We start from the raw sequence: 72,089 nt of genomic DNA, 5'->3' as shown, positions 1-72,089 counted from the left end.
TAACGGCTGGAGGAGTCCCTGTGCCCGTTGATGGTCAGCTTTACCCCTGGCGCAGGTGGTACAAGCCTGGACATACTCCCGGACGTCGGCTTCCATGGACGCCCACCAGAAACGCTGCCGGACTACTGCCACGGTCCTTCGCACCCCTGGATGGCAGGAGAGCTTGGAATGGTGGCAGAAGTCCAGGACTGCAGCTCTGGCTTCTGGTCGGACATAGAGGCGGTTCTTCGGTCCATTTCTTGGGTCCGGGTTCCGTGCCAGGGCCTCCCAGACGGTCTTCTCCACGTCCCAGGTGAGGGTGGCCATGATAGTGGACTCAGGAATGATGGATTCCGGCGGATCCGACAGCTCTGTTTTGACTTCATCTTCGTGGACCCGGGACAGGGCATCCGATCTTTGGTTCTTGGTCCCGGAGCGATAGGTGATCCGGAAGTCAAAATGCCCGAAGAACAGTGACCAGCGGGCTTGCCTGGGGTTCAGCTGCTTGGCGGCCCTGATGTACTCCAGGTTCCGGTGGTCCGTGAAAACCGTAAATGGCACCGCAGCTCCCTCCAACAAATGTCTCCACTCCTCAAGAGCCTCTTTCACCGCGAGGAGTTCCCGATTGCCCACGTCATAGTTCCGCTCTGCCGGGGTCAACCTGTGTGAAAAATAGGCACATGGGTGGAGAACCTTGTCAGACTCTCCGCTCTGGGACAACACGGTTCCTATCCCTGAGTCAGAGGGAAACAAACTCTTAAGTGCAATACTGCACAGTATATGGCTGAGGAATATTACCTCGATTTACAGGCGATATCTCGGCAGTGAGGTGGAGATGCTGCCCGGCTTTTGTGGTGATGGCTGATGAGTGACAGCTGGCAGGGGTGATGAGTGACAGCTGTGACTCCCGGTTGGTTCTGCAATGCGGCAGCGCCCTCTCGTGCCCGAAGCCCGCACTTCGGGCAGGGCACCCTCTGGTGGTGGTGGGCCAGCAGTACCTCCTCTTCAGCGGCCCACACAACACACAGACTGGAATAGATGTGACCCTCAACTTTAACAAGATTCACACTACTTGCACTGGCCACACAGCCACACAGCATGATGGAACCACCTCCAAATTTTTCTGTAGGTAGCAAGCATTTTTCTTGGAATGCTATGTTCTTTTTCAGCCATGCATATCGCCGTTTGTTATGTCCAAATAACTCAATTTTAGTTTCATAAGTCCACAGCACTTTATTCCAAAATGAAGCTGGCTTGTCCAAATGTGCTTTAGCATACCTCAAGCGGCTCTGTTTGTGGCATATGCAGAAAAGGCTTCCTCTGCATTACAGCATCTCTGTATAGTTGAAAGATGCACAGAGACACTATCTGCAGCAAGATCATGTTGTAGGTCTTTGGAGCAGGTCTGTGAGCTGACTATGACTGTTCTCACCATCCTTCACTTCAGCTTATCTGAGATTTTTCTTGGACTGCCACTTCGGGCCTTAACTAATACTGTACCTACGGATTTTCCATTTCCTCACTATGTTCCTCACAGTGGAAACTGACAGCTGAAATCTCTGAGATAGCTTTTTGTGTCCTTCCCCTACACCATGATGTTGAACAATCTTTGTTTTCAGGTCATTTGAGAGTTGTTTAGAGGCTTCCATGTTGCCACTCATTAGAAGAGATGAAAAGAGGGGAAACATTTTCAAATGGCTACCTTAAATACCCTTTCACATGATTGGATTCACCTGTGTAAGGAGGTCAAGGGTCAATGAGCTTACCAAACCAATTTTGTTTTCCAATAATTAGTGCTAAATGTATTCAAATCAATAAAATGACAAGGGTGCCCAAATTTATGCAGCTGCCTAATTTTGCTTAAATAATTATTGCACACTTTCTGTAAATACTAGAAACTTCATTTCACTTCTCAAATATTAGTGTGTTCGTCTGCTATATGATATATTTAGCTGAAATTTCTGATCCAGACAACCAATGATTTATAAATGAAAATCTTGAAAATTATCAGGGGTGCCCAAACTTTTGCATACAACTGTTAAATCATCTCAAACTGTGCACCCAAGGGTATGCAGATGATTTAAGTATCTTTATTGAGGGATTTTGTTTGAGGATTTATGCACCATGCTCTCAGGATAGTAGAGAAGTGGTATCTGTCCAACAGTTTGCCTGTGAATACACACAAAACAGTTATGGTCCTCTTCACAAATAAGAGAACCAAATTAGGTTGAGTTTTACCAAAATTGGGAAGTATTCAGCTAAGACTATCTGAGTCAGTTCCATGGTGTCTATTTCGATAACAAACTTACCTGGAAGAGACACATAACTGAGAAATGTCATAAGGCAATTGTCAGTTTACAACAGTGCCGTTGTATTGTTGGACGAAGACGGGGAGTTAGTCCCAATGTGATGGGATGGATCTACACTTCGGTGGTAAGAGCCATTATGCTGTGATAGTTTGGTGGACCAGAGTGGAGCTTGGGCCTGTGAGAGTTATGCTGACTCATACGCAAAGAGTGGCATGCCTTTGCAGGTTTGGCACACCTATCTTTGGGCAGTCACTCCTTTGATATCTTGGCTGTGTGCTTAGGCTCACTGTCTTCCTGAAAGATGAACCGTCACCCCAGTCTGAGATCAAGAGGGCTCAGGAGGAGGTTTTCATCCAAGATGTCTCTGTACATTGGTGCATTCATCTTTCCCTCAGTCCTGACTAGTCTGCCAGTTCTTGCCAATGAAAAGCATCCACACAGCATGATGCTGCCACCATCATGTTTCACTGTAGGGATGGTGCCTGCTTTCAGCCAAAAATGACACCTGGCACTCATGCCAAAGAGTTCAATCTTTGTCTCATCAGACTAGACAATTTTGTTTCTCATGGTCTGATAGTCCTTCTGATAGTGCCTTTTCTCAAACTCCAGACGGCCTGCCATGTGGCGTTTACTAAGGAGTGGCTTCAGTCTGGCCACTCTACCATACAGGCCAGATTGATGGATTGCTGCAGAGATGGTTGTCCTTCTAGAAGGTTATCCTCTCTCCACAGAGGAATGCTAGAGCTCTCACCTCCCCGACTAAGGCTTTTCTCTTCCAGTCAGCTCCAGGAAGAGTCCTGGTGGATACAAACGTCTTCCATTTACAGATGATGGAGGCCACTGTGTTCACTGGGACTTTCAAAGCAGCAGAAATGTTTCTGTCCCCTTCCCAGATTTGTGCCTCAAGACAATTCTGCCTCTGGGGTCTACAAACAATTCCTTTGGCTTCATGTTTGGTTTGTGCTCTGACATGCACTGTCAACTGTGGGACTTTATATGTAGACAGGTGTGTACCTTTCCAAATCATGTCCAATCAACTGAATTTACCCCAGGTGGACTCCAATTAAGCTGTAGAAACATCTCAAGGATGATCAGTGGAAACCAGATGCACCTGAGCTCCTTTTTGAGCTTCATGGCAAAGACTGTGAATACTTATGTACATGTGATTTCTTAGTTTTTTGTTTTGTTTTGTTTTGTTTTTTTACTTTTAATAAATTTGTAAAAATCACATTATCATTATGGGATATTGTGTGTAGAATTTTGAGGGAAAAAAATTAATTTCATCCATTTTGGAACAACAAAATGTGGAAAAAGTGAAGCGCTGTAAATACTTTCTGGATGCATTGTACAATAAAGTTGCTGAAGGAGGTTAGGAAGAAAAATGGGCCTGGGTGGGAAAAAAAACTGTTATCTTTTGAGACGTGCTTTACGCAACAACTTGTGATGGAAACCAGATGGAGTACAATGACAGAAACAGCAACAGTCTCAGGATGTATATGTCTCCTCCAAGGGAACTCCCTCTTTTGACCACCAGTGTGAGGAGCGTCATGCATGACTCCTGCTGGGGCTACTATGAGAAATGAGAATAATGCCTTGTAAACGCAAAATAACAAATCATGCACATTTAAGCATAGTCATTGTTTTTTTTATATTTCCACTGAACACAACAACGTGCATGCACATGTTTACAGTGTGGGATGAGAATGCGGCTCAGTGAGGTGCAGGCGCAATATAATTACAACAGTGCTCACATTCAACACGTCCTTCACTTCTTTTCTCATTTGTTCTCTTTTCATGTTCTTCTGCACATTGTGTCTGTTATTTTTCCTCCTTTTCCTTCAACAGAAGTTGATGTCATATCGTTTTGTGCGTAGTGTTTTTTTATTGTCAGTGCAGTAAGATTAAGTTTGACCCACAAGCAGCTTGGAACAGATAACACTGAGGAACCAACACTGCTGTGCTGTAAAAGTCACCATTACCTTAAGATTTTCTTTGCTTTTACGACCAGCCGCCGTACTGAGAGTGTACTGAGCCACAACTGAAGTCAGGACCCGTCAGATATTTTTATTGCATAATCCTGCCATCAAAACACCAAACTAACAAAAACTTTCTGTCCGATTGGAAACTTTGGTCTTTAAAAATCCTGTCTGAGTGGAATTCCGACTTAACTAGCCATTGGATTGCACATTTCCATGTCGAAGCTCTTTTGTTTTCCGAGTTTCAAGTACAGTCACACCCAGCATTATCCCCAGTGTGAAGCGGATGAGAACAACCCCAGGAAAAGGACACCAGTCTGATTCAGGTTACTACCCCAGCTATACGTAGCGGCCCAGGCTTTGCATTCTAGGGTGCAGGGCTACTTTGTGTCCCTAGGGTGAATAAAAAGTCTGCAGGTCACAGAGCTTTCTCTTATTGTTCCCCTATTTTCTGGAATGATCTCCCTACGGAGATAAAACAGTCAGATTCTGTAGAGCCATTCAAGCCCAGACTTAAGACGCATCTATTCTCCCTCTGCTTTCCTGTCGATTTGGTGAACTCATACTAGGTATGATGCCTTGCTGGCAGAGGAGCTGAACCGCTTCTTTGCCCGCTTTGAAGCAGACAGACCAGCAGCAACTGCACACCCACCACTCTCCAGCACTAGCACGCTAACACTTCAGGAACACAAAGTGAGACGTGTGCTGAAGGAGGTGAACCCCCGAAGGCGGCTGGCCCCAATGGTGTACCAGGAAAGGTACTCAAAGTGTGTGCTGACCAACTGGCTGGAGTTTTCACCTGCATCTTCAACCTGTCCCCGTCGCAGGCCATCATTCCACTCTGCCTCAAATCATCCACCATCATTCCAGTCCCAAAGAAGTCAGCAGTGGAGAGCATAAATGACTACAGGCCTGTTGCACTTATGCCTGTGGTCATGAAGTGCTTTGAAAGACTGGTCTCTCAGCACATCAGAGCCTGTCTGCCTCCCACTCTGGACCCCACCAGTTTGCCTAAAAGGCAAACCGCTCTACAGAGGATGCTATCACCATAGCTCTCCACACCGCGCTGAGCCACCTGGAGCACCAGGGGAGCTATGTGAGGATGCTCTTCCTGGACTTCAGCTCAGCCTTCAACCACATCATCCCAGAGATCCTGGTCCAGAAACTGACACATCTGGGAATCTCCACCCCCATCTGCCAGTGGATCAAGGACTTCCTCACAAACCGCCCACAGTCCGTAAAACTTGGCCCCCACCTTTCCTCCGCCATCACACTCAGCACCGGTTCCCCTCAAGGCTGTGTACTGAGCCCCCTCCTGTTCACCCTTTACACGCACGACTACTCTCCGACCCACTACACAAACACCATCATAAAGTTTGTGGATGATACCACCGTGATTGGGCTCATCTCATGGGGGGATGAGACAGACTACAGAGACGAGGTCAATCGACGTGCAAATTACAATGACAATAAAGGCGATTCTGAGTCTGATACCTTAGATGCAGATTTTCTGGCTGATTGATTCTGCTCTTTTTCTCTCTGTCTGAGGTACTAATGACATCTCACAAAGACAGCTGCACACCACTGGGTGCTGGACTGACCACGAGATGCCATGGCTGAATCTGATGCACCACACTGCACTCTGCTTTTGGAAGGTATTCTTCCATGAGGACGGACCCATGATGGTGTGAGGGCTGGAGGCTGGCCTTTTATCCCAGGGTACTGGGATGCAACTGCTTGCATGGTCATCTCAATAATGGACTGTGTTTTTGATGTTATTCTGTTTTTTTGTTTCCTTTTTCTTCAGCTTTGTAAAAACCTTGTAACTGTTAGAATGGCCTAAGCAGTGGGTCACCCCTCTGAGTCTGGTCTGCTTGAGGTTTCTTCCTCAAAATCATCACAGGGAGTTTTTCCTTTACCACTGTCACCTGTGTGCTTGTTCTAGGGGGTAGAACTTGCTTGTGCAAAATGCCTTGAGGCAGCTTGTCGTGATTTGACACTGGTATAAATGAAATCAATTTAAATTGTTTGCTTTTGACAACTTGTATCTGCATGCAAATCATTTACAAGTGGCTCAGTAGTGTACTGAGAAGAGTGTCGGCCTCGGTAAAACAACATGCAAATCTTTGTGGTATGTGATGAGTTCAGCTGCTCTTTTGTTGGTCCAAGTTGTCTAAGCTGCAGTTAGTTGCTGACACAGTGCCTTTGGCGACACCGGAACCACAGGTCAGAGGGCACTGGGTCAATATGCATAGCCACCCCAAGGCAAGCGCTTCATATCTGCGCAAAATCCATTTTTTGTAAATTCCAAAAAAAACATGCAACTCCCAGTTTGGAGCTCGAATGAACTTTATCAGTGCAAACGAAAAGCTTTGCAGGCTCAGTGCTTGGGTTTATACACTCCCAACCCCTTTCCCACACACACACCCGGGGGAATGAAAAGTAAAACCCTTGCAGTTCTCAGAACTGTACAGGCTTATTGTTTGACGCAGAGTGAATTAGCTGCTCGGATAACTTTATCCTCCAGAGGATCTATCTGGGAAGGTCAAATTGCATTTGCTTGATAGCTGCTCAAGCATGAACAAAGCACTTACTAAAGACACCCTGGTTCTGCCTTCTGAATTAATTGCACACAGTTCAAAGCTTCCCTCTGCTTTGAAGTAATTACATTAGACAACTGCAGAGAAACGTGATGCTGTCCTACAGCATCATAATGCAAACAGTAGTTCCTCAAATTCTAGTTTTGTGAAATACAGAACAGTTTATGATGTTGAAACTCTGCTTGCACCGTTTCTGTAAGTATATTTTTAAAAAACTTCAAACACATGATTATTCTTATTCAGGTTATTAAAGTGTTGAGGGTGGCTCTTTCAAAGAATGGCAACAAGAAATCAGGCTACTTTTGTCAAACAGGAGCATCAACAAGCTCAGTCTGTCCTTGCAGCCATGGAAGTGTCTTCATGGACTCACCTCTTCATAGGCAGACCTCTCTACTTAAAACACACCTGCAATCTGCAAAGTGCCCCATCTTGACAAGTTACCCTTAGGAAGAAAAAGCTGCAGTTGACTGGCCACTTGAGGCTGGCTCCAAAAGTGAGCAGAAGCCCATGTTAAAATGTCCAACTCTATAGCAGAACTCAAAATGTTTACAGCCTGGTACAAAAAAAAAAATGGTTTTAGTCTCTGAAGGTAGTTTCTGCATAACAACTGGATTGGAGAGGTGGGGGGAGCAATTTTTTATTTACTAATATCTTAATGTGCTATGTTTTAAGTCATAAAGTTATGCATAATTAGGGGTGTGGCCATGTGAGTGACAGCTCGTGTGTTTCTGCTAAGCCAAGCTCAGAAGTTCAGCAGCAGTTGTGGACCACAGTGTCTGTCCTTTGATTACATATGTCTGTAATAACATGGTTTGTTGTGTGGTTAATTCTCCCAATGGACCATCTAAAGCCGCGGTCACACGGCACTAACGAAGGACACTGAAGCCAAAACAAAACGAGAAATCTGGACTTACACTGACTTACAGAGACATCGTTTAACCATCGTCCAGCTTTGTTCCTGTAGCTGGCACTTTGTCACAATTTTTAAACTGTTGAAAAATGTGAACGAATCCCGACGACAAATTAAATTCATCCGTATTTCTTTTTGCTTTCTGTCTTGACAGTTCCTTATCGTTTGCATAGTTCCCATACTGTCAGCGTTCCATCTGACTGTCGTCCAACTTTGTCCAACCTCCTAAGTCCAACGTCTTGCACGAATGTTGACGATATCTGAACGGATCACTAACTAAAGTTCTGACGAGCTGAACATGACTCGTCCATGTGTGGGACAAAAAGCAACGCTGTCATACAGAAACAATAGCAGCAAAAATGTTTTATCAACTACTTTAGCTATTTACGCACATTCCACCCACAAACAGCTGGAACAGCTGTGCGCACATGCACATTCATCGCGAATGTTTTGTTTTGATAAATGTCAAGATCGCCGTTCGCTTTGTTTTTCTTTTGTTAGTTTCGGTTTTGTTTCGTTCCTTTATGCCCTCTTGATTTCCAATTTTTTCATTGATGGGAGAAGTGCAGGATCATTCGTCCACCTTTTCTCGATGATTTGTGACTTTGTGACTTTTGTTCTTTCTTTCAGCTATCGTTGTGTGCCGTGTGACCGGGCCGTAAGATGCTGCAGTATTTGCATCAGGAGGAATATTCATCTTATTTAATGTTGTATGCTAAAGGTGTTAGCACTTTTACCAGCTATCAGTAGCTTGGCGACAGTAGGCCCGCAGTTTAGCAATGATTACTGAGAAAAAGAGGTCATAATTTTTAATGCCCACACCAGAGCAAACAGTTCTGAAAACCACTGTGCAGTCTTCAAAAATAACACCTGATCAGAGATTAGCCTGGCAGATTAGCTAGTCTGTAATACAAAGATGGGGTTGTGTTTGGGCTTCATTCGTCCCACTCAGATCATGTATGGTCACGTTCATGACGTGGGTCAGGTTCCACTCTATCCAAGGCAGAGTAAGCATTGGCAACATGGTAAGCCCCAGAAAAGCAATTTTTAAGCTACAAAACAGCTTCCAGATTGCTATAGAAAACCCACGGTTGATGTTGCACAGGATTTGCCCGATATATATATATATATATATATATATATATATATATATATATATATATATATATATATTTGTATTGTTATTATGTATTTGTTGTCTTACTGATGCGTGATTCTGTTTTGGTTTTTTTCCCTCTCTGTTTGAGGTGTGGCTCCATCCAGAGATAGAAGTAGGTGTCTTCTTCTGCAAGCCTCCCATCCTGTGCACCAGCATGGATGTAATTGTCAATTGTGTCGGTAGCATCAAATCATCAGAGGGTTTTTTTCCTTACCTTTCCTTTCCTGTGTGCTTGCTCTAGTTACACCTTATTTGTGTGAACTGCCTTAGAGGCACCTTTGTTGTGATTTGGCACTATATAAATGAAATGTTCATTCAGCTGCTCCCGGTTTTTTGTTCAGGGTCACCACAGCGGATCCAGCCAGATCCACATTGGTATTTGGCACAAGTTTCACACCGGATGCCCTTCCTGATGCAACTCCAGTTTTACCTGGAGAAACACACACAGCCGCTGGTGTTCCAGAGAGGTCTCCCATCCAAGTACTAACCAGATCCGACTCCGCTTAGCTTCTGAGATCTGACGGGATCAGGCTGACACAGAGCAGACCGGCTGCCTTTTATATATAAATGAAATAAATTAATTAAATTAACCTGAACACAGAGTAAGGTGCAGTGATTGTGTTTAGTCCATATGCATTAATCCTAGGTGTGTTTTGGGTGCCACATCAAATAAGTCAATCAGGTTGCCACCTGTTAATACCTTTAATTACCAATTTTACCTTAAGAGTTTGCAGCGTTGTTAGAAGTTTAACTACTTGAAAATGAAAGATGCTTCCAAAATCAAAGACTGTTTCCCAAAACACCCGACCACACTGCAAAAACTGTCCCTCTCAAAATAAGCCAAATAATCCAAAATCAAGCCAAATTCTTCATCTAAGTCTTGCATTAAAAAAAAAAAAAAATGCCAATGGGGTAAGAAAAATTTACTTGGTTAGAAATCTCAAAGCTAGCAAAATGTGTAGGCATTGAATAATCAAAATGTGCCTTAAAACTAGAAATAATTCTTATTTTAAGATTAGCCTCTGTCTTAAACTAAGTAAAACAATCTTGTTCCTTTGCTTTGATGACTTGAAATCCATTACCTTGTTACTGGTTAAATACAGTTTATTAGCTGAGAAAACTTAAGAAAAAGTGAGATACATGCTCAAGACAGTTTTTCCTCATGTAAAAAAATGCTTGACAAGATTATTTTTCTATTTCAGCAAAAATTAAGTCAAATTTTCTTTAAACAAGTCTTTTTTTATATACTTTCTTACATATCAGTTTTTGCAGTACAGGAGCAATAGTACTATTGTGTATGTCAATTTATGATGTTAGACTAGAATAAAATGCTTTTACCGTTATTGCACATTACCATGAAATTTGCTGAGCAATTCCTGAGTGTTCAACACACACACAAAGTATTTAACATGCCACACATGTACATCTGTGAATACAGATAAATATGGAGTAATAAGAGAATATACAAAAGCACTAAAAAGCAATTGTTGTATGCATTATGTCCCAATATGTTCATGTTCTAGCTGAGCACATTCTCTACAGATGTCATTGCACAATTGTAAGGAAGTCCAACTCCAGCAGTCCTGCAGTGTTGATTTTTAAAGATGAAGTTGGAGGAATTGGGGTAAAGGACCCGTGTTCTTGCCTCACAGACAGCACTGGAATAGAAGTTTTTTTTTTCTTGATACTTTAAATGTGTGTGTAGCACAGTAAAAAGGTGAGGCCAATTTCTGTTTTTGCCAAGTGACGTAAAAAGTAAGAATACAAACCAAGGCAAAATAGAACAAGGAAAAAGAAAATTAGAAAAGGAAGAAAACAAATTCTAAAACTAAGAAGTATAAACATAATGGCAGCCAGGTCAGCATATAAAACTTTTCTTGCATCAGGTCTAGTTCTAGGAACAGTACTCAGACTCATGCCAACTCATCAGAAAATGGCAAAAAAGAAAAAAAGAAGACATCTGGAAATGTTTTCCACAGTGGGCTCATCCACTGAGGGCTCTCAGCCATCTTCCCACCAGCCTGAAAAGCCAACACACTCGTGCACACAGTACGGTTTGACTTATTCTCTGATCCCATGACACAAACTGAAGGAATCTCAAGTACCACAGAGCCTCAAAACTATGAGGCTAAAGAGAAAAGATATTGATCAGAAGCAACTTTGTGATTCATATAAGCCCCGTGGTCTTGACAGGCTTTGTCAAATAATTTTCAACTCCAGAAAAAAGGTAGAATGTGAATAGGTCTTGTATTTCACAAGCATTCTGCTGCGGCTGATCCACGACTGGTTTTTCTACTTCTCTCCTTCACCTCCTTGGCAGACTATCAGAACAAGTTTTAAAACAGTCAGACTATGGCATGAGAGACCATTTCAGACCACAAGTGTGCAAGTTTCTCTGCGCAACCAAACACTGTAAAGAGCCAAAAGATTAAGTTGTGCTGCTATGAAGGCAGACAAACAGGATCCACGTTTCCCAGTTGTCCCGTGTCTAGAATCTGCCCCAACACCACACTGAAACAGGATTTCCACCAGAACACAAAATACAGTGTTGGTTTGATGCAATTATCTTTTAGTGGTTTTGGTTAGATGAGGAAAGCTGTTTATTCCCCGTCAGTGACACACCTAACAACTGCTGCCTTTGTGTGTCACACAAAACATGAGTAATAGCAGTCATCCAAGCCAAAAGTGCAAGAATAAGCATTTTATTTTATATGACACATATGAAGTTTTATACAGGACAGTTGCATCAAATCTATAACTCTACACACACACACACACAACTTTCAATTGAAATGTTTTACAGAAGGCAGCTCTCCTTAAAGGGGTCATATTACACAAAATCTCTGTGATCTAACATACAGTAGGTCACACGGTGTCTTTAAAAAACATGCTACACAGACAGTGAGGGTGATGGAGTCAAAAACAGAAATGTATTTTCAGGTCTTGAAGAAGCAACTAGTTTTTGTGCTTGTCTCTGTAAATGGAAATGAGCTGCTACTCTCTGAAGGAACAGCAACAGTTGACGTTTTGCTGCATTCTAAAGCACTGTTGTAGCGCCTTGATGCTTGGCCTCAACCAAAAGCCGCCAAGGCCCATTTTTACTCCAGGCCTTGGATATCTCAAGAAAATTCAAGGCATTTTTAAGGTATGTTGAATTTTGCCATTATTAAATACAAAGTAAGCACAATCTGTATGATACAGAATACTGCTTTTAATGGAAACAACTGCTGTTTTTAAGTTAACACATTTACTGGAGTACACGTCTTTGTTTTATGAATACTTTGGGAGGTTCTGCTACTTTTACTCAGGTGCAATGTATATACCGAAAAACATGGGTTTGTTATTCATAAAAATAATTACAACTATTTATGTAGGACTTTCACAGGAATCAAAGCACTAAACAAAATAAACTCCAATAATAAAAGAATAAATGTCAATAATAAGTACACCTGCACCAATGCATAAAAATTCCACTGCTCCGCTGCAGTGAGTTTTTTCTCTTCACGCTTTTTTTTTTTTAAACAGGTGCGACTTATACTTCAAAAAATGTTAATTTCATAATATACCACCTTTTGGATATAACTTTCTACCGTAATTGTCCGTATAGTGCGGAACTTTGTTTTTGTTTGATCTATTTTCATCATTTTTCTTTGTGTGCATTATATATTTTCTGGGTCAAACACCAATGCCCAGGCCAAGGGTTTGACCCTAGATCTTGGGAGTCTGGACCTCTACCGCACTGATGAATGTCTGATTCATGCAATTTATGACCACCTCCTGTTTGAGCTAATCAAATCAAATCAATTTTATTTATATAGCGCCAAATCACAACAAACAGTTGCCCCAAGGCGCTTTATATTGTAAGGCAAAGCCATACAATAATTACGGAAAAACCCCAACGGTCAAAACGACCCCCTGTGAGCAAGCACTTGGCGACAGTGGGAAGGAAAAACTCCCTTTTAACAGGAAGAAACCTCCAGCAGAACCAGGCTCAGGGAGGGGCAGTCTTCTGCTGGGACTGGTTGGGGCTGAGGGAGAGAACGAGGAAAAAGACATGCTGTGGAAGAGAGCAGAGATCAATCACTAATGATTAAATGCAGAGTGGTGCATACAGAGCAAAAAGAGAAAGAAACACTCAGTGCATCATGGGAACCCCCCAGCAGTCTAAGTCTATAGCAGCATAACTAAGGGATGGTTCAGGGTCACCTGATCCAGCCCTAACTATAAGCTTTAGCAAAAAGGAAAGTTTTAAGCCTAATCTTAAAAGTAGAGAGGGTGTCTGTCTCCCTGATCCGAATTGGGAGCTGGTTCCACAGGAGCCTGAAAGCTGAAGGCTCTGCCTCCCATTCTACTCTTACAAACCCTAGGAACTACAAGTAAGCCTGCAGTCTGAGAGCGAAGCGCTCTATTGGGGTGATATGGTACTATGAGGTCCCTAAGATAAGATGGGGCCTAATTATTCAAAACCTTATAAGAAGAAGAATTTTAAATTCTATTCTAGAATTAACAGGAAGCCAATGAAGAGAGGCCAATATGAGCTAATGGAGACAGAAACACAAAAACTAGCATCTAAGCCAATTCATTAAATTAGCTAGATAACCACATCTATGAAGGGGGTATAACCAGCAGAAAATATGCTTAATAGGTGGATTATGATGTCACATCATGTTCTTGGACCTGAGGAACAAATGTGGAATTCCAACTGGAAGGAAATTTCATTTTTCTGACTAAAGAGGTCAGAAATCTCAGTGTCAGAGTAACAATTATATGTCATTCCTCTCTGAGACCATGACTGCATGTCAGACAGAGGGACCAGGAAAGATAAAATGTGAATTTTAGTTAGGTTGTTCCATTAACATCTATATGGACAGATGTTTTTGTGATTTTGAAACCAAACATACTTAACTTTAAAAAGGTAGGTAATCTGATTTTGTAAAATATGACCACTTAAAACAAACAAAACAAAAAAAACCCTCAAAAAAAGCTTAAAAAAGTCAGAATGACAATATTTAACTCTCATCTGCAGTCTTGAGGCAAACTATCATCTCAAGTCCACAGAACTGCCACAGTAATGCAAAGGCAAAAAATACACTTTAGAGAACAATGTGGGTTTTTTTTAAACATCAAGACATACCCTTAGTTTGTGACCCTTCACTAGTAACAAGCACTTTGAAATGTGTCCTGCACAAAGGTGGGTGATGCTGTTAATCCTCTTGTGGAACATGAATCAAACAAATCCTGCAACACGGGGTGCCACGGAGCTAATCTGCAATGGACAAAATGTGTGTGAAGTAAAGACTGACCACACAAACTCTTCAAGTTCTCAGATACGTATTGGCATTCATGAAGCAAATTCAAGTTTTGAAATTGTGATTTTTACAAATATTTATATAGCTTCATCATCAAATATGTTGCATAACACCATGAAAAGTCAGTCTATGCTGAGCAAGTTGAGTATTATTCTGGAACTGCAAATATTTAGTCATTCAGTGATTGGTCGTCCGAATTGCACTAAAGGGCTTCACGTTAATAGTTTCGATAAAGAATTACATTCATAGTCAAAATCGTAAACTCTAGTGGTCAACAGTCATAAGATATCATTCAGTGTTTATAATAAAAAAAATGCACAGGAAAGTTTTAATGTGCTGAATGACAGTTTCTCAATTTGTACAAGCATTACTTAAAAAGGACTTGAATAAGTGCAAATAGCTCTTAGTGTGGTCCCACTTAATAAAAGTTCATAAAAGTTGTGTGGGAATTTCCAGATGTGTAGGAGCAGCATGTTGCTCAATAGTGTTTTGACTAGTGACCAGCTATATTCAGGAAAAAGATAACTGAGCTGCGCATTAGCCTGTGGTACGCTAACTGCTAACATTAGCATATACAATCACATGTTGCACTTACCATATACAGTTCTCAACATTTGACGCTATAAATGCAGTCCATTTATGGTTAAAGGGCTGTATCATGGTACAGTTTAAACTGAAAAATAAGTATTTTTTTTTAATTAATTTAAAAAATAAAAAATAATTTTAATTATTTTTTAAATATTCACACTGGACTTTTGCATTTCATTACAATGCTGTAGCACACTGGCACCCTCTCTGCTCAACTTTTGTTCACCACTGGGGGCATCACCACATAGAATACCAGAAAACAGTATAGAAGAAGACAGGAGTTTTCAGTTAGCATAGTATCAACTTCCATGTGCTGAACTTCATCAGTTTTTGATGCGACATCAAACTCCTACATTTCTTATTCATTTTGACATGACTTAAGCCCATTGTTCAGCACACATGACGCACATCAGTATGTCAAAAAGCGTCTGCATCGTCCCACAGATCTCTTCTTTGCAGAGGTGACAGATGGTGTCCAAGAAGGTGTGGGTGAAAAATGACTTCCAACAAATGTTTAAACAGGCTTTCCTGCTTTGAACCTGTACAAGGGTATGAACAGACCCTCCTGAAATCGGCGATGCCAGGACTTAAATAATTAAGCCAACCACACACACACACACACACACACACACACAGAGAGAGAGAGAGAGAGAGATGGAAATATTTCTCTCTGTATAGAGAGATATATCTGATATATTGTTTACTTAATTGCTGAAATCCTGACATCACAAATTTGTAGAGGGACTGATTAACAAATTTTAAAATGAACGTAAATTTCAAAAAAATATAGCAGATAAAACAGTATACCACACCACCTTAGTTGACACTAACAGTTAGCATCTGCCGCGGTAAGCATGACTGCATAGACTAACTGTAACCAACGTCAACGCAACAATGTCTAGCATAATTACAGGCGCACACTACATCTGGAGATGTAATTCCACTATAACCTTTATCACTGTTAAATTACGTTTTTGGTTTAGTAAATGTTTCATTGCCAGTTTAAAACACAGATATGCCACACTAAAAAAACACACTAAAAAAAAAAAGTTGCTCTGTGCTCCAGGCTAGAAAATGTAAGAGACGTGATCCATCATCAGGTTTCCAGAAGGTAAAGCATTTATGATACATTAGTTCAGACTTGGTGAGGGATAAAAGCAAATCATGAGCATTTTTAAACGTTTGACCTCAGGAAATAACTGTATGAGAATAACAAGAAATTTGCATATCAAAGAAAAGGCACAGTTCTGGGATCAGGGCTGTAAAGAGTTCGACTTCCAGAGGCACTTTCTCACAGTACAATGCCAACGACGTTACAGCTCAGCACCTCGTTGTGTTGAATCTGGCCAAGCTGTGGGTGGAACTGTTCCTGTTTCCTGGTCTTCCAGCAGTGGATCGCCTGTCCTAATGTAATACTCTTAATACTGGGTAGGTGGGTCAGCATGTTATTTGGCAAGGACACAACCCCAGATTTGGATAAATTCAGCTCTTGCAGGGAGCCTAGTCCACTGAAAACTGCAGGAATGAGCATCTTGAGCTTGAGGTTGTTGGAGAGATCCAGAACCTGGAGGTTCTGGAGGCCCTTGAATCCATACGGGTCAATTTCCTGAAGCCCCTGCAGGTTGCTGATGGATAAGTAAACCAGATCGTTAAACTCAGCGAAGGCTCCCTCTTTGATGCGGGTGATGGGGTTGCTATCCAGATTAAGGTACCTCAGGGAAAGTCCTTCCATCCTTGGTACACTTGTCAGTTTATTTGCTGTCAAATTTAAGCTTTGAATGTGCAGCACTCTTCCGTGAGAAGTCGCAGAGAGTGACATGAGCTCGTTATGAGACAGGTCAACACTGAGAGGTTCGGCGTTGGCTTTAAGTATGAATATGTCCAAGTCTAATTCCCGGAAGCTGTTGTGGCTGAGGTCAACTTCAGCCAGAGGGAGGCCAGAGAAGCAGCTGGAGGAGAGGCTGTCCAGGTTGTTGTGGCTCAAATCCAAAGTCTCCAAATAACGAAGCTTTGCCAAGGCATTGGGGCTTATCTGCAAAATTTAAGAAGAAATAAACAGATGGATGACTTGTAAAAGGATAGCTAATTTCAAACACAAAATAATATCTAAAGAATAATCTGAGTTAACTAAAGTGTTTAGAGGCATCAGTCGCCTCAAGATGTTTGAGTTACAAGGTTGGATGGTGTGTCTGTATCCTACATTATTCCTCCTCTAGGTGTATCAAAGTACAGTAGTGTTCAGAATAATAGTAGTGCTATGTGACTAAAAAGATTCATCCAGAATCTGTGATGTGGCATTCAGGTTATTCGAGTTAAATGTTCTACTCACCTTTGTAATATGGTTGCCACTGAGGTCCAAGCTAACCAGGGTGGTATAGCCTGGACCAGCTAACATGCTATCACTGAGTGGACCCAAATTGTTGGAGGACAGGTCTAAGTAGGCAGTATCCAGAGGGATGGGAATGGGCATCACAACACCAGGTCCCAGCCTGTGACAGTCCATGCTGGTTAGGCTGAAGCTGTCAAAGAGTCCAAAGCTTTCCACCTCACAGTGGCAGCCAGGGTGGCAGTTCTTGACACTGCTGGACTGAACAGCTGCCAGCAGCGACAGTCCAAACCATAAGCAGAATTCCATTATGTTCTGAAAAGAAGAAGAAAAAAAAACAACAACTTTGTGACACCTTCTGATTGATAGGTCTGTTCCACACAGCATTTGAACAACTTTCAAAATCATCAGTCACTTGAGTGTTTGAACACTATGACAAGTCAGTAGAACTTTTAAATTCATTTACTTTTGAGTCTCTGGTTTTGAGTCCCTCAAGGTTATCCATTAGTGGAACTGTAACAGATTGATGAACTTACCTTGTCTTTTTTGGGCTTGTTCCACCCCCCTGAACCAACAGTTACTTGATGACCTTAGTAATTATTCCGATTTTTATTGTGCTTATATGAAAGCTAATGGGTTCAAATTTTTACACGGTTGTTGCTTGATTTTCTTCTAATTTAGTGTGGTAATTTTTTTGTGTTTGTTTTAGTAGGTGTTCATGTGTTTTCAATTGCAAAACACTTTGAATGGTTGACTTGAAAACAGTTTATAAATAAACAGATAACTGAGCTACACTGCCTTTACTTGACCCAGTACATGGTGACAGTTCTGTTAGACATTGTTCTGTCACCGTCAGCAAAGATATCAATTCCACCCAAATCCTGTTTTGTTCAGTATTGTGCAACCATAAATAAACACTTTGAAAATAACATGTGTGCCACACATGCTTCATGGCTCTTCCCTTGGACTAGAACATTAACAGCCTGTTTGAATAACACGCTTATCATATCAAAAATATTTTCAACAGAAACCACCTCATCCAAAATACATCACCTTTTCTGCAATGTTGTCTTCCAGGTAACTTAAGCTTTGTGGAAAGACTTTAAATCTTTATCCATGCAATCTGAGCAGCCTTAATGTCCCTCCTCCTACACTCCCCAGTGGGTGTGACCTAAATTCTTTGATCAAGTACTTCATTTGTGTTATCTTAGTTTATCCACTACAAGGACCGCACATTAAGGAAGAAAATGATAACTCATGGCCCTTAAAATACCTGTGTTACAATTTCGGCTCACCTACTTTGAGCAAATACTGAGTCATAGAAAAATAAATAAATAAACAGATTTAAAATACAAAGAACCATTATTTTAAAATGTAAGTACTTTATTTATAATTCAATTCAATTAAATACATTCTATTTCAATTATTTTATCTTGACAGTTTTAAAATTTAATTAACTTTTTTAATAATAATAATAATAATAAAAAGTCACATCTTCTGACCAAACATTGTGTCCCTTACCTCTCTATCCACACACACACACACACACACACACACACACACACACACACACACACACACACACACACACACACACACACACACACACACACACACACACACACACACAAAGAGAGAGTATTTCCTTGATTAAAAGCCCGGCCGTTTATTTTTTTTTTTCCCCTCAAACAGTGCTCAGGCAAAGTCATTTGGAGTAATGAGATCAAAACTGAACTTTTTGGCCACAACCATAAAGCCCCCATCACACATAGCAAGAATGTGCCAGAGCCATGCCCAACACGGCAAATACTGCCATAATTCAATAGAGTTGGAAGGAAAAGAGGTGTGGCCAGCTCTGTCAAAATGCAGACAGACTGCCTCGTCCACACCTGTCAGATCGCATCCAAGTCATATGTAGATGACAAAAACTGCTGTCAGATGGCCATAAAAGGTGCTGCAGACTGCCCGATCTCCAAATTTCTGGATGGCAAACACAGACCAGAGTGCTGTGTTCCTCCCTTTGCACAGGACATCAAAAAACAACCACCGTATATAGACCAGACTCACGCCATATGTATCCATCCCTTTCCTGATTATACTACATAATAATCAATACAAATCCCGCTTTTGCGGGATTGTTATGGCACACGATCCGTGGCTACAGCACTGACTGCAAAGAAAGTGCTGCTCGCCCTTTTCTCCAGACTTCGAGCCTGGAGCCAGAGCAGCGCTGAGCTTAACTTTATGTGGTGTGATTGTTTTAGACTATGAAATTGATAATAACAACTGTAGTTTCATCATTACCTTAATTCACCCGTGCTGCAATCAGGTTTTGTCATCTCCATTCGGTTGTCACAATAAAATAAATATCAATCAATCAATCAACTTCTTTCTTATATAGCGCCAAATCACAACAAACAGTTGCCCCAAGGTGCTCCATATTGTAAGGCAAGGCCATACAATAATTATGAAAAACCCCAACGGTCAAAACGACCCCCTATGAGCAAGCACTTGGCAACAGTGGGAAGGAAAAACTCCCTTTTAACAGGAAGAAACCTCCAGCAGAACCAGGCTCAGGGAGGGACAGTCTTCTGCTGAGACTGGTTGGGGCTGAGGGAAAAAACCAGGAAAAAGACATGCCGTGAAGGGGGGCAGAGATCGATCACTAATGATTAAATGCAGAGTGATGCATACGGAGCAAAAAGAGAAAGAAACAGTGCATCATGGGAACCCCCCCACAATCTACGTCTAAAGCAGCATAACCAAGGGATGGTCCAGGGTCACCCGATCCAGCCCTAACTATAAGCCTTAGCGAAAAGGAAAGTTTTAAGCCTAATCTTAAAAGTAGAGAGGGTATCTGTCTCCCTGATCTGAATTGGGAGCTGGTTCCACAGGAGAGGAGCCTGAAAGCTGAAGGCTCTGCCTCCCATTCTACTCTTACAAACCCTAGGAACTACAAGTAAGCCCGCAGTCTGAGAGCGAAGCGCTCTAATGGGGTAATATGGTACTACGAGGTCCCTAAGATAAGATGGGACCTGATTATTCAAAACCTTATAAGTAAGAAGAAGAATTTTAAATTCTATTCTAGAATTAACAGGAAGCCAATGAAGAGAGGCCAACACGGGTGAGATATGCTCTCTCCTGCTAGTCCCCGTCAGTACTCTAGCTGCAGCATTCTGAACGAACTGAAGGCTTTTTAGGGAACTTTTAGGACAACCTGATAATAATGCATTACAATAGTCCAGCCTAGAGGAAATAAATGCATGAATTAGTTTTTCAGCATCACTCTGAGACAAGACCTTTCTGATTTTAGAGATATTGCGTAAATGCAAAAAGGCAGTCCTACATAATTGTTTAATATGCGCTTTGAATGACATATCCTGATCAAAAATGACTCCAAGATTTCTCACAGTATTACTAGAGATCAGGGAAATGCCATCCAGAGTAACGATCTGGTTAGACACCATGCTTCTAAGATTTGTGGGGCCAAGTACAATAACTTCAGTTTTATCTGAGTTTAAAAGCAGGAAATTAGAGGTCATCCATGTCTTTATGTCTGTAAGACAATCCTGCAGTTTAGCTAATTGGTGTGTATCCTCTGGCTTCATGGATAGATAAAGCTGGGTATCATCTGCGTAACAATGAAAATTTAAGCAATACCGTCTAATAATACTGCCTAAGGGAAGCATGTATAAAGTGAATAAAATTGGTCCTAGCACAGAACCTTGTGGAACTCCATAATTAACTTTAGTCTGTGAAGAAGATTCCCCATTTACATGAACAAACTGTAATCTATTAGACAAATATGATTCAAACCACCGCAGCGCAGTGCCTTTAATACCTATGACATGCTCTAATCTCTGTAATAAAATTTTATGGTCAACAGTATCAAAAGCAGCACTGAGGTCCAACAGAACAAGCACAGAGATAAGTCCACTGTCCGAAGCCATAAGAAGATCATTTGTAACCTTCACTAATGCTGTTTCTGTACTATGATGAATTCTAAAACCTGACTGAAACTCTTCAAATAGACCATTCCTCTGCAGGTGATCAGTTAACTGTTTTACAACTACCCTCTCAAGAATCTTTGAGAGAAAAGGAAGGTTGGAAATTGGCCTATAATTAGCTAAGATAGCTGGGTCAAGTGATGGCTTTTTAAGTAATGGTTTAATTACTGCCACCTTAAAGGCCTGTGGTACATAACCAACTAACAAAGATAGTTTGATCATATTTAAGATTGAAGCATTAAATAATGGTAGGACTTCCTTGAGCAGCCTGGCAGGAATGGGGTCCAATAAACATGCCGATGGTTTGGACGAAGCAACCAATGAAAATAACTCAGAACAACCGGAGAGAAAGAGTCTAACCAAATACCGACATCACTGAAAGCAGCCAAAGATAACGATACATCTTTGGGATGGTTATGAGTAATTTTTTCTCTAATAGTCAAAATTTTGTTAGCAAAGAAAGTCATGAAGTCATTACTAGTTAAAGTTAATGGAATACTCAGCTCAATAGAGCTCTGACTCTTTGTCAGCCTAGCTACAGTGCTGAAAAGAAACCTGAGGTTATTCTTATTTTCTTCAATTAGTGATGAGTAGAAAGATGTCCTAGTTTACGGAGGGCTTTTTTATAGAGCAACAAACTCTTTTTCCAGGCTAAGTGAAGATCTTCTAAGTTAGTGAGACGCCATTTCCTCTCCAACTTACGGGTTATCTGCTTTAAGCTACGAGTTTGTGAGTTATACCATGGAGTCAGACACTTCTGATTTAAAGCTCTCTTTTTCAGAGGAGCTACAGCATCCAAAGTTGTCTTCAAAGAGGATGTAAAACTATTGACGAGATACTCTAACTCCCTTACAGAGTTTAGGTAGCTACTCTGCTCTGTGTTGGTATATGACATTAGAGAACATAACGAAGGAATCATATCCTTAAACCTAGTTACAGCGCTTTCTGAAAGACTTCTAGTGTAATGAAACTTATTCCCCACTGCAGGGTAGTCCATCAGGGTAAATGTAAATGTTATTAAAAAATGATCAGACAGAAGGGAGTTTTCAGGGAATACTGTTAAATCTTCTATTTCCATACCATAAGTCAGAACAAGATCTAAGATATGATTAAAGTGGTGGGTGGACTCATTTACTTTTTGAGCAAAGCCGATAGAGTCTAATAATAGATTAAATGCAGTGTTGAGGCTGTCATTCTCAGCATCTGTGTGGATATTAAAATCGCCCACTATAATTATCTTATCTGAGCTAAGCACTAAGTCAGACAAAAGGTCTGAAAATTCACAGAGAAACTCACAGTAACGACCAGGTGGACGATAGATAATAACAAATAAAACTGGTTTTTGGGACTTCCAATTTGGATGGACAAGACTAAGAGACAAGCTTTCAAATGAATTAAAGCTCTGTCTAGGTTTTTGATTAATTAATAAGCTGGAATGGAAGATTGCTGCTAATCCTCCGCCACGGCCCGTGCTACGAGCATTCTGACAGTTAGTGTAACTCGGGGGTGTTGACTCATTTAAACTAACATATTCATCCTGCTGTAACCAGGTTTCTGTTAGGCAGAATAATTCAATACGTTGATCAATTATTATATCATTTACCAACAGGGACTTAGAAGAGAGAGACCTAATGTTTAATAGACCACATTTAACTGTTTTAGTCTGTGGTGCAATTGAAGGTGCTATATTATTTTTTCTTTTTGAATTTTTATGCTTAAATAGATTTTTGCTGGTTATTGGTGGTCTGGGAGCAGGCACCGTCTCTACGGGGATGGGGTAATGAGGGGATGGCAGGGGGAGAGAAGCTGCAGAGAGGTGTATAAGACCACAGCTCTGCCTCCTGGTCCCAACGCTGGACAGTCACAGTTTGGAGGATCCAAGAAAATTGGCCAGATTTCTAGAAATGAGAACTGCTCCATCTAAAGTGGGAATGGATGCCGTCTCTCCTAACAAGACCAGGTTTTCCCCAGAAGCTTTGCCAATTATCAATGAAGCCCACCTCATTTTTTGGACACCACTCAGGCAGCCAGCAATTCAAGGAGAACATGCGGCTAGACATGTCACTCCCGGTCCGATTGGGGAGGGGCCCAGAGAAAACAACAGAGTCCGACATTGTTTTTGCAAAGTTACACACCGATTTAATGTTAATTTTAGTGACCTCCGATTGGCGTAACCGAGTGTCATTACTGCCGACGTGAATTACAATCTTACCAAATTTACGCTTAGCCTTAGCCAGCAATTTCAAATGTCCTTCGATGTCGCCTGCTCTGGCCCCCGGAAGACAATTGACTATGGTTGCTGGTGTCGCTAACTTCACATTTCTCAGAACAGAGTCGCCAATAACCAGAGTTTGATCCTCGGCGAGTGTATCGTCGAGTGGGGAAAAACGGTTAGAGATGTGAACGGGTTGACGGTGTACACGGGGCTTCTGTTTAGGGCTACGCTTCCTCCTCACAGTCACCCAGTCAGCCTGCTTTCCCGACTGCCCGGGATCTGCCAGGGGGTAACTAACGGCGGCTAAGCTACCTTGGTCCGCACCGACTACAGAAATACATTTAAAAAATAAAGAAATCTGACAGATTAGGCGTGTCTTATTAATTGAGTGAGCAAATATCCACATGTCAAGAATTATTGACATGTGAAAAGAGAATACAGTGGTCCCTCGCTATAACGCCGTTCACCTGTCGTGGCCAACGTGGCCTGTTTAGTCCAATTTTGCATGCCTTTTTTTTTTTTTTTTTTTTTTTTTTTACAGTGTTCTGCGTATCCGTTTATAAGAATCTTGTTGCCCAGAAGAGAAAAGAGCGCCAACAACTACACATAACTGTGTTTGTCACATGGAAACAAACACCTGCTGCAGCGAGATGTGAGTGGGAAAAGGCGCAGCGCCAGGATGCAGAGGCCCGATCTGTGAAATACTGGTGAGTCACTTAATAATTTCTTATGTGTCCGACCTCGTTCGTTGATCGTTAAAATTAATTCGTTAGTTCTAAATGCCATCATAATTATTTATAGGAAAACGTTCTATTGTTATTTCTCAAACAAATGTAGGGGCCTGAAAACAGTTTGGTATTATTTTCCTACTAAGGTTTGAACTTTGAGAGTGTTTACACATGAGAGAAAAGTGAGAAAATGTTCATGCCTGAGTGAGAAAGTGTATAAACTGTGTAGTGAGGGGTTTTACAGCTTTGAAACGTCTATAATAATTGTAAAAAATAATGCTGACTACGTTGTGGTTTCGCGTATTATGGGCTATTTTTTATAACGTAACTCCAGCGATTAATGAGGGACCACTGTAACACTTTATTGATTATATACTACAAAACAATTGATACGACGGCCGCTTTTGATGCTCTATTGGCACGCGTCGTGATTGGTGGAGTTCTTTTTCATTGCCGTCTTCCTGGCTTCCATGTCGTAAAATGAGGGTGTGTCTGAAGCGGAGTCTGAATATTTATGGGCGTGTTTATTATAATTACGATCGTTTCCACCCACCGCATTTATCAAGATCACGTCAGGCGTACGCCAGAAATAGGCAGGTGCGCACTGCTTGATACATGTCACAGCGACTTTGGTGTATTTCAAGTTTACACCGTAAATTTACGCCACAAGTGCGCAACATTGATACATGAGGCCCACTAACCTCACATGCATGTGTATTCGTAAAAGTGTTGAAATGAGGAAATGACCACTCAGTGTGTGTATGTGTTTTCATAATAAGCCACTACGTGTGCACAAAACTCGCGCATGCATGTGCTCAGCAGGTTGGATTGTCACATGGGATTTATGTATGGCATGTCGTTTCCAGCATTCCACCACAGGCTGTGGTCCTGGCTCCTGACGCACTGCACTGCGAAATGCTCCTGGAGGTGAGATTCACGCTTCATATGTTGTCATGGTGAAATAGATCCACATCATATGTCTGACAATTAAATGTGATCAAGCAACAATTTGTTTATTACAGCGGTGAGATCTGTTCAGCTCTGAGCCTCTGAAGTGAGGTATGACATTGTGCGTAACTGCCCGCCAGCCGTCGTGGTATCGCAGATCTGATGGGAACAATATTTCACATTATTTATGTTGCCCATTGTGGATATAACAGCCTGTCCAGATCTGCAGCACCGTGCGCTGTGCCATTGACCCGCAGTGGACACAGTGCTTTTGGTTTGTTTACGCTGTGTTCACATCGCTTGCACATGGATGGCTGCGTGCTACATACATATCAATAATCCACGGCTCCTTTGCGCCCCGGGAGGAGGGGCAGTGAAGGTGGACATTATAAGTGGATAAGTGGCATGTGCAGGTCAAAACGCAGGCTTTGCCATGCCCGATCCATCTCGAGGTTCCTTCATACACGCTCAAATCATTTCAGATCCTGTTTATGCCACCTTCAGAACATGTAATTTGTGGTCAGATGGCGTTCAGACCGCCGTCAGATAAGTGTCCCAGCTCGACCGCGCCTGGAGAGTTTTGAACATGTGTGTCACACTCGGGGCCGCTGGCCAATTTTGACCAACTGTGTGGACTTACACAGATGGCTGTCAGAAGGTTTTGGAACTGAAATCTGACACTTTTCAGATGTGCACTGATTCATAAGTCCGACGCCGTTCTGCGTGATTCCGGCTATGTGTGATGGGGGTATAAATGTTACATTTGGACAGGAGTCAAAAAGGCCTATGATGAAAGGTACACCATTCCTACTGTGAAACATGGAGGTGGATCACTGATGTTTTAGGGATGTGTGAGCTACAAAGGCACAGGAAACTTGGTCAAAATTGATGGCAGGACGAATGGAGCATGTTACCAGAAAATAGTGGAGGAAAACTTAAAACTCATCAGCCCGGAAGCTGTGCATGGGACGTACTTGGACATCCAACATGAAAATGATCTAAACACAAGGACAAGTTGACCTGTCATTGGCTACAGCAGAATAAAGTGAAGGTTGTGGAGTGGCCATCTCAGTCTCGTGACCTCAGTATCATTGAGCTACTCTGGGAAGATCTCAAACATGCTGTTTATGCAAGACAGCCCAGGAATTTACAGAAACTGGAGGCTTTTTGCCAAGAAGAATGGATAACGTTACCATCAGAGAAAGAGCCTCATTCACAACTACCACAAAAGACTCCAAGCTGTCACTGATGTGAAAGGGGGCAATACACGGTATTAACAACTAGAGTATGTAAACTTTTGATCAAGGTCATTTGGGTAGTTTCTGTTATGATTTAAAAAAAGAGTACACACAGTTGTTTGACAATAAATGGCTTCACACAACCACTAACTATGAGTGAAAAAAGTTATGTTATCATTCATGTTCTCTGAAAAATGGCCAAAAAAAAAAAAAAAAAAAAATTCTTCCAGCGTATGTAAGCATTTGAGCACAAGTGTAACTTGGGTCCCTCCTCTGCACATCCAAACCATCTCAATCTCATGTCTGTAGCTGTCCTACCTGTGCTGTCTCTCTGATGTGTTCATTCCTAATCCTGTCCATCCTCATTACTCCCACAGAAAATTGCAACATCTTCAGGGCTGCCTCTTCTTAGTGCCACCGCCTCGAAGCCATATAACTCAGCAGGTCCCACTACTGTTTAAACTTTCACTCTTGCACATATCCTTTGTTACAAATCACTCCTGCCAACTTTCTTCACCCACTCAACTCTGCCCACACTCTCTTCTTCACCTCTCTACCACGAGGGTTGTCAAAACAATGACACCCAAATACTAATCAATACTAAAACTTAGTGTTGGACTCATTTACAACAGTAATAATACCAACAATGTCTTTGCTTCCCCCAGTTAACACACAAATTTAGCTCCACTGCAGACAGGCAGCCACACAACCCTTCTATTCCTCAACCCTTTAATATCCACACATTTTTCAGCAGAATGTAGTAGATATCAGTACGCTCTAACAAATTGCTGGACTGAACATTAAAGGGTTCAGAAAATGGATGCACACTGCAATATTTGCACTTTGTTGTCTTTATAAGGACGGCATAACATTCTTAACAAGGATTTTTTTTGCACTATCTCAGACCCATTCAATTGAATAGGAAAGTGTGTCCAAACTTTGTTGACCCCAAGTATTTAAACTCCTCTCCCTTCACCACCGCTGCTCCTTGAAACTGCACTATTCCACCTCCCTCACATTCACACATATACCGAGTCCCCGCACAAACAATACATTAATCATAAACAAATGACAAATGCATAGCCTCTAGAAGAATGCGTGATTAAAAAAAATATTCTTCTGCAACTGAATAACATCTGAACACATCAGTTATCAGTTATGGACACAAAGATAGTTACACCTTGCAACAGTGTTTTGAAAATCCACTTCCTTTTTGAAATGTATAATATTCTATGTATTCAAAGCCACACAAGCTTGCAAATTTACAGTAGCCTACCTTATTTTCAGTTGTTACTGAAGCTGTCAATATCTTCATGGAGCATTAAGATGAAAAAAAAGCACACCCACTTCAGTTTAAGCCACACAGAAAAAAACAGACACACACACAAAATTGGAAATGAGCAGCAGATATTCTCAACTGAATGTGGCATGACACAGCAAAACATTTATCACACATATAAACATAACTATAACTCCCATATGAGGAAATACTGAAGTGTTACAATTTAACAAGTAACACTTGAAGACAAAGAGTAATTATAAAAATCCACATTTACAAAAAATAAAAATACAGTGGCATATTTGCAAAAAAAAAAAAAAAATTGGAACTAAATACTGATGCTCTCTGTTCTTCAAAAATGAATGTTTATCTGAATTTCTGTCAACTTTTATTTAACAAAATGGTAGCAGGGTATTTCTAATGCAGTGCATTTACTTTGGATTATATAAACAGATCAGATTAAATGACTGCACAATTCTTGCAGGTCAACAGACTGATTATGAGAGTCAAAGTCCACTTAAAGTAAAGAGGTGCAGTCCATCCACCCCCCGTTTCTTTGTTTGAGTGATTAAGAGCCATGTTTTTCTACGATCGGATATTACAATGGGACTCAAACCATGCTGGATTTTCTTCAAACTTGGGTCACAGACCGCACCTGCCCAAACACTCTCCTTTGTTTTTCTTGGGGTTTTTTTTGTTTGTTTTTGGGTTTGGTTCTTTCCAACTTTTTTCTTTTCCAAAATTCTTATCAAAGACACTGAAAGAGGTAACCAAAGATCCACAAGCTTAAGTTTTATGTGACCAAAATATGTGTCAGCCTATAGTATTAGATCTCCAAGCTTTATTCTTTAATAATCTTTTATTACTTCTTTACAATTTTAATATTTACAGTGGAAGGAGTTAAAGGTGATGAATATGGGCGATGCTCAAAGTTGGCAATATCACTTTTTTTTTTTAAACACAAGCGCCTACAAAGGTGATGGCATCCCATCTATTGCAGCAGAAAAACCATTTTGGCTTAAAGGCAGTGGTAACTAATGGATACAAAAGACAACAAAACTGCATTATTAGCATTTATATAATGGATGAGTGGATCCTTGTCATTTGATTGGTGCTTTGTGTGTCATATGACATGGATTATTCGTCCCATTTGCGTTGTGTTGCATTTAGCGTGCAATCTGGTTCCATTTCACATGCAAATTTGGTTCCATACCATTCAATTCGGCAAATGTTCCAGCTTTCACCTTATGAAATATTCGTGCCATTGAACTCATAAACATTCATTATTTGTATAAAACTGGTGCATCCTGCAGAACCACAACCTGAACAAATCACCATGAAATAACTGTCATAGTGAAGACCGATAAAGATATAAATTATTTCATCTGAAAATATATTGTGGACTTGGCTTAATCATTTTGACTTTTAGCATTTTTAAGATCAACTGTATGGACCTGATATGAAGGTATACAAATGTGATGTTTTGTTCTCATTTATTGATCAGGATATGTCATTCAATGCGCATATTAAACAAATATGTAGGACTGCTTTTTTGCATTTGCGCAATATCTCTAAAATTAGAAAGGTCTTGTCTCAGAGTGACACTGAAAAACTAATTCATGCATTTATTTCCTCTAGGCTGGACTATTGTAATTCATTATTATCAGGTTGTCCTAAAAGTTCCCTGAAAAGCCTTCAGTTAATTCAAAATGCTGCAGCTAGAGTACTGACAGGGACTAGAAGGAGAGAGCATATCTCACCCATATTGGCTTCTCTTCAATGGCTTCCTGTTAATTCTAGAATAGAATTTAAAATTCTTATTATTATTTATAAGGTTTTGAATAATCAGGTCCCATTTTATCTTAGGGACCTCATAGTACCATATCACCCCAATAGAGCAGACTGCAGGTTTACTTGCAGTTCCTAGGGTTTGTAAGAGTAGAATGGGAGGCAGAGCCTTCAGCTTTCAGGCTCCTCTCCTGTGGAACCAGCTCCCAATTCGGATCAGGGAGACAGACACCCTCTCTACTTTTAAGATTAGGTTTAAAACTTTCCTTTTTGCTAAAGCTTATAGTTAGGGCTGGATCAGGTGACCCTGAACCATCCCTTAGTTATGCTGCTATAGACTTAGACTGCTGGGGGGTTCCCATGATGGACTGAGTGTTTCTTTCTCTTTTTGCTCTGTATGCACCACTCTGCATTTAATCATTAGTGATTGATCTCTACTCCCCTCCACAGCATGTCTTTTTCCTGGTTCTCTCCCTCAGCCCCAACCAGTCCCAGCAGAAGACTGCCCCTCCCTGAGCCTGGTTCTACTGGAGGTTTCTTCCTGTTAAAAGGGAGTTTTTCCTTCCCACTGTCGCCAAGTGCTTGCTCACAGGGGGTCGTTTTGACAGTTGGGGTTTTTCTGTAATTATTGTATGGCTTTGCCTTGCAATATGAAGCGCCTTGGGGCAACTGTTTGTTGTGATTTGGCGCTACATAAATGAAATTGATTTGATTTGAATGCAATGACAACAACAAAAAAAGGCCGGAAAAAAAAGCTTTACGTACACATCATTCTATACTACAATCATTATTTTACATCCAGTTTGTTGAAAGTGTAGCACACCACAAAGCACCAAAGAATGCCAATGGGACAACTTTGAGCCCCACCTACGAGTGCCCTGCCTCCCTGCACTACAAATACTAAAATTGCAATGATCAACCCTTCTGTAACTGATTACTGAAGGATGTATGTTGGAGACACAAGGTCACTTTTAAAGGCAAGTCGCCAAATATTTTTGCCACAATTTTGTTACTTAGACTTAAGACTCGTTTTTAATTGTCATTCAGAAAAAAAAAAACATAGATGCAGTCACAAAAGAAAATATCGATGCACTGCACAAACAGATAAAAACACAGAATAAAGCTCATTTTGGGTGCAGCCTGGGATCTGTATGAAGGTCTCTAATGGGAATTTTGTCAAAAATCACGACAGCACCGCAGTTGCAGAGTGCAAACCTCTGGCAAGACAAGTTTGCAATTCCACAAATTTTTACCTTGGAAAAAATTTTCAAAGGTCAAAGTCCTGCCAGAAGTGGCTTTTCATAAGCTAAATTAGATGTGCTCAAATGTCAGGTTTTTTTTTTGTTGTTTCTGATTTCTTTTTCAGATAATTTTCAATTTATTAATTTATATAGCACCAACTCACAATGAAATTGCCTCAAGGCACAGCACAATAAAAACAGAGAAAACTGAATTAAAAATTTAAAAACAATAAAAAGACAAAACCATAAAAGAACACAAGAATAAAAACACAACACAATAAAACTAATGATAAAACAAGGAAAACAAATGAGTCTTTAAACGTGATTTAAAAGTCTCCATAGTATCCGACTGTCATATGTGTGCACGGAGATCATTCCACAGAGCTGGGGCACGCTACGAGAAAGCTCTGTGACCGGCAGACTTCATATTCACCCTGGGAATGCATAATAGTCCTGCACCCTGCAAACGCAGGGCCCAAGCTGGTACATAGGGCCTTACCAGGTCAGTCAGATAGGGAGATGCAAGGCCATGAATAATTTTACAGACCAATAACAGTACATTAAAATCCGATCCTGCAGCAACAGGAAGCCAGTGAAGGGATGCCAAAATGGGTGTAATGTGGTCAAACTGTCTTCTTCGTGTCAAAAGTCTGGCAGCAGCATTTTGAACCAGATGAAGACCCCTAACACTGGACTGTGGTAAACCAGAAAACAAAGCTAGGGTGCTTCACACCAGTAAGGTCGAACCTTACAACCACTAGAGCAAGCACACAGGCAACAGTGGTAAGGAAAAACTCCCTCTGAAGATACTGAGGAAAAAACCTCAAGCAGACCAGACTCAGAGGTGACCCAAATCTTAGGCCATTCTGACAGTTACAAGGTTTTTTACAAAAAACAGGACATTAAAGGAAAAAATAGAAAAAGTACAATTGTTGAGATGACCATACCAGCATTTACGCCACAGGCAGGGGGTCATCCAGCACCCTAAGGTGCAGGGCTGGCATTCATCCATCATGCTGTCAGTGGGCCTGTCACTGCGGATCCTCAGTTTAAACCCGAGCCTGAATGGAAAAATTACTAAGGGCCCTTTGGCAAGGTCCTTAATCCCCTATTTTCTCCCAGTGTGTCGTGAGTACGTTGCATGGCAGCACCCTGACATTGGTGTGTGTGTGTGTGTGTGTGTCTGCGTGAATGGTTGAATGCGAGGCATAATTGTAAAGCACTTTGAGCGTCTAATGCATGATGGAAAAGTGCTACATAAATGCAGCTCATTTAACATTTGTTCAACCCTTTGAATTCAATCTGAGAGTCTACATTACAAGCACATCTTGACTCTTTCATTTGGAGGTGTACAGATGCAAAATTACAAAAACTGATGTCAATGTCCAATTATTTATGGATCAGAGTGGGTGTGTGTGTGTGTTAACGTCAACCTGCGTGCAAACAAATGTAGCCTATTTTATGGTCTAATTTTGATTTGACTATTACCTCACAGTAATCTGAGAAATCGCAATGGATTTCCATTTCAAAAATCATTCATTTCATTGCTCACAGGCACGAAACTTCATGAACTCGAATATGTTTCAGCTGATTTTCTCAATCTACATATTAATGTCAACAGCGAAAACAAAAAGTGTCAGATATTTAAAGCGTATGACTGCAACTAACCCACTGCAGCATGAGTTTCAAACTACACGTCGGTGGCCTCACACAGTCTTCATGTTATAAACAACTCTGCCCCTCTTTAATCTACAAATCCGAGATTGAAAAGTGCAATTGAAATGGTAAATGGACTGCATTTATATAGCGCTTTTCCATCTTTTCAATCAGACGCTCAAAGCGCTTTACAATAATTCAGAGCCCACATTCTGATGCCTGCAGATGAAGCACAAAAATAAGACTCTCATTCATCTTCAACCGCTTAGTCCAGTTAACGTGGGGGGTTGGAGCCTATCCCAGCAGTCATAGGGTGTGAAGCGGGGTACACCCTGGACAGGACGCCAGTCTGTCGCAGGACCACATATAGACAAACAAACACATTCACACACCCACACACACCCTCACATTCATCCATTCACACAGACACACTCACACACCGATGTCAGGGTGCTGCCATACAAGGTGCTCACTACACACCGGGAGTAACAGGGGATTAAAGACCTTGCCCAAGGGCCCTTAGTGATTTTCCAGTAAGGCTGGGATTTGAACCGAGGATCTTCTAGTCTCAAGCCCAACACTTTAACCACTAGACCATAGTAAGTCCCTTTGGCTGCTCCCTTGTTTGCACTCGGGGTCGCCACAGCAAATCCGAGGTGGATCTGCATTTTGAATTGGCATAGGTTTTACGCCGGATGCCCTTCCTGACGCAACTCCACATTACATGGAGAAATGTGGCAGGGGTGGGATTTGAACCCGGAACTTTCTAGACCAGGGGTGGCCAAGTTCGGTCCTCGAGAGCCACATTCCTGACACTCTGTTGTCTCCCTGCTCCAACACACCTGAATCCAAAGAAAGACTCGTTAGCAGACTTTTAATGAGCCTTTCATTGGATTCAGGTGTGTTGGAGCAGGGATACAACTGAGTGTCAGGAATGTGGCTCTCGAGGACCGAACTTGGCCACCCCTGTTCTAGACCATCACCTCCCCTAATCAGAAGAAGTAATACAGTCTAGTCCTTTAAAGCTAATTTAACTGGTGACACTGAGGGGAACTTGAAATTAAACACACATGTGAAAGCAGTTATGACTCTAACTCGACAAGCAAACAGTATCCAAGCAAATTAATCAAACTACATTTTAGCGAAGACAGGAGATGCACCGTTCTAGAAAACGCGATCAAAGTTGCACGTGAGATGTGATTAGCAAGGAGGCCTGATTATAAGTGATGCACAAGTCAGCGGCTGCCTAATCAGGATAACTCGCACTGAAGGCTGAGCTGTGGAGAAAAAAAAAGCTTCAAGAACTTAAGCTGTGTTGTGTGTGGGACAGTTTGTTATTACCTTCACTGTAGATTCATATCAGACAATCAGCCCAGTCTCCCACCCGATGTAAAACAACACATAACCTGTGTTACTGCTCATGTCCCCTCCAACACAGGTGTGGTTTATTGCACAGTGGCCACGCCCTCTAAATCAAGAATCCATTTGTTCTAATGTGGGTGTGTTATTCTCAAACTGAGGTGTGGTCAGGCACAGAGCAGGTGCATTTAGATCGTCTGACAACAGAAAGTGCTTGTGTCGTAGACCAGGACAAAACCCAGACTAAAATCCACCACAGTCTATACGAAGTAAGCAGAAAGCTTCACACGACATGTCCACTACACGTGGACACCTTGTGTACAGGGCTGTGCGATAACACGCAACAGAAACATAAAAAATATTGCAATGCTAAAATACCCTCAACTGAATGAGCATTGTCTTGTTTATAATTCGAGGTTGTTTAATTGGTATCCCAGTGCAAAGTATATATGATTAATTATACATTTATTGTTATTTACATTAGTTATTAAGATCCTATTGCCTTGCATACAATTTGTACATGTTCAATAAAACCCCTCAATCAATCATAAACACTATTTTATTTATGTTTTAATGGCGCCTGCAGGTGAGTGTGCATGTGCACATACAACCCCTGGCAAAAATTATTGAATCACCGGCCTCAGAGGATGTTCATTCAGTTGTTTAATTTTGTAGAAAAAAAGCAGATCACAGACATGACACAAAACTAAAAGTCATTTCAAATGGCAACTTTCTGGCTTTAAGAAACACTATAAGAAATCAAGAAAAAAAGATTGTGGCAGTCAGTAACCGTTACTTTTTTAGACCAAGCAGAGGAAAAAAATATGGAATCACTCAATTCTGAGGAAAAAATTATGGAATCACCCTGTAAATTTTCATCCCCAAATTAACACCTGCATCATATCAGATCTGCTCATTAGTCTGCATCTAAAAAGGAGTGAACACACCTTGGAGAGCTGTTGCACCAAGTGGACTGACATGAATCATGGCTCCAACACGAGAGATGTCAATTGAAAAAAGGAGAGGATTATCAAACTCTTAAAAGAGAGTAAATCATCACGCAATGTTGCAAAAGATGTTGGTTGTTCACAGTCAGCTGTGTCTAAACACAAACAACATGGGAAGGTTGTTAAAGGCAAACATACTGGTAGACCAAGGAAGACATCAAAGCGTCAAGACAGAAAACTTAAAGCAATATGTCTCAAAAATCGAAAAATGTACAACAAAACAAATGAGGAACGAATGGGAGGAAACTGGAGTCAACGTCTGTGACCGAACTGTAAGAAACCGCCTAAAGGAAATGGGATTTACATAGAGAAAAGCTAAACGAAAGGCATCATTAACACCTAAACAGAAAAAAACAAGTTTACAATGGGCTAAGGAAAAGCAATTGTGGACTGTGGATGACTGGATGAAAGTCATATTCAGTGATGAATCTCGAATCTGCATTGGGCAAGGTGATGATGCTGGAACTTTTGTTTGGTGCCTTTCCAATGAGATTTATAAAGATGACTGCCTGAAGAGAACATGTAAATTTCCACAGTCATTGATGATATGGGGCTGCATGTCAGGTAAAGGCAATGGGGAGATGGCTGTCATTACATCATCAATAAATGCACAAGTTTATGTTTGGACAATTGAAAGGATGTTTGGGGATGATGAAATCATTTTTCAAGATAATGCATCTTGCCATAGAGCAAAAACTGCAAAAACATTCCTTGCAAAAAGACACATAGGGTCAATGTCATGGCATAGGGTCAATGTCAATGAGCAGATCTGATTTGATGCAGGTGTTAATTTGGGGGATGAAAATTTACAGGGTGATTCCATAATTTTTTCCTCAGAATTGAGTGATTCCATATTTTTGTCCTCTGCTTGGTCTAAAAAAGTAACCGTTACTGACTGCCACAATCTTTTTTTCTTGATTTCTTATAGTGTTTCTTAAAGCCAGAAAGTTGCCATTTGAAATGACTTTAGTTTTGTGTCATGTTTGTGATCTGCTTTTTTTCTACAAAATTAAACAACTGAATGAACATCCTCTGAGGCCGGTGATTCCATAATTTTTGCCAGGGATTGAACATGAGCTTTTATCAAGAGCGGAAACTAGCATCAAGTTAGCGGAAGTTAGCATTCATGCTGATGTCCACCAAATGCCTTGTTTTAGAAGTGTTTATTTCTCGCTAGCTTTTACATAATATATGACAAAGAGGTTATATTTACAGACAAATGAAAGAGTTTGCAGCTAGCAAGACCACCTACTGATGTCATGGTGCCACTCTACTCTGATTAGATGTCAACCACCCCCCCCCCCCAAAAAAAAAGAAAAAAAAAAGAATGAAACAGAATGTGACATTTTTAACCTCTTAAAATACCTCTAAACATAGGTCAAGGTTAGCAATCTTTGAACTTGTCCAAGGTCTGTGTCCCAAGAATGTTCCCTGTGAATTTGAAGACTGGCAGTAATAGAACTGGACTCACACTGAGCATAGACAGACAACCTGGATTTGGTTCTCACACATCATTGCTGTCATGAATATCGACATCATGCCTCTTGCATCGGTGGTCTCTGATCACTCACTTATTAGGTTTACAGTTTCGCTGCCGTGTTTAGTGGAACAACAACCTTATTTGTCACTTCGGTGACGCATCAACTCCTCAACTACAACTGAACTCCAAGCTAGACTGCCTGATATCTTAACTTCACATCTGGAAAATGCCCAATCAGTAGATAGTCTTGTGGATAGTTTAAACTCACTCGACATGACTGCGCCACTTTTGTTAAATCACGCCCCCCTCCAAAACAAGGTCACCTTGGTTCAATGATTACACTATTATTAAACATATCCCAGCATGCCTTAACCCAGCAACTACACCCTGCTATTGAGGTGGGTGCCATTACTGAGGTATTACCTAGATTTGCAGAATTTAATAGTAACTCTCTAGGCATGCTGACAAAACTTGTAAAGTCTACAAAAAGCACAACCTGCTTATTTGATCCTATACCAACAAAACTGTTTAAGGACCTGTGGTCCACTCTTGGGTTGACTGTGCTGGAAATTATTAATCTTTCTTTAACTTCTGGATCTGTTCCTAAATGTTTCAAATCTGCAGTGATTAAACCATTATCTTGACCCTAGCTTTATTGAAAAACTATACGCAGATATCAAATCTATCATTTTGCTCTAAAATTCTGGAGAAGGTGGTTTCACGACAGCTCATGGACCACCTTACTAGCCTATAAAATTGTTCACAGACTGGCACCTCCCTACTTAGCTGACCGAATTAAACCCTACGTACCGGCCCGGGCTTTGCGTTCTCAGGGTGCAGGACTACTTTGTGTCCCTAGGGTGAATAAAAAGTCTGTGGGTGACAGAGCTTTCTCTTATCATGCCCCTGTTCTGTGGAATGATCTCCCTGCATCAATAAAACACTCAGATTCTGTAGAGACTTTCAAGTCTAGACTTAAGACGCACTTATTTTCCCTTTCGTATGGCTAGCATACTGGCTTAGTATGTACTATGCTTTTTACTCTTAAATTCATTTTAATAGGAAATAGAGCAGGGTGCAGCCTCAACTTTATCTAAATTCTTGGTCTTTTAGTGAAGCTTCGGGGTAGTGACCAGGGATCACCTGTTTTTTTTTCCTCTCTGTTTGAGGTGTGGCTCCATCCATAGATGGGTGTGGTGTCTGTTTCTGCAACCCTCTTGTCCTGTGTACCGGCAAAATTCCCTGTATATTCTTTTTGTGAACTGTTTTGTAATTTGTGTTGGTAGTATGGCCCAAGCAGAGGGTCACCCCTTTGAGTCTGGTCTGCTTGAGGTTTCTACCTCAAATCATCAGAGGGAGTTTTTCCTTATAGTGCGGCAGATAACAGAATATTTGCAGAGGAATCCTTCAGATCCAGTTACAAGCACCAAAGTTTGACTGTGTATACCTTTTAGTACATATTTTAGAAAAATAACATTAGCCATTTGAATTTTCAATAGGGGTCAACTGAAGAACTGCATAGAGGTAAAAAAAAAAAAAAATGTTCCAATCATATTGAAAGCTATACCACATTATGTGTCTGATCATAAAGATCCCAAAAAGGTATAGTTTGGACTATCTGTGTCTGAATGTTCTGGAGTTATGGGGTATAAACACCAAGCATGGCGACAAAGGTCACGTTCAGTTTGTACAGGGGTCAAAAGTTAAAGTTGTTCCAATTATGGTAAAACATGATACAAATTATTGGTTGAGTTAGCAGGATTTTAAAAAGGAATAGTTTGCACCATGTGTTGCACCATGTGTCATGCTTAGTTATCATGTTACGGGGTAACATATGTCACATGTCACAAGATGGACAACAATTTTAAACTGGACTACCAAATCAGTGCAGTAGTCAGATCGAGTTTCTTTCACTTAAGGCAGCTTGCTAAGGTTAAGCCTTTTCTTGCACATCAGCACTTTGAAACAGCAATCCATGCTTTTATTACCTCCTGGCTGGATTACTGTAATGCACTTTATTATGGAATTAGCCAGTCCTCCCTTGCACGTCTCCAGCTAGTTCAGAATACTGCCACCCATCTGTTAATCCTATTAGTTTAACCAATAATTTGCACCACATTTTACCACAACTGGAGCAACTTTAACTTTTGACCCTGTACAAACTGAAACTGACCTTTGTCACCATTCTTGCTGTTTTTACCCCATAACTCCAGAACATTCAGTCACAGATAGTTCAAACTATACTTTTTTGGAATCTTTGTGATCAGACACATAATGTGGAATATGATTGGAACATTTTTTGACCCCTATGCAATTCTTCAATTGACCCCTACTTGCCCCCCTATTGAAAATTCAAATGACTAATGTTATTTTTCTACAATATGTACCAAAAGGTATACACAGTCAAATTTTGGTGCTTGTAACCGGATTTGAAAGATTCTTACAGTTATCTGCTGTACTGTAACACTGTCGCCTGTGTACTTGCTCTGGGGGTTGGTAAGGTTAGACCTTATTTGTGTGAAGCGTCTTGAGGCAACTTTGTTGTGCTTTGGTGCTATATAAATGAAATAAATTGAAACTGACAGACAGATGAACATAAAATCTTCGCAATACCCGATGGCCATATTTGATGGCCTCGGATAATGAAAAAGCAGGGGCATTCAGTTTTCACAGGAGTCCAGAATTTAAAGATGGTTTGAAACAAAAACAGAGTTTGTAATTCAAGTAATTTCTTTTGACTCATAGCTCTGCACAAGTCAGTAAAATTGGTTACATGCGTACCAGTTCTGAAGATGTTTGGTCATGAGTTTGGCTGGCTTGTGGGCAGCTGAGGACAGTTTAGCGTCATGCAGTGCAGGCTCACCACAACCTGGTGTCCAGTTTTCATGCAGAGGACAGACAAAGTTACCTCAAGATATCAAGAGTTGAAAATGAGTTCGACCGGAAATTTTGTAGAGTTCAGCCAGAGTTAGACCAAGTAGCACCAGGCATGCCCCTGGACAGTCCAAGCACAAAGGTGGGGGGGGGCAATACATGATATAAACGATACAAATTTGCCCAAGAGTGGGGATTTTGATTATACCAGCCAAATGCTGTATCATGAGGATTTATTTGGAAAAAAGGTCAGATCAAGGCATTTTTTGATTGATCGGTATTGCTTAAAATCAAATCTGATTAAACACATGGCTCATCAAATACGTGCACAAGCTAGTGGAGTGAATGTTCACAGCAGATGCTGCTTCCAAAGAGAGCCACAGTGTGCAAATTAAAAACAATGAAACTTCCTGTTTTAAATAAGTAACAAATGTATCACACAATCAACAGTGAGTGTCAAGTCTCCCTCTGATAAGCGCTGAGCAGCAAAAAGCAACACTCACAGCTGACACTGCTACAATGTTACGCACCAACTCTCTCTGGTTAGCGGCGAGTGTATGTCCATGTGTGCACGTGAGATATGCAATTTCCACAAAAAAAAAAAAAATTATGTTTTTCCCCATTGTGTGTTTTTCCCCTGTTTACAGTTTACAGGGGAGAAGCCAGCAAGAAAAGTTGAAAGCCCCCCCCCCCCCCCCCCCCCCCGTTTGAGTGAAGATCCACTTTTGAAGATGTTTTTTGTTTTCTTTACATACAATGAAAATGATGATGACAATAATCGTGAGGAGGAGTGTATTTGTAAAACCCAGATCATCCTCCAGTGGCTTTGCATTTTGAAATATCACAACATCTTGAGTGCACGGCTTCATCAGAGATCTGTGGGGACCGTTTTCAGTTTTCTGGGAGAATTGTTGTAATCTTTGCGTGGGAATCTGTTGTATGATCTCTTGATCTTGTTGTGTGTTGGGGGGTGTGGCTGGATGTTTTGGTGTTCTCTTTTCTTTGCTCTTCAGGTGGCATGGAAACTGATTTGTCTGTGGAGAAGGTGCTGGCTGAAGAATCCTCACCCTCATCAACATCATGTGTAGCACCTGTGACTGGTGCTCACACGCAACCTTAAAGACTTTCAGCTGAAGCAGATAATTGGATGGCGTTCTGCATTTAAGGCATGTGTGATTCAAGCAGAACTGCCGGGAACTCGACCTTGTGATGTTCGTTTGTGAGACGCTGAGGACCGCGCCTGGGTTTGACACATCGAGCCCGTGAAGCAGGGAAGGGTGAGGACACATGCTGTCAGCACACGTTAAAGGTAATAAAGTGTTTGATTAATTGTTGATAGTAACTTGGTGTTTTGTTACACAGTATACTTGAATTGTGATGAGAATTGTGCAGCTTGCTTCTCACTGCTGTGGCGTGCGGATAAGTGATCCTCCACCTGTTGTGAGAAGCTGCTCATTTGCATAAAGTTAAAAAGATACAGACCTGAATGTGTTGCTGATAGCGTGTGTCTTTTGAAAGATATTGTTGTAACTGCTGACTTACCTCACCTCTTCTTTGCTTCACAGAGAGTCGGTTTGTCGTGTCCACCTGGGGGGTGTTTGTCTGGTGGTAGTGGGTCCAGGAACGCCGGGCTTCTATCCTTTTGGGCGCTTAAGAGCGCGCCAACAGTCACTCCACCAGAGGGACGCTGTTTTTGTTTTTACACCTTTTATGCACAGTGGGTGTAATAAATATATTGTTTTTGGAACCGCTTTTCTGGTTATTTGTAGCGCTGGGTTCCATCTGACGCAGGTCCGCTCCTCAACCCGCGTCGACACATAACAGATCTCAAGTGCCTAATTCTTTGCAGATGAGTTGCTGCACAATGTAGACGCACAAAAACTACCTGTACGAACCACTTTCCTTCTTTTCAGACCAGTTATTTTGGGTGAATCACTGAAAGAAAAACAGGCCCCTTCTGTGCCTGTCATTGCCCTCATCTTTTCCAGAAATTGCTGCGCACTGATTTTCAAGCCAAAAATCATAGGACATCAAGGAAAAATTAGAGTGTATTTAGGAAGATGTGAAACCACTGGAATCAGTCACTAAGTCACTATTACTCTGAGTGTCCTAGTTTTACTACTGCAATTCCTCACCACCTGGAATATATAAAAATGTGTCTGCTTACTTAAAAAAGCAAACATACGATCAACAGATAGATAGATAGATAGATAGTTAGATAGATAGAGATATTGTATGTTTGTTTTATATATATATAAAAAATAAAGGAGCAACATGGATTGAAGGAAGGGTTTGTCTTAGGCCGTGATTATCGTTACGGTAACCATAACTATGTGTTGGTAGGTTATGATTACAGCGGTGACATAACACCCTAACCCTAACAGCCCAAATTTTCCATAGATAGATGAACTGAAAGAATAACTGAAACAAAAAAAATGTTGGTTGCAAAAAGAAGTGAAAAAACAAAAAGTCTCATTCTCTCCATCGAAGAATTGAACCCCGGTCTCCCGCATTACAGGCAGGGATACTTACCACTACACTATGCCATCAAATTAATCAAATGGATTAATGGGATTATTAACCATCAGATGACAAGGTAAAACCTCTTAAATCATTCTAAAGTCAGTTTTAAGCAGAAACAAGGCCGTTTTAAGCAGAAACGAGGTGAAACTCTGCAACGCTTTGAAATGATTGACGCACAGTGAACGCATCAGCTAGCAGCTTGTGTAGCCGCGGAACTCTGATCACTTCCTCCATCTTTTATGATGAAATAGTGCTGAATTTATGTGAAAATAACTGCTGTACAAAAGCTTCAGATATCTATCGCTGAGATAGATGATGACTGGAGTGCAGTTTTAAGCAGAAACGAGGTGACAATCCATGAACTGCGGCTAATGACGCATGCACAGTGAAGGCAGGGCGGACCGATGTTTAGGGGGGGACCGTTCGGTCTGCAACACCGGCACTTAATGGGGTTTTACAAGGAGCTGCTTCAGCCATGCCTCTCTGTTCAAACCTTTATAAAACAGACAGAAGTTCTAATCCAATTACATTTGTTCCGTGAATCTGACTGGTTAATCATGTCAGATTTCCAACAATAAAATATCGAGTAGACGGTGGCAAAATATTCGGCCGTTTCACATTTGATGTATTACTTCGCACTAGGGATGTGAATCTTACAACAACTCATGATTCAATTAGATTCTGATTCTTGGGGTGACGATACGATTCAGAATCGATTTTCAATTGAAAGCGCTCTGAGAAATAGTTATATTACTTAAAAAATGTTTATGTTTAAGAAAATGCAGCTTTACAAGGTTAATCAAGTGATTCTAAAGATGTAAATTTACTTATCTGCTTTGCTTGTTCAGAGTTGGCTGGCAGTTTAGTTAAGTGATGGAGTATGCGCTGGTCAGTAGTCAGCAAACATCGCTGTTCAGCTTCTTTTAGCTCCGGGTGATGGCGTTTCATGTGGGCTTGCGGATTTTAAGTGTTTCCAAAGTACTTGACTTTCATTTTGCAGATTTTGCACACTGCATAAATCATGTTAAGCTCCTTCTTACGCAGCAAATAATAAAATCCAAAATGCGCTCAAACATTTGCCTTCAGCAAAGACGGTGCTGGCTGAATTGGCTCTTCGTCCGCCATGCTAAGCTGCAGCTCACGAATGAAGCACGTCGGACCCCCCCCCCCCCCCACTCGCGGGGACGCTGTAGTACGGAGGCCGTTGCCTGACAAACAGTACACACAGCGAGTAAACAAGAAAATGTTTAAATTGATTCTTGGACATTCTGGATCGATTCAGAATCTTAATAAATAAGAATCGCGATTCGGACGTGAATCGATTTTTTTTCCGGCACCTCTACTCCACACCCTGACGGCTTTGCGATGCAGATGTCAACATTCGGCCATTTTACATTTGATGTATTACTCCGCGCCCTGGCCGTTTTGCTATGCAGATGTCAATAATGGCGCTGGAGCAACGCTGTTACTACGGTAACCTTCGCCGACTGAATTACTTACAGAAAAATAAACCGTGCAAACGATGGAATTGGATTAGAATGGGAATAATCCCCTTGTGTCTGATGATTTGCGGACGTTAATGCTGGATTTTACAGTCGCAAATAGCCGTTTTACCGGCTCCGCTAAGGTGTCGCTGGTAAAACTAAATATGCAACCATAAAAGCCAGCATTAACGTCCGCAAATCATCAGACAGGGTTATTCCCTAAGTGAAATCCTCAGGCTGTTTATTGTTGCTCAAACAGCACAAACAGAGCCGCAGGCACAACATAAAAAGTTATTAGGGCACAGCTGGAATAATTAGCCAGCCCCGCCCCTTTGAGCTGTCAATCACAGCTCGACGACTCGTCCATTCAGCGCGCATCTCTCAGCAAAACGTGCACTCAAAAGTTTTGCAGCTGTTTGTGAATAAAGTAGTTTAAAAAAAAAGCCGTAGTGCGGTGAAATAGGGGCGGTTTCTCAAACACACGAGGCAAAAGTGAAATTGGATCTGACCACGGAGAACCGCAGCTCGTCTGCCTCCAAAACCTAAAGTACGGTCAAACCGCCACACGGAGACTAAACCTACCGCAGACTAAAAATAACGAGAGGTACCATTTGACTCATGTTCGAACTTACTTTGGTGTCTTTCGGCCGCAAGAACTGTCCCTTTTTCGGTCGATTTTCACTTCACGGTTCCCATAGCTCCGGACATCCGCAGCGCTCCGCCGCGTCGCTACTTTAACTGAGTTTTTCGGTCTTCATGAGCTCGTCGGGTCGGTGTGTCTCCGGTATAGCCAGCCACGCGTGGCTCCAACGATTGGAACTCTTCTCATCCAGAAAGAAAACTCCTACACAGCTTCTGCTATTCACCACCGTCAAGTCCACCAGCAAATCAAATAACTTCATTTCCTTTTTCAAAGCCTTCCAAAGTAAAGCGCTTCCGGTTGGCTTCTGGCCACAGAAATGTAAAAAAAAAAAAAAAACGCTCGAAGGGGCCGCCATCTTGGGAGGGGAAATGAATGATGTTCCACAATGTAAGCAAAGTATGGATTGAGGGGATGTGGTAACTTTATAGTAAATTATGTAAGAACTACTCTGAAAAGTTGGTGTGTGTCGGTATGTGGAGTTAAATTATGGAATCATTTGGATAACCACATTAAATTGTGTGGAAACATTTATAAGTTCAAAAGGAAATATAAAGAAATTATGTTAGCACAGTACACAAACGAGTAAAAATGTTAATAGAGTTAGTAAGAAGTGTAGACGATTGCATAGACATTGAACAGTACTTGGTGTATGACATTATGTCAGTAATGATCAGGGTGCAAGACTATTTGTAATTGCTTAGAAGGTAAAAATGTGTTAAACTTTAAATGAATTGAAAATAATGGAATGCCATTGATGCAATTGTTAGTACCTAACTATATTCTAATGTAGATATAAAATGTAAATGTAAAATGTAAATATGAAATTGTTCTATTCTGTTTAGTTATGTTGTTTTCTGATTTCTATCTTATTTGAGTGTATTTAACTGTGGATGGTAACGGGTGTACGGTGTACGGGGTGGGCGTTTACAAGCTTTTGCTTCAGCCCATGCCCTTTCAGCTGCACCTAATTTGAGAAACTGAGTTATTGTTGTATTTTTCTTTTGTTTGTTTTTTATGTATGTTAGTAAGAGTTTATGTTGGTATTTTGTTTTGTTTATGTGCGTGCTGAATAAATTCATTCATTCATTCATTCATTCAAAGTACAGTACAGTAGCTGTTGTTGCTATTTAATATGTGGATCTCGTTATGTGTTAATATGACATAATTTGAATTAAAAATACTTTTATTGCAGCTCAATAGCAGTTGACACTAAGCTAAGTAATAATATAATCATATCTACATTGAGCCTTTTCAGGTTTCAGATCCCGCAAAACCGAGATCTCAGTAACATTGAGAACTGCATTGAGACGCTCTGATCATGCTGCACTTTAACCGCTGCACACGGACAACAGCATTAACATCGCAACATAAAACTATTTTTATATTGTGCCTAAAACTCTCGTGAATATATTCTCTGTGTTTTTAGACGGTGTTATTGCGTTTGTTTTATGTAAACAAAGGCGAGAATCACAGATTGTCTCCCCGTTATTTTCAATGGGAGCTGCTGTGAGATACGCTTGCTTCCTGTCGTTCTGGGAGAAAGTCAAGTTTGCTCTTTAACGTCTTGATTATTACAACACTGTTTGTCCTCTTTGTTCCAGACTAATATATATAATACGTCTGAAATTCGGTTTGCGTTTATTAAATTCCATGCAGATTAAACGTAGCAGACACGGATTATTCGTTATAATTGTTTTAGCAAGTCTTCAGGATATCATGCAGCAGTCTCTTATTAACGTGATGAAAAGCATAAAAAATTACATTTTTGTAGTATAATATTCATTTACAATTGTCATCATGTGGATTCTTTATGTTGTTTTGACTGCAGTGACTCTCTGGCGCGCAAGGGATGATGGGATATGTGAAAACCCCGAATACATACATCTTCAATCACTAATCCAGGATCAGGTCACGGGGCAATAGCTCCAGCAGGGAACCCCAAACTTCCCTTTTCCGGGCCACATTAGCCACCTTTTGTCTGGGGTGTTCCCAGGCCAGTGTGGAGATATAATCTGTCTTGGGTCTTCCTGTCTCCTCGCAGCTGGACGTGCCTGGAACACCTGCCCACGGAGACAAAATCCCACCCTGTCTAACCCCGTTTGTCACTAGGAAAGAATCTGATGTTGTATTTCCCCATCTTACTTGTATGGTTTGATTTATATACCAGAAATGCAGTGCTCGAATCAAATAAGGATGAATAAAATAAACAATTTGCAGTGACTGATACGGTCAAAAGCCTTAGAAGCATCCAAGAAACACAAAACATAGTGAAGCTCTGTCTACAGTGTTTTCTTACTGCTTCTTTCAAAGCATAGCTACACATACACCTTCTACCACCCGGTCACCTCCACTGCACCCCGGACCTTGTCCCTCCTCCCCCGGGACTGTATTCAGCACCAGCCCACCTCAGCTCACACCTCAGCTCCCCCCCCCACGGTAACTCTGACCGAGGCAGACCCGGCGCCACGAGGGGGCGTTTGGGGCGACGCCCCCTCACGTCATCAACCTCGCCCCTTGAATGTGAGCGTTATCAAAAAATAAAAATAAAAAAGAAAGAAAAAGAAATACTGGAAAATATAGCAAAATATTAGTTATTCAATAATATCATGTATTTAACAAATAAACCAAATTAATTAACTAAAGTAATTAATTTTAAAACAAAAGGATATGGCTTGTGTCTGTGTTCAAGTGATTTGTTAGGTTGAGGGTTGCTCTTGTCAGTGCAGCAGAGGGCAAGGATCCTGAGTCCAGCGATTATGGCAAGGTGGATGAACTAAAGCATGCTCGATTTATTCAAGCAGTGTCAGAGCTGGAGTTCCTGTGATTCGTCAAGTCCACCAAGCAAAAGGCAGATCATGTAGTACGACTCACTTGGGGAGGGTGTTACGATTTTGCACACGAGTGGAAAAAACCTAGTGATCACAGACGCAGCATGCTGCATGAACGAAAGGCAAACTTAATAAGGCTGGCATTTGAGAATGACCTAACCAGAAAATTCAACAGAGAGTGGCAAGATGTCCTTCTCAGAAGATTCAACTTAGCATCCAACCGAAGGCTTCAACTCTTCTGAGGTAGGCTAGCATCCAGTTTCCACACAGAATTTTATGTTAAGATATGGACTTTTATGGTAAGATAAAAGTTATGTATTGTTGTAAATACAGTGGTCCCTCGCTATAACGCGGTTCACCTTTCGCGGCCTCGCAGTTTCGCAGATTTTTTAGTCCAATTTTGCTTGCTTTTTTTTTTACAGCGCATTGTATTCTGCGTCCTCATCAAGCAGACCGGTCGCAGCACCACAAAGGGAGAGTACGCGCATTGTACGCGATCTCTGCTCCCCTCCACAGCATGTCTTTTTCCTGGTTCTCTCCCTCAGCCCCAACCAGTCCCAGCAGAAGACTGCCCCTCCCTGAGCCTGGTTCTGCTGGAGGTTTCTTCCTGTTAAAAGGGAGTTTTTCCTTCCCACTGTAGCCAAGTGCTTGCTCACAGGGGGTCGTTTTGACCGTTGGGGTTTTACATAATTATTGTATGGCCTTGCCTTACAATATAAAGCGCCTTGGGGCAACTGTTTGTTGTGATTTGGCGCTATATAAAAAAATTGATTGATTGATTGATTGTGTTCTGCGTGTCTGTTTATAAGAATCTTCTCGCCCAGAAGAAAAAAGAGCGCCAACAACTACCCATAACTGTGTTCTTCACTCGGAAAAGACACCTGCAGCGAGGCCTTAAACGGAGCGGCGCCACGACGAAGAGGCGCGATCAGAGGAACAGTGAAATACTGGTCAGTCACTATTAATAATTTCTTATGTGTCCAACCTCGTAGGTTGATTGCTAAAATTAAATTCGTTAGTTCTAAAAGCCATCATAATTATTTATAGGAAAATGTTGTATTTTTATTTCTCAAACAAATGTTTGGGCCTGAAAACAGGTTGGTCTTATTTTTCTACTAAGGTTTGAACTTTGAGAGTGTTTACACACGAGAGAAAAGTGAGAAAATGTTCATGCCTGATTGAGAAAAGTGTATAAAGTGTGTAGTGAGGGGTTTTACAGCCTTAAAACGTCTATAATAATTGTAAAAATAACGCTGTCTACTTCGCGGATTTCGCCTATTGCGGGCTATTTTTAGAACGTAACTCCCGCGATAAATGAGGGACCACTGTATATCTACATGAAAGGTTTATCTTTGACCCATTGTGTGACTGTCATCCCCACTTGTGCTGTGTTTGCGCTTGTGATGGAGGGCTGTATGTGGGGTTAATCTACTGTCTCGTGTCGTTTCTCAGATCAGTTGTTGGTTTGGTTTTGTGGTTTGCAGGAGATCACTTGACCGAGGGTCTATACGTTCAAATAATAATTAAAAAAATACTGTCATCACTCTTTACTCTTACTCAGTCAGTGTCTTACAATGGTGTAACCAAATACACAAGCTTTCTAGGAGCGCACCCAATTCATTACGCACGCTCAGAGGCAGGCACCCTCCGGTGCGCACTTTTTTGGGGGGGGGGACCCCTGTGATAAACTCATCGCCCCCTTAATTTTTTTTCTGGCACCGGGACTGGACCGAGGTGAGAGGCGAGCTCCTGCGGCTGAAGCAGAGGAAAGCAGCAGAACCTGAAGGGATCTCCCCGAGGCTGCTGAGGACCTGTGCAGATGAGCTCTGTGAGGTCCTCAGCCACATCTTCAATATGAGTCTCAGCCTGGGGGTGGTCCCCACCCTGTGGAAGCCCTCCTGTGTGGTCCCGGTTCCCAAAACACCGCACGCCAAGGAACCAGCCCACTACAGACCAGTTGTCCTGACCTCCCACCTCATGAAGACCATGGAACGGCTCGTCCTGTTTCACCTCCGCACCGTGTTGAGCGGCATCCTGGACCCACTGCAGTTCACCTACAGGCCCAACATCGGGGTAGATGACGCTGTCATCTACCTACTGCAGCGAGTGCTCACCCACCTGGAGACGGGCGGGAGCGCTGTGAGAGTCATGTTCTTTGATTTCTCCAGCGCTTTCAACACCATCAGACCGGTGCTGCTGCGGGGGAAGCTGGAGGATGCAGGTGTGGATGGACATCTCGTCACCTGGACCATCGACTACCTCACTGACCACCCGCAGTACGTGCGGCTGCGCGGCTGTCAGTCTGAGGTGGTAAGGTGCAGCACCGGGGCCCCCCAGGGCACCGTCCTCACGCCTTTCCTATTCACCCTCTACACCTCGGACTTCACCTACAACACAGACAGCTGCCATCTCCAGATGTTCTCTGATGACTCCGCCATTGTGAGTCGCATGTCTGAAGGGAACGAGCTGGAGTACCGGTTGGTCATCACAGACTTCGTGGACTGGTGTGAGCGCAACCATTTGTGTCTCAACACCAGTAAGACGAAGGAGATGGTGATCGACTTCAGGAGGAAACCACCACCTCATCCACTGGTAAACATCCAGGGGGAGGACATAGAGTCCGTGGACAGTTTCAAATACCTGGGTGTTCACCTCAACAACAAACTGGACTGGACTCACAACACCGACGCTCTGTACAAGAAAGGACAGAGTCGCCTCCACCTCCTGAGGAGACTGAGATCCTTTGGAGTGAGCAGGCCTCTGCTTAAGACCTTCTATGTCTCTGTTGTAGCCTCTGCTCTCCTCTATGCTGTCGTTTGTTGGGCCCCGGGCAGCACAGATCGGGAGAGAAAGAGACTGAATAAGCTGGTCAAGAAGTCCAGCTCTGTCCTGGGTTGTCCTCTGGACTCTCTGGAGGAGGTGGCTGAGAGGAGTTAGCCAAGTTCAAATCCATCATGGACAACTCCTCTCACCCTCTGCACCGGACTGTAGTGGAGTTGACCAGCTTCTTCAGTGACAGACTGAGGCACCTTCAGTGCAAGAAGGAACGATACCGCAGGTCGTTCCTCCCTGCTGCTGTCAGACTGTACAATAACACTGTGAAATAACCACATGCAATTATATGTCCACTAATCATGTGCAATAACAACTTGTTTACAAATCCCAGCACTAATGTCACCTTATCATATCTAAACTCCACTTCACATATTGTAAATAAGATGCTCCTATCTCCTTTTCAATCACAATCATGTTTATATACATGCATATGTACTTATATATGTATGTACATATATATATGTATATGTGTATGTGTATGTATATATATATATATATATATATATATATATATATATATACACACTCAACAAAAATATGAACGCAACACTTTTGGTTTTGCTCCCATTTTGTATGAGATGAACTCAAAGATCTAAAACTTTTTCCACATACACAATATCACCATTTCCCTCAAATATTGTTCACAAACCAGTCTAAATCTGTGATAGTGAGCACTTCTCCTTTGCTGAGATAATCCATCCCACCTCACAGGTGTGCCATATCAAGATGCTGATTAGACACCATGATTGGTGCACAGGTGTGCCTTAGACTGTCCACAATAAAAGGCCACTCTGAAAGGTGCAGTTTTATCACACAACACAATGCCACAGATGTCGCAAGATTTGAGGGAGCGTGCAATTGGCATGCTGACAGCAGGAATGTCAACCAGAGCTGTTGCTCGTGTATTGAATGTTCATTTCTTTACCATAAGCCGTCTCCAAAGGCGTTTCAGAGAATTTGGCAGTACATCCAACCAGCCTCACAACCGCAGACCACGTGTAACCACACCAGCCCAGGACCTCCACATCCAGCATGTTCACCTCCAAGATCGTCTGAGACCAGCCACTCGGACAGCTGTTGAAACAATCGGTTTGCATAACCAAAGAATTTCTGCACAAACTGTCAGAAACCGTCTCAGGGAAGCTCATCTGCATGCTCGTCGTCCTCATCGGGGTCTCGACCTGACTCCAGTTCGTCGTCGTAACTGACTTGAGTGGGCAAATGCTCACATTCGCTGGCGTTTGGCATGTTGGAGAGGTGTTCTCGTCACGGATGAATCCCGGTTCACACTGTTCAGGGCAGATGGCAGACAGCGTGTGTGACGTCGTGTGGGTGAGCGGTTTTCTGATGTCAACGTTGTGGATCGAGTGGCCCATGGTGGCGGTGGGGTTATGGTATGGGCAGGCGTCTGTTATGGACGAAGAACACAGGTGCATTTTATTGATGGCATTTTGAATGCACAGAGATACCGTGACGAGATCCTGAGTCCCATTGTTGTGCCATACATCCAAGAACATCACCTCATGTTGCAGCAGGATAATGCACGGCCCCATGTTGCAAGGATCTGTACACAATTCTTGGAAGCTGAAAATGTCCCAGTTCTTGCATGGCCGGCATTCTCACCAGACATGTCACCAATTGAGCATGTTTGGGATGCTCTGGACCGGCGTATACGACAGCGTGTACCAGTTCCTGCCAATATCCAGCAACTTCGCACAGCCATTGAAGAGGAGTGGACCAACATTCCCCAGGCCACAATTGACAACCTGATCAACTCTATGCGAAGGAGATGTGTTGCACTGCATGAGGCAAATGGTGGTCACACCAGATACTGACTGGTATCCCCCCCCAATAAAACAAAACTGCACCTTTCAGAGTGGCCTTTTATTGTGGGCATTCTAAGGCACACCTGTGCACTAATCATGGCGTCTAATCAGCATCTTGATATGGTACACCTGTGAGGTGGGATGGATTATCTCAGCAAAGGAGAAGTGCTCACTCTGTGAGATCAATAAAGTTTATCTTATCTTATCTTATCTTATCTTATCTTATCTTATGTCAGTGTCATGTTTAATTTTAAAACCAAATTGTTCATCAGAGGTGACTACATATTGTTCAAATCTCTCTAAAAGGATTCTTTCTAAAACTTTTAACAACACACTTGTTACTGCAATGGGCCTATAGTTTTCTATACTAGATATCTTTCCTGTTTCATCTTTAATTACTAGAACCAGTAAAACTAACAGCTTAGAGCTGGGCAGTGTACCATGCACTAACATTCCAGAAAAGCACAGGGCAAGTAAAACAGACTCTTTAAGAAGCAAACTTAACATGTTCAGCTTTGATATGATCAGGACCACCAGATTTATTTAAAGCCAGTTTCCCAATTGCACTGCTGACTTCTTCAGCCCTAATAACCACATTATCATAGGGAATAGAGTCAATATTGAAGTCCTCACTTTTAACACAATTAATGAGGTCAATGTCATGCTTCCTCCACAGTTCAACAATGTTCACTGTCCCAGTAACCCCGTCAATACTTGAGGGCAAGGGTATTTTGCTAGCATTAATAATCTTGATTTCTTTCCAATCATCTTTAACATCATTTTGTAGAAGCTTTTTAGCTGAGGAGTTTGCTCTCAAAGTGTGTTTACTTCTCTTTAATAAAATGCACACTATATTTAAACAAACACAAAGACGAACACAAAGACTGCTTTTTAAGCTCGCATGCAGGGCCATGCCTTGGTTTACCTAGGGCGGCCCAGTTTTTAAAGGCTTCCCAGGCATGCTGATGAAGAGCACAAACATGTTCATTCCATCCTGGTCTATCATGCTATTGTTTATTTTTTCTGTTACACAGTGGTTTACTAGCCTCCTTTAGTCTGGACACTACATCATTGTACATTGTACATAAATCATTTTTGTGTTTGGGTTATTACAGTTAACATTATCAGACAGTAAATCATCAAATGGGATTTGAACATCCCCTAGATGTTTTTCAGTCAATCTTCAATATGTCATTTTCTGTAAGGCTTTCCCAGTCAACACCTTCATTATTAGAATGGACATCTTTAGCGGTCAGACCAAGTAAAGTCTCTACATTTAGAAAGACAGATACAGGCATGTGGTCTGTAGTTGTCATACCATACTTGATCTCAACATTCTCTATACTTTCATGAGCATCTACAGCGCACATGCAGTGGTCAAGCATTGATGTTGCATTCCAGGCCTCGCTCACATAAATGTAGCTGTCAGTTGGCAATAGGATCTTACTAGACAAAATTAGCTTGTTGTCCTGACAAAACTGAATCAAATGTTGGCCAAATAGAGACTTTACATCAGAGATGTCTGCATTAAAATCCCCCATTACATATATGCAAGTATATTCCCATTCCTCAATAAAAGAGCCAATAAAAGCAAGTCTTTGTAAATAGACATCCTCATTGCTACAACATTCATACAGTGTGTATATATTCAGAATTATGAAAACATTATTATTATGGGTAACTTTGATGGCAATGCACCAATCGACCCCCAACCTAATCACAGGTACTAGTGGATCAAGCTTTTTATGCCACTTTAGGGCCACACCGCCAGATATTCTGCCATGCACTATTCCCAAGCTCAGATCTGTTGTAGACTCTCCTGCCCCATAGAAGTTACTACTAACAGAGTTCAGCTTGTCAAGTTCCTGTTTAGGAAGGAAAGTTTCTTGTATATATACAACCCCAATTCCAATGAAGTTGGGATGTTGTGTGAAATGTAAATATAAACAGAATGCAATGATTTGCAAATCCTCTTCAACCTATATTCAATTGAATACACCAGAAAGACAGGATATTTAATGTTCAAACTAATAACTTTATTGTTTTTGTGCAAATATTTGCTCATTTTGAAATGGATGCCTGCAACATGTTTCAAAAAAGCTGGGACAGGGGCATTAAAAGACTGAGAAAGTTATACTCAAAGAACACCTGGAACATTACACAGGTGAACAGGTTATTTTGGAAACAGGTGAGTGTCATGATTGGGTATAAAAGGAGCATCCCCAAAAGACCCAGCCATTCACAAGCAAAGATGGTGTGAGGATCACCACTTTGTGAACAACTGCATGAAAACAAATAGTCCAACAGTTTAAGAACAATGTTTCTCAACATTCAATTGCAAGGAATTTAGGGATTCCATCAGCGAAAGCCATACATCAACAACATCCAGAAATGCCGCCACCTTCTCTGGGCCCGAGCTCATTTGAAATGGACAGATGCAAAGTGGAAAAGTGGTCTGATGAGTCCACATTTCAGACTGTTTTTGGAAATCATAGACATTGTGTCCTCTGGACAAAAGAGGAAAAAGACCATCCAGATTGTTACCAGCGCAGAGTTCAAAAGCCAGCATCTGTGATGGTATGGGGGTGTGTTAGTGCCCATGGCATGGGAAAATTACTCATCTGTTATGGCACCATCAATGCTGAAAGGTACATCCAGGTTTTGGAGCAACACATGCTGCCATCCAAGCAACATCTTTTTCAGGGACGTCCCTGCTTATTTCAGCAAAACAATGCCAAGCCACATTCTGCACATGTTACAACAGTGGCTTTGTAGTAAAAAAGTGCAGGTACTAGACTGGCCTGCCTGCACTCCAGACCTGTCACCCATTAAAAATGTGTGGCGCATTATGAAGCACAAAATACGACAGCGGAGACCCTGGACTGTTGAACAACTGAAGTCGTACATCAAGCAAGAATGGGAACAAATTCTACCTACAAAGCTTCAACAATTAGTGTCCTCAGTTCCCAAACGCTTATTGAGTGTTGTTAGAAGGAAAGGTGATGTAACACAGTGGTAAACATACCACTGTCCCAGCTTTTTTGAAATGTGTTGCAGGCATCCATTTCAAAATGAGCAAATATTTGCACAAAATCAATAAAGTTTATTAGTTTGAACATTAAATATCTTGTCTTTGTGGCGTATTCAATTGAATATAGGTTGAAGAGGTTTTGCAAATCATTGTATTCTGTTTTTATTTACATTTCACACAACATCCCAACTTCACTGGAATTGGGGTTGTAGAATGTCCGTATCTTCTAAAAGTTTATCAACAACGAGGCGTTGCACCTTGTCGGCTGCGCTTTGTCCCATACGCAGGCCACGTGTGTTATAAGACACAACCCTCATAAAAAAAACTGTCTTGTTTATGTATTACTCACATTCCCAAGTACATTCACAATGGCTCTGGTTTTTCGCACCTCATAGAAGCAGCACACAAAGGCACCTTCTGACCACAAATCTGGGTAATATGTTTCCTTCACATTGTTGTACTCTTCAGTTATTTTGAATGAACTGTAGTGGCACTGTGCAGTGTCTATTTTCAGGCAAGTTACTTTATGACCAAGCTTATCTTGCAGATAGCTTCCCAAAGTGTCTGCGTCCAGCTCAGGTGTAAACTTTGTGGCAAAAACACTCACCAGCTTCATCTTTATAGTCTGAATGCTGCTGCCAGGGCTGGTACCAGCAATACCACTTCTCTTCTCCCGCTGAGATGTCCTGTCCATCTTGGGCTTGGATCTCTTGGGCTCTGCAGCTGCCAGGAGCAGGAGGTTTCCCCACTTAGCAACGAAGCTCCATGTTGGTGGTGTAGCTGCTGCATTAACCCCCTTCATCCATCGCTGTACTTTCTTCATACCCATGGGAGTCGTCGCCAGTTGGCCTGCTTGCGCTCTCGCTGTGCTGTTCCCCGGGAGTACGCACCAGCTCTGCACCACTTTTGTGTTTACCCTGTTCTGGAACATGTGTAAACATGCTACTCCTCCCCAGGCCATGTTGCTCAACCACGCACATTCGCCGGTTTACGCGCACATCTGCAGAAACTTTGACTTGCACGTTCATTCCCTGCTTCATTGCAGCCATGTCTGTACTCTGTTTTTCCATTTTTGCAAGTAAGCATCGAACCTCAATACTATTAAAAGACACAGGAGGCAAATCGTCTAGATGATGTGACACAAAATGAAGGATTTTTTCTCCAAGCTCGTTTAATAGTCCAAGGAGGCTTTTGACGTTATTTGCGTCTTTCTGTTCCCTTCAGTGTTGAATGAAGCGCTGTGTAGATCCCGGGCAGAGTTCAAACAGAACCTTTCTTGAGCATGCTATCCACTTGGATGACAAGTGGCTTGTGGCTAACAACACAAGTTCATCCTGGGCCACCGTCTTCATTTTGATGACTAGAAAGTTCAAAAACTCATCCTCAGCAATTAACTTTCCATCAGCCATGGTGTAAATCTCAGGCTTAAGCCTTGTTCTCACAGGAGCAGTAGCAGACTCGCCACCTGTCTGCTTCTCCCAACAAGATGCTGCCATGTTGAACCATGTGGAATCCATGTGGAAGTTAGAAGAAGCAAATGTCTTCAGGTACCTCGTAAGTAACATGCTAACCCTGTAGACTGTGTTGTTGAGGGGTTTGGAAAATGAGCTTCTGACCTGAGGGTCCTTGGATCAAATCCCCCACAGACTGGAAATTCAACAAAGTCCTTTGGCTATAGTGTACTGTCATGAACTAAAAACTGGGCTACAAGTATATAACTGCGTTTGTATCTTTTATAGCTCACATACACTGTAAAATCCAAAGCTAGTCAAGTACTTAAATTGTACTACTCTTCCATTTAAAGTGTACTTATAATACAGTTTTAAGTACATGTTGCTTCAAGTTACTTTGTATACAAACTGGACCAATTTAGTCCAAAGAATTATTGACATACAGTAAAACTTGCACATAATGGATTCAGATGGACCAGCAAATTCTGTCCATTATAATTGAAATCTGCTATATGTATAAAATGGACAAAATCCACAAGCTATAATCCAGTATATGTATAAAACAGAGAAAATCCGTCAATGTATGTAACAGAGTAGTTACAGTTAGAAGGCCCCAAACGATCTGCGGGGGAATCCATATCACCAATTGGGCTTATGTTGTTGTGTGTGCTGCCTTGGTCCCCGCCTGGCTCTGCTTTTCCTTCCTCTGTCTTCTAGGTGGCTAGACACGAAGCTGAGTGCTGCTCATCACACATGCCACTCATCATTGCTGCAGTATTTAAACCCTGGTTCAACACTCCATCATTGCCAGAAACTCAGTGATTCCTGCCTTGTAACCTGGTGTCTCTATTTTCCATAATAGAGTTGTTTATCTGCATTCCTACACTGGCTTTTTGCTGTCATTTAACTTTGGCATTCCAACACTGCTATTTTTGGCAGTTTAGAACTTCAGCAAACTGCTGCTCAGTTACTCTGTACTCAAGCAGGCCAACTCAGCTGTGCCTTTTCCTCCTCCTCCTTCCTCAGCTTCGTGGACAGCCACCTGGCCTTGGGATTCAGCTACTCCTCTTTCAGCACCTCGGCTCAGGTTTTCACACCTGGTTCTCACTGCCTGGATCATTCCTCATCATCTCTGGTTCTGGTTCCAGTGGGCTGCGGCTCCCTTTTTCCACCACAGTGCAGGCTGGGTCTCTGCTCAGCAGGCCTCCTTACAATTCCTCCATATTCTGTTTGCACATTTGCTATTTACTTTGGTGTAAATAAATCCAATTCCTTTTCATTTCTGTCTCCCGCATTTTGGGTCCAGCATTACATTTGGGTTCAAATTGTAACATATGTATTTACTTGGTTAAACGCCTGACCTTGAATAGAGGCCTACCTCATTTAATGACCGTGTCAAAAGTTCATCCGAAAAAAATAAACGCCTGTCTTAAATAAGTGCCAGGCATTATGTGCATTAAAAAGGATTACATTTGGTCGAGTCGCTATGTTTCAAGCCCGCTGCCGGGTGGTACCTTAAAATCCTAAAGCCTGATTTATGCTTCTACAACTCCGTAGCTCCGTGGCCATGCAATGATGTCAATGTGTGTGTGGTCCTTTTAAAGTTCTCCGGCATATTGTGGGAATAGTGGCTTTTTCTGGATCAATTTGTCCCTCAACAAGCTCCACTTCTTTGTACAAGCATCAACCTCCAAATCAACCTTACGGTACATACAATTTCTCTCCATGAATTGCAGATCATTTGAGAGTCTTTGTAGTTTTTAGACTCTGTGTTGTAAAGTTGGTCATATTTGCAGACCTTTCTGCCAAACATTCCTCTATTTGATCCATGATCGAAATGTAATCAGTGGCGCAGTGCAAAAACTTTAAAAATATGACGGGAATCCAGAAAAGTGACCAATCACAGCCCTTGCAGCCTTGGTCATTTCGATAGGGCTACGGAAAGGGTTCACAGGGATGCAGAGGGTTCTGATCTTAAGCGGTTCTTTGGTTCACCACATCCAGGGATATGTGAGAGACTTAACACCATATTACAGTGCAGGCAGCAAGCAGCATTTTGTTAATAATTGCCAACTTTGAAATATGCCCTGCCTTGTTTAGATGCCGGGTCTGAGCATGAATTGAAAAAAATAAATACCCAGGCTTTTAATCAAGGAAATACGGTACCCACTTTCTATAGTGTCAGTGCTGAACTTTATTTCATACCTCTGTTGTGACTGGACATGCCCAGACTGCTCTGTCCGGTATGTGCAAGGGGTTTTTAATGGAAATGCGTTGCGATTGGACAGGGCATTTTGTCTGATGTGAGCGAAAATCAGTTATAAAAAATCCAGTGTACGAGTGGTGTTTTTTTTATGTGGAAAACTATATAAAAACACTGGGACTTTTGCTTTTGTCCAATGAGTGTGAATATCTGGTTTATATGATGACAGTTTAGGCAAGTTTTACTGTAGTACACATACAAGTACACAGTACAATCACCAATGTAAAACCAGCACTGACAGTGTTAAATTAACACTGCCAGTGTACATATGGTCCCACTCTGACCAAAGTAGGACCATGGTGATTTTACTGTGATACTCTTCAAGTATACTTTTTTTGGTAAGGGTGAGAAGAGCGCTCTGACTCTAGGTCTGTTAATATGGTTGTATTTAAGAGCGTGCTGCTGTGTGACAGTGTCAGTCTACACCCAATGAGATTTGGTGATCACTCAGGCCAAATGTGGAGCAGAATCACTGTATGAATACTGAGGGGAGGTGATGGTCTAGTGGTTAAGCATTGGGCTTGAGACCAGAGGATCCTCTGTTCAAATCCCAACCTGACCGGAAAATCACTAAGGGCCCTTGGGCAAGGCCATTAATCCCCTAGTTGCTCCCGGTGTGTAGTGAGCAACTTGGCAGCACCCTGACATCGGGGTGAATGTGATGCATTATTGTAAAGCACTTTGAGTGTCTGATGCAGATGGAAAAGTGCTATATAAATGCAGTCCATTTATGAATACTGGATCCATGTGGAGACTTGTTCCCTACTACATGAGAATGTTTTTTTTTGTTGTTGTTTTAACTTGACAACACTTATGATGTATTTCAATTTCAATTAATTTTCATTTATATAGCACCAAATCACAACAGAGTTGTGTTTGAAGCTATAGTTTGAAGCACCAACGAAAACTAAGAGGCTGTGTCATGTGTAGTGATGCATGCGTGCATGTACGTGTGCATGGTGTCAATATTGATAGTGCAACCAGAAAAACATGTAAAACTAGGACTGCAAGCAGTCATATATGGGTCCTCGTTCCGCGCAACCACCTACCCAGGCCAACGCGTCCCCTTGTGACCAGATGTGGGCATGTGCGTACAGGGGCAACCACTCATCCCACAGTTCAAATTTCAAGCAAAACACACAATGCATGAAGGAGTTATGACATGTTGATGGTTCATCCACTAGGGGGCACTCAGAGCACAAACAGAGGGGACAGGTGTGTTGAGGGGCCAACTGTCATCACACATGTGAAGTTTCAAGTCAATCAGGCAAAGCATGAAGGAGTTATCATGACTTGATGTTCCATGGCTAAGGGTCAAAATCGCGGTGCCATAGCGGCCACACCCTTTGACATAGAGAAAAGCTTTCGATAACTTTTGATCAGTATCATGTCTGGATGCTGTGAAAGAAATTTGAAGTGCATTGGACAAAATCCCTAGGAGGAGTTCGTTCAAATACAACGTGTGGAAATCACGCCAAAATGAGAAGAAAATTCAAAATGGGTGACTTCCTGTTTGGAGTAGACCCATGGTGCAAGAGACTTTTTTGTACGTCTATGCAAGTCACACATGTGTACCAGTTTTCATCTCCCTACTCCAAAAATTCCTCTATGGGGAGGGGTTTTTGAAAGACTCAAGGGGGCGCTATTGAGGCATTTTGCCCTGCCCATGGGCAACGCCCCTATGAATTGTAAGAGGTTGTCATGCTTGATGTGTGTATCAATTTTCATGACGATATGACAAAATTAAAGCCATCAAAAGGAAGAAGGTAATTTCATGGCGAAGAGTCGATATTTGGCACGCCGCCACATGGACGCTGTTACTCGTAACTTCACGGCGATCAACGACTACATTCACCAACATGTTCTGCATCTTTTAGAAGTGGAATGAAGTTGATTTGGTTAACTATGTGACATCAGGACCTCTTAAAGTAAAAATAGGACATTTCCTGCTACCACCGGGGGGCGCTATGGCGTAGGTGGGATGTTAATATATGCAGACGTTCAGGGCGGAGCCGTCAACATGTCCAGCAAGTTTGAAGGATCTACGATGAAGTATGTGGGCGGGACAGCCGTTCGAAGTGAAACGGTGTTCTCTGAAAAGCTCGCCAAAGTTTGACGAACCCTTGCAGCCATGCCTTTTGACCTAATTACATTCTTTTGATAACTTTTGATCTCCATGGGGTCATGATGATGTTGACCAAATTTGAAGACGATTGGATGAAATCCCTAGGATGAGTTCGTTCAAATGTAAGTAGTGGAAATGGCCAAAAATGGCAAAAATTACCTCAAAATCGAAATTTAAAATCAAAATGGCTGACTTCCTGTCAACATTTCACCATGACGGTAAGAGACTTTTTGTGCGTCTCAGCATGGCAAATATATGTACCGAATTTTGTGAGGCTATGACAAAAAAAAAAAACCCTATGCGGAGGGTTTTTTGAAAATTTCGCGATTTTGCTGCGACCTTGTGCGCGACCTCCAAAATATCGAATTTCGGAACCGGCCGGATGACTTTGGAAAATTTGGTGAGTTTTTGAGCATGGGAAAGGGCCGAAATTTCGATTTCAAAAGTGGCAAGAATAATAATAACAACTAGGACTGCAAGCAGTCATATATGGGCCCTCGTTACGCGCGACCGCCTACCGAGGCCAGCGCGTCCCCTTGTGACCAGATGTGGGCATGTGCGTACAGGGGCAACCACTCAACACACAGTTCAAATTTCCAGCAAAACACACAACGCATGAAGGAGTTATGACATGTTGATTGTTCATCCACTAGGGCGCGTTCAGTGTACAAACAAAGGGACCAGTTGATTGTTCATCCACTAGGGGGCACTCAGAGCACAAACAGAGGGGCCCGGTGTGTTCAGGGACCAACTGTCATCACACATGTGAAGTTTCATGTCAATCAGGCAAAGCATGAAGGAGTTATCATGACTTGATGTTCCATGGCGAAGGGTCAAAATGGCGGTATCGACATTTCACCATGACGGTAAGAGACTTTTTTGTGCGTCGCGGCATGGTAAATATGTGTACCGAATTTTGTGAGGCTACGACGAAAAAACCCCTATGCGGAGTGTTTTTTGAAAATTTCTAGGGGGCGCTATTTCGCGATTTTGCTGTGACCATGTGCGTGACCCCCAAAATATCAAAATTCGGACCGACCTGACGACTTTGCAAAATTTGGTGAATTTCGGATGTGACCGGACCACGCTGCAAAGTTTGGTGTGTTTTTGAGCATGGGAAAGGGCCGAAATTTGGATTTGAAAAGTGTAAAGAATAATAATAATAATAATAAACAGCGCAATTACAATACGGTCCTTGTAGGACTTTTTCCTACTCGGGCCCTAATAATAAATAATAATAAACAGCGCAATTACAATAGGGTCCTCCTAGGACTTTTTCCTACTCGGGCCCTAATAATTATACAGATAATATCGCACACACTTTGGGAGTGTCCTGGGTTGGTGTACGATTCAGGGTCTTACTTATTTTCCCCTTCTGACCCTTCTTCTCCATGAAACCCCCCCCCCACCACCACCACCACCACCAAAAAAAGCTCCCCACACAAATAAGCAAACAAAAATGCCAGCTACTGTCCAGCACCTCTCACGCCTCTTCAATACAGATGTTATTTTTGTGCTTTGTCAGATGTTTCGCACCTGCTTTGTCTCACATTACAAAATGAAGACCACCATGTTTTTTGTGCCTGTATGGAAAAAACAACCCTACAATCACCGTGGGCTGAAATTTAACACTAAGGATTCCCGTTTCTGTATCGTAAATGTTACAATTTAATGAGAGCATTGCCCGTGGGGATCCACGGACTCTAGATTGGGTAGTGTTTATGAAATAGGTAGCTGGTGACATTTTTCAAGGGTAGTAATTAATTGAGTTGGAATGGCGTGTGGGTCCAGAATGTTTTAAGAACCTTAGACCTCAACAATTTTTAGAAGAGGAACTCAACATTTTTATTTCCTGTTGATTATGTAATTTTTAATGTTAATTTACTGTCTTAATGTATTTAGAAATTGTTTAGGTTGTTGTTATCATACATACACACTATTATTATTTTCATTTGTTATTATTATTATTATTTTTACTTCTCTTTTGTTGGTTGATTTTTAAATGGATCACAATGGAAATAAGTGTTTTCACTTTCTTGTGTCATCCATGTATTTTTAACATATTCGAGCAATAAGTGGACACTCATTTACATTCATGTTTTTAATATAAAGATGGTGTACTACCCCCTGCTGGAAAGGTGTATAAGTCTAAAATGTAATTAGCAACGTCAGCTAATACTCGTAGCTTCTCCAAAATTATTAGTTCCGTTTTGGTGGTGTTCATCCTTGACCCAAAATACATAAGCATGCCAAACAGCAAATGCTGTGTTCTGTTTGTCCTTGATTAAAGATGTGCACACACATGCATGGCTGTTTGTCTTTACTGCATGCAGGTGCTTCATATTTTAGACACAATACACATTTCACTCAATACACATTTCACTCATTCGTCCTATCGAGGTTTCAAATCCCACAAATCTCACAAAACCTCAAAGAGTTTGCCATGCTGCGAGATGTCAGTAACACTGAGAAATGCACGGAGACACTCTGATCAGGCTGCACTTTAACTGCTGCACACGGACAACAGCATTAACATCACAACATAAAACCCTTTGTATATTGTGCCTAAAACTCTCCTGAATATATTATCTGGGTTTTTAGATGTTGTTATTGTGTTTGTTTTATGTAAATATGTGAGAAGCACAGGTTGTCCCTCCATTATTTTCAGTGGGAATTGCTGTGAGGTGTGATCACTTCCTGTTCATGTTGTTCTGGGGAAGGTAAAGTTTGCTCTTTAACATCCTGATTATTGTCCTTTACAACACTGTTTGTCCAGTTTGTTCCAAAGTAATATATAGAAAATGTCTGAAATTCAGTTTGCGTTTATTAAATTCCACACAGGTTAAATGTAGCAGACACGGATTATTTGGAATATTTGTTTTAGCACGTTTTCAGGGTCTCATGCATGCAGTCTCTTATTAACGTGATCAAAAGTATAAAAATTACATTTGGTAGTATAATGTTCATTTGCAATTGTTGTCATGTGTATTCTCTATGTTGTTTGACTATAGCGACTCTCTGGCGTGCAAGGGATTATGGGATATCTCAATAGGGTGAATGGTGTCAGCAACATGAGAATGAACTCACTCATGGTAATGGCAACATAACTTAATTAAAGTGACTAAACTTACAAACTACAAAATCACAATAAATCAATGACACTAACAACTCTGTTAAACTAACATGAACCATAACATTTTAAACACCAAACTCCCATGGTGCAATGCACCATAATTTCTCCAAAAATATTAGTCCTATCAACTTTCTGTTTTTACAGCATTCATCCTTGACCCAAAATACATAAGCATACCAAATGGCAAATATCAGCTCTCCCCAGTTTTTTGCATGATTGAAGCCATACACATGCATGCACACACACGCACGCACACACACAGACACACACACAGAGACCACTTGGCTAGTAAAATTTGTGGTCACCACTTTGTGTGTCAAAATTGCAATTTTGACACAATTTTGACACACAAAGTGGTGACCACACTACATTCAAAGCAGCTTCTACCCTCCACTCAAGACTGAAATGTAATAGGAAGAATACATGAAGAAACAGATATCTAAGACGTGAATTTAATTTGTCGTTTCATTTCGTGGTAACTGGGACTATTCCTTGTAGAGGACTGTGTTCTGCTTACGTTAGTTAGCATAAATGGTGGTACGTACTGTATGTTACTTTCTATTATGACTTCAGACTCAAAAAATAATACATATGTTAAACTATATGTAGGGGCGGTTTGCAGCCGAGTGTGAAGTGTCTGGGATGAAAATCAGCACCTCCAAATCTGAGGCCATGGTTCTCGACCGGAAAAAGGTGCTTTGCCCTCTTCAGGTCGGTGGAGTGTCCTTGCCTCAAGTGGAGGAGTTTCAGTATCTCGGGGTCTTGTTCACGAGTGAGGGACGGATGGAGTGTGAGATTGACAGACGGATCGGTGCAGCATCTGCAGTGATGCGGTCGCTGTATCGGACCGTCGTGGTGAAGAGAGAGCTGAGTAGGGGGGCAAAGCTCTCGATTTACCGATCGATCTACGTTCCGATCCTCACCTATGGTCATGAGATTTGGCTCATGACCGAAAGAACAAGATCGCGAGTACAAGCGGCCGAGATGAGTTTCCTCTGCAGGGTGGCTGGGCGCTCCCTTAGAGACAGGGTGAGGAGCTTGGTCACTCGGGAGGAGCTCGGAGTCAAGCCGCTGCTCCTCCACATTGAAAGGAGTCAGTTGAGGTGGCTCGGGCATCTTTTCCGGATGCCCCATGGACGCCTCGCTGGAGAGGTGTTCCGGGCACGTCCCATTGGGAGGAGGCCCCGGGGAAGACCCAGGACAAGCTGGAGGGACTACATCTCTCGGCTGGCTTGGGAATGCCCCGGAGGAGCTGGAGGAGGTGTGTGTGGATCGGGAGGTCTGGGCGGCTTTGCCGGAGCTGCTGCCCCCGCGACCCGACTTTGGATAAAGCGGACGAAAATGGATGGATGGATGTTAAACTATTCCTTGTAGAGGACAGTGTTCTGTATATGTTAGTTACTATAAATGGTGGTACGTACTGTATGTTACTTTCTAATATGACTTAAGACTCAAAAAATCATACATATGTTAAACAACAGTGCTACAACACTGGAAAACATTGACTTAATAAAATTAATTTATACAACCAAATTTTTTATCTTGTGTTTCTGAAATGACAGGGGGCACGCTTTTATTTTGAAGGTTCAATGTGAAGGTAGGAGTTTGTGAATTTGACACTGTTTCTTCTACACACTGTGTCCGCCCACTTGTGTACGCAAAGAGACAAAAGTTGCTCTCTCTTTTTTTTTTCTTTTTTTGTGGTAAGTTGTGATCAAACAGATAGCAAATCATCCTTTCATGTTTTTGCCGAGGTATGGTTTCAGATGTGATTATTCTGAAAGACACATGTACCTGCAGGTAAAGTGGAAAATACTCAGGACATCCAAGATAAGGACTGTGCATGATATGAAGGGGGAAAAAATGAATTCCTTATTTCCATAAAGTGTGAAAAAAAAGTGTGAAATTTACAGGGAAATAAGTCACGACATAAAAAAAAAACTAAAACGAAAAACAATGGAGTAATAGTTAATTGACAGCAATAATGTGTAAAATGTGAAACAAAACTGAACTGTGAATTTAACAGTACAAGACTCAGTGAAGACCTGCTGCACCTTCACACCAAAAGAGAGCTGAGGTGGTACTGGTATCTCTTGAAGATGCCCCCTGGTCCCCTCCCTAAGTGAGGTATTTCAGAAAGTCACCAAAAATAGAAAGCAAAACATGCTGGGGGATCATATTTCCCAGCTGGTTTGGGAAAGCCATGGGGTCTAATAGGACGAGTTACAAGATTTGTCAGAGTATGGGAAAGTGTGGGATGAGCTGCTCAGTTTCCCACCACCACAACATGGAGCTGCATAAGTGCCAGAAAAAGAATGAATGAGTGATGTTCCTGTATCCATAACTCATCTGAAGAAAACTGGCTGTAAAAGTGATAATTTAGTTGTGTTACACTAATTGGGGCACGTACTTATACATACCCCGTTTCAACTTTGATCATTTTTGTTTAATTTATGTCATATCACAGAGATTAAGTTTGACTGTGAATTTAAAAGGAATACTTTGAGACATTTTACTATAAAGAAGATTGATTGTTTTTATTTGAATTCATATAAAATGGAAATGTTTAAAGACTCCAGGGGGCACAAACATTTTGGAGCACTTGTGATTTCATTGGGATAAAATACGTGTTAATACATTTCTGTTTATTTACACTTATTTCTTTCTTACTTACTTTTTTTAATGTGCCAATAGGAGTTCAGTGATCATTACCAAAGACCCTTGTTGTTTCATGTGTTTTACGTGATTTAGGTTCAACCAGAAGATTAAGGAATTCCTTCCACAGAAGATCCTGGCAGCAGGAGACTTCTAAATAACATGATTATTGATTTTTATTATTATTATTATTATTATTAAATCAGGCACTTGGATGGGAATGGGAACAATTTACAAATTATGATGTGCATTTAACTGACATATGCTGAAACTTGGACACATGAGCGCGTACACACACAGACACACATACAGTTGTATGTAAAAGTTTGGGCACCCCTGATGATTTCCATGATTTTCCTTTATAAGTCACTGGTTGTTTGGATCAGCAATTTCAGTTAAATATATCATATAGCAGACATCACAGTGATATTTGAGAAGTGAAATGAAGTTTATAGGATTTACAAAATGTGTGCATAATTCTTTAAACAAAATTATGCAGGTGCATAAATTTGGGCACCCCAACAGAAAGAATACATCAGTATTTAGTAGATCCTCCTTTTGCAGAAATAACAGCTTCTAAATGCTTCCTATAGCTTCCAATGAGAGTCTGGATTCTGGTTGAAGGTATTTTGGACCATTCTTCTTTACAAAACATCTCAGGTTTGTTGGTTTCCGAGATTGGAGAGCCCTCTTAAAATCACACCACATATTTTCAATAATATTCAGGTCTAGGGACTGAGATGGCCATTCCAGGACATTGTACTTGTTCCTCTGCATGAATGCCTTAGTAGATTGTTTAGAGTCATTGTCTTGTTGAAAGATCCAGCCCCGGCGCAACTTCAACTTTGTCACTGATTCATAAACATTGTAATCAAGAATCTGCTGATCTTGACTGGAATCTATGTGACCCTCAACTTTAACAAGATTCCCAGTACCTGCACTGGCCACACAGCCACACAGCTTGATGGAACCACCTCCAAATTTTACTGTAGGTAGCAAGTGTTTTTCTTGGAATGCTCTGTTCTTTTTCGGCCATGCATACCACCCCTTGTTATGCCCAAATAACTCAATTTTAGTTTCATCAGTCCACAGCACCTTATTCCAAATGAAGCTGGCTTGTCCTAATGTGCTTTAGCATACCTGAATTGATTCTGTTTGTGGCGTGTACGCAGAAAAGGCTTCCTCTGCATTACAGCATATACAGCATATCCTTGTGCAAAGTGCGCTGTAGTTGAACGATGCACAGAGGCACTATCTGCAGCAAGATCATGGTGTAGGTCAGGGGTGGCTAAGTTCGGTCCTCGAGAGCCACATTCTTGACACTCTTAGTTGTCTCCCTGCTCCGACACACCTGAATCCAATGAAAGGCTCATTAAAAGTCTGCTAATGAGTCTTCCATTGGATTCAGGTGTGTTGGAGCAGGGAGACAACTAAGAGTGTCAGGAATGTGGCTCTTGAGGACCGAACTTGGCCACCCCTGTTGTAGGTCTTTGGAGCAGGTCTGTGGGTTGACTATGACTGTTCTCACCATCCTTCACTTCAGCTTATCTGAGATTTTTCTTGGCCTGCCACTTTGGGCCTTAACTAGTACTGTGCTTGCAGTCTTCCATTTCCTCACTATGTTCCTCACAGTGAAACCTGACAGCTGAAATCTCTGAGATAGCTTTTTTTATCCTTCCCCTAAACCATGATGTTGAACAATCTTTGTTTTCAGGTCATTTGTGAGGTGTTTAGAGGATCCCATATTGCCACTCATTAGAAGAGATGCAAAGAGGGGAAACATTTGCAAATGGCCACCTTAAATACACTTTCTCATGATTGGATTCACCTGTGTAAGGAGGTCAAGGGTCAATGAGCTTACCAAACAAATTTTGTGTTCCAATAATTAGTGCTGAATGTATTCAAATCAATAAAATGACAAGGGTGTCCAAATTTATGCACCTGCCTAATTTTTAACACTTATTGCACACTTTCTGTAAATACTAGAAACTTAATTTCACTTCTCAGATATCAGTGTATTCGTCTACTATATGATATATTTAACTAAAATTTCTGATCCAGACAACCAATGATTTATAAAGAAAAATCATGAAAATTAACTTTTGTATACAACTGTACACACATACACGTGCGCACATGTTTGCAGCTTCTGGAATTCTTCTGGGCAGTACAGATAAGATAGAGACACAGATCCACCACAACACCATAACAAGTACGATATTCGCTGCACAAAACAAACATGCCCAAAGATATGTATTACATCATCCTTCCAAAAACAGTGGTTAATTTGTTTGTTCAGTTTCTTTTGTTAGATTCTTGGGACTATTTTAGTGGATTAAGGTGGATTAAGGCCATCAACATGGTTGTGTAACTATTAGACTTATTTTGTGAGCAGAAATGCCCCTGAGTTAGAATGCATAATGCAAAAGATTATAAAAACTAACTAAATAAGCAAATACAGTGACCACATTAATGAGAGAATGTACTGTTTGAAAACCCCTCTGTACATACTGGCCACGGGTGCTGTCGTCTTGTGGGAGAACACAGTGGTTATTTTCATCATCTTTGAGCGTACTGTTACTCAGTACTTTAGTCAAGTGAGCTGAAAAAATGAAAATAACTTAGATCAATGTACATGTCAGATCAAAGCCCGTGGTATCATTTAAACATGTATTACAGTATGGTTGTTTTTTCAGTTGTTTACATGCAATTTTGAAAACAGGGCTCCTTTTTTTCAAAATATTCACACAGTTATCCAAATGCCACAATCAAATTGCAAAACTCCTAGATTGTTTGCAAAATGTCACACTTCAGTCAAAACATAGGCACTTCAGTCAAAACATATACACTTCAGTCAAAACATAGGTACTTCAGTCAAAACATATACACTTCAGTCAAAACATAGGTACTTCAGTCAAAACATATACACTTCAGTCAAAACATAGGCACTTCAGTCAAAACATATACACTTCAGTCAAAACATAGGTACTTCAGTCAAAACATATACACTTCAGTCAAAACATAGGCACTTCAGTCAAAATATATACACTTCAGTCAAAACATAGGTACTTCAGTCAAAACATAGGTACTTCAGTCAAAACATATACACTTCAGTCAAAACATAGGTACTTCAGTCAAAACATATACACTTCAGTCAAAACATAGGCACTTCAGTCAAAACATATACACTTCAGTCAAAACATAGGTACTTCAGTCAAAACATATACACTTCAGTCAAAACATAGGCACTTCAGTCAAAACATATACACTTCAGTCAAAACATAGGTACTTCAATCAAAACATATACACTTCAATCAAAACATATACACTTCAATCAAAACATATACACTTCAGTCAAAACATATACACTTCAGTCAAAACATAGGTACTTCAGTCAAAACATAGGCACTTCAGTCAAAATATATACACTTCAGTCAAAACATAGGTACTTCAGTCAAAATATATACACTTCAGTCAAAACATATACACTTCAGTCAAAACATAGGCACGTCAGTCAAAATATATACACTTCAGTCAAAATATATACACTTCAGTCAAAACATAGGCACTTCAGTCAAAACATAGGCACTTCAGTCAAAATATATACACTTCAGTCAAAATATATACACTTCAGTCAAAACATAGGCACTTCAGTCAAAACATATACACTTCAGTCAAAACATATGCACTTCAGTCAAAACATAGGCACTTCAGTCAAAATATATACACTTCAGTCAAAACATAGGCACTTCAGTCAAAATATATACACTTCAGTCAAAACATAGGTACTTCAGTCAAAATATATACACTTCAGTCAAAACATATACACTTCAGTCAAAACATAGGCACGTCAGTCAAAATATATACACTTCAGTCAAAATGTATACACTTCAGTCAAAAACATATACACTTCAGTCAAAACATAGGCACTTCAGTCAAAATATATACACTTCAGTCAAAATATATACACTTCAGTCAAAATATATACACTTCAGTCAAAACATAGGCACTTCAGTCAAAATATATACACTTCAGTCAAAACATATACACTTCAGTCAAAACATAGGTACTTCAGTCAAAATATATACACTTCAGTCAAAACATAGGCACTTCACTCAAAACATAGGCACTTCAGTCAAAATATATACACTTCAGTCAAAACATAGGTACTTCAGTCAAAACATATACACTTCAGTCAAAATATATACACTTCAGTCAAAATATATACACTTCAGTCAAAACATATACACTTCGGTCAAAACATAGGTACTTCAGTCAAAATATATACACTTCAGTCAAAACATATACACTTCAGTCAAAACATAGGTACTTCAGTCAAAACATATACACTTCAGTCAAAACAGGCACTTCAGTCAAAACATATACACTTCAGTCAAAACAGGCACTTCAGTCAAAACATAGGCACTTCAGTCAAAACATAGGCACTTCAGTCAAAATATATACAATTCAGTCAAAACATAGGTACTTCAGTCAAAATATATACACTTCAGTCAAAATATATACACTTCAGTCAAAACATATACACTTCGGTCAAAACATATACACTTCGGTCAAAATATATACACTTCAGTCAAAACATATACACCTCAGTCAAAACATAGGTACTTCAGTCAAAACATATACACTTCAGTCAAAACATAGGTACTTCAGTCAAAATATATACACTTCAGTCAAAACATATACACTTCAGTCAAAACATAGGCACGTCAGTCAAAATATATACACTTCAGTCAAAATATATACACTTCAGTCAAAAACATATACACTTCAGTCAAAACATAGGCACTTCAGTCAAAATATATACACTTCAGTCAAAACATAGGTACTTCAGTCAAAATATATACACTTCAGTCAAAACATAGGCACTTCACTCAAAACATAGGCACTTCAGTCAAAATATATACACTTCAGTCAAAACATAGGTACTTCAGTCAAAATATATACACTTCAGTCAAAACATATACACCTCAGTGAAAACATAGGCACTTCAGTCAAAACATAGGCACTTCACTCAAAACATAGGTACTTCAGTCAAAACATATACACTTCAGTCAAAAACATATACACCAGTCAAAACATAGGTACTTCAGTCAAAACATATACACTTCAGTCAAAATATATACACTTCAGTCAAAACATATACACCAGTCAAAACATAGGTATTTCAGTCAAAACATATACACTTCAGTCAAAACATAGGCACTTCAGTCAAAATATATACACTTCAGTCAAAATATATACACTTCAGTCAAAACATATACACTTCGGTCAAAACATAGGTACTTCAGTCAAAATATATACACTTCAGTCAAAACATATACACTTCAGTCAAAACATAGGCACGTCAGTCAAAATATATACACTTCAGTCAAAATATATACACTTCAGTCAAAAACATATACACTTCAGTCAAAACATAGGCACTTCAGTCAAAATATATACACTTCAGTCAAATGTATACACTTCAGTCAAAACATAGGTACTTCAGTCAAACATATACACTTCATTCAAAACATATACACTTCAGTCAAAACATAGGCACTTCAGTCAAAATATATACACTTCAGTCAAAACATAGGCACTTCAGTCAAAATATATACACTTCAGTCAAAACATATACACTTCAGTCAAAACATAGGTACTTCAGTCAAAACAGGCACTTCAGTCAAAACATATACACTTCAGTCAAAACATAGGCACTTCAGTCAAAACATAGGCACATCAGTCAAAATATATACACTTCAGTCAAAATATATACACTTCAGTCAAAAACATATACACTTCAGTCAAAACATAGGCACTTCAGTCAAAATATATACACTTCAGTCAAAACATAGGCACTTCAGTCAAAATATATACACTTCAGTCAAAACATATACACTTCAGTCAAAACATATACACTTCAGTCAAAATATATACACTTCAGTCAAAACATAGGCACTTCACTGAAAACATAGGCACTTCAGTCAAAATATATACACTTCAGTCAAAATATATACACTTCAGTCAAAACATAGGTACTTCAGTCAAAATATATACACTTCAGTCAAAATATATACACTTCAGTCAAAACATAGGTACTTCAGTCAAAATATATACACCAGTCAAAACATATACACTTCAGTCAAAACACAGGTACTTCAGTCAAAACATATACACTTCAGTCAAAACATATACACTTTAGTCAAAACATAGGTACTTCAGTCAAAACATATACACTTCAGTCAAAACATAGGCACTTCAGTCAAAATATATACACTTCAGTCAAAATATATACACTTCAGTCAAAACGTAG

At 41.1% G+C, this 72,089-nt stretch overlaps 1 protein-coding gene across 3 annotated transcripts; it reads right to left on the bottom strand.

Moving 5' to 3' along the window:
- Positions 1–13,923: 13,923 nt before the first annotated feature.
- Positions 13,924–43,898, bottom strand: tsku (tsukushi small leucine rich proteoglycan homolog (Xenopus laevis)). 3 transcript variants are annotated; one of them, XM_034167975.1, is made up of 3 exons: positions 43,616–43,898; positions 17,160–17,471; positions 13,924–16,862 (listed from the first exon to the last, which is right to left on the bottom strand). In XM_034167975.1, the coding sequence occupies exons 2-3, from the start codon at positions 17,463–17,465 to the stop codon at positions 16,122–16,124; spliced, it is 1,047 nt and encodes a 348-aa protein (XP_034023866.1). In that variant the 5' UTR covers positions 17,466–17,471; positions 43,616–43,898; the 3' UTR covers positions 13,924–16,121. The 3 variants fall into 3 exon arrangements, with proteins under 3 accessions (XP_034023866.1, XP_034023869.1, XP_034023867.1); XM_034167978.1 differs by lacking the exon at positions 43,616–43,898 and adding an exon at positions 27,135–27,141; XM_034167976.1 differs by lacking the exon at positions 43,616–43,898 and adding an exon at positions 24,735–24,741.
- Between the last annotated feature and the right edge of the window lie 28,191 nt (positions 43,899–72,089).

Source organism: Thalassophryne amazonica, chromosome 4 (genome assembly GCF_902500255.1).
Source record: "Thalassophryne amazonica chromosome 4, fThaAma1.1, whole genome shotgun sequence".
NCBI lineage: Eukaryota > Metazoa > Chordata > Actinopteri > Batrachoidiformes > Batrachoididae > Thalassophryne > Thalassophryne amazonica.
This window is presented reverse-complemented; position numbering and strand designations above follow the sequence as displayed.

Coding starts and splice junctions, on each gene's coding strand:
- tsku (XM_034167975.1), bottom strand. CDS start 17,465: ATGGAATTCTGCTTATGGTTTGGACTGTCGCTGCTGGCAGCTGTTCAG. Junction 16,863..17,159: donor GTGGCAACCATATTACAAAG/GTGAGTAGAACA, acceptor TAAATTTTGCAG/ATAAGCCCCAATGCCTTGGC.